This window comes from Amblyomma americanum, chromosome 5, assembly GCF_052857255.1.
Source record: "Amblyomma americanum isolate KBUSLIRL-KWMA chromosome 5, ASM5285725v1, whole genome shotgun sequence".
Lineage (NCBI taxonomy): Eukaryota > Metazoa > Arthropoda > Arachnida > Ixodida > Ixodidae > Amblyomma > Amblyomma americanum.
Window position 1 is genome coordinate 22,977,925 of NC_135501.1, and position 72,089 is coordinate 23,050,013.

Consider the following 72,089-nt stretch of genomic DNA (forward strand, 5'->3'; position numbering starts at 1 on the left):
GGACGCTGTCCTTCCTTTTGTGACGTACGCGTACAACACCGCCACGCAGTCAACCACCGGTTTTACCCCTTTCCTCCTGCTGTATGGGCGTGAGCCGTCATCCACGATGGATACCATCTTGCCATATACTCCTGACGCCTCCGAGTGGGCGGCGCCCCTCTCCGAAGTGTCAAAGCATGCGGAGGAACGCCGCCAGTTGGCGCGCTCTTTTACCTTGGCATCCCAAGGCCGCCGAAAGCATCGTCACGATCACGATAGCAGGAAACACGTTTTTCCGATAGGATCCCTAGTTTAGCTCTGGGTTCCAGGCACACCACCAGGATTGTCGTCGAAATTCCGTACAGAATATCACGGCCCATATCGCGTCGTCCAGCAAACGTCGCCTGTGAATTACATCGTGGAGCCGCTCAACCCTTCTTCGGACTTGCGCCATTGCGGCCGAGGAACCGTCCACGTCAGCCGCCTGAAGACCTACTACGACCCGCTCCTCTTGTCCTCGCCGTAGATCGCCAGGGTGGCTCCTCTTCGTTCCCGGGGCAGTTGTAGCGAACCATGACGGCCGCGCCTGATGCCGCCTAGGCAGATGACTGACGAAGCGCCGATGAAGAGGCGCTGGTAAAAGACGGTTTCGCCGCGCTGCACGAGATCGCTTGGTTTTTTTTTGGACTGATCGTCGGCGCTGCTCGCTGCCCTGCTCGTCGTTTTTTTGTCGCCCGCCGTGAACTCTTTCCCCTGAATTATTTGTGTACAAACCCCCTTTCAAAACAAATGAACCATCCCTAGCAGGCAGAAAAACAATGCTCACAGGCGCGTATGTACTGAAAATAAGATCTCTACCGAAACAGATTTGTTATCAAATTGTTACAAAGTTCACCCCCAGAACCCTGTTCAACAATAAATCGCAATCAATACGACGTATGCTTCTCCGTTTCGAGGATAGTTGCCAAAGCTTGGAAATACTGAACAGCCTTCCTGATGTCTCCTCATGACACGACCCACTACCCCCCTGGTACAGCCTTCCCAATGTGTGTGACCTCACGTTAACACACTTCCAAAAAAAAAAAACAGTACACGAGCACATATTTCAGGAATACCGAGCACTACAAGAAAAATATGCGAACTGGACAGAATTTTACATTGATGGCTCAAAAACAGCAGAATATGTCGGAAGCGCGGTTGTACAAGGAAACTTGCAAAAAATAGTAAGCCTCCCTAACTGCGCATCCATTTTTACTGCCGAATGATATGCAGAATAATAACATTCAAAACAGCATAATATACACAGATTCACTTAGCGTGCTGTGCTGTTGCTCAAAAACCCGCCGATTGTGGCCTTTGCATGATTTTCCCACTTTGTGAGGTGTTCAAAGAACTCCTTTAAAAATATAGTTTGCTGACTTCGGGTATAACGCTGCTTTTGGCACACGCGTAGTAATACTGATAAGCTTATTCATTCTTTTTACAAAATATTCAGTGCCTTCTATGAAGTCATAAGAGCGTCCTAACTTGGTGCGATAAATAAAAAGACCTCTAATTGTATCCACCAAATAGCTGGAATGCTGGAGCGACTCTCATTTTCTCAAAAGAATTGGGATTCAGGTGTATGCTGGTGATCTTGTGCATGGCTTTAAGCGAAACACTCTGGCTGTCCATTTCCCAAGCTTCTCGGATCGGTTTGAGCGTGCACCCGGCCCTCGGGTGCGTTCAACCATTTGCCTACAAATGCATTTCGCACATTTTTAACTACATAGTGTAAATCCGAGAGAAAGTACAGATGGCGCATTGAGCTGGCAAGATGTGGCGCTTGCCACGCTGTCTAGACATGACGCGATCACGCATACCTATGAACACACACACCAACACACACGCTAGTCAGCGTTCATGGATTTGGCAAAAAAACACCGGTATTATGGGCTCGCGACCAAGAAGCAGCGCGCACCACTTCCGCAGCCACGGCACGACCGCCCCTGCAGGCACGACGTTCCGAATGTGTGCAGCGCCCCCTGCGCATCCATCCGAGGCGCGGCCAACCGGTTCCGTAGAGAGCTCCGCGCAAACGGCAGACTAGCAAGTATTTCTAGGGACCCTACCACGGGTGTACTGTTTCTAGGCCTCTCCCGACTGGGAGAAGCCTTGCGGGCGGCTGACCTAGAGGCCGCCGGGTCCTTTTTCGAGGCTAGCAGGGCAGCCATCGCTGCGTCTGCCTGTGGCGCGGATGGCCCTGCTTTCAGCTCACTGTGTGCGGCCTGGGTAGATGCCGAAGCCTGGTGTGGTGCCCCGCCCCGTCGCACCACATCGGCGAAATTTGTTTTTGCCGTGAACCAGAAAGTTCTCTGGGTTCGTGTAATTCTTTTCCGTGCCTACTGGATTGAAATGTTCTCTTTGGTTTCGGTAGTAATAATTTCCTTTTCTTTCTTCCAGGATGGGCAAGACCTAAAATATGCGGGGTGGTCCCCTTCACAGCGCACTTTGGTGCTGCATTGCAGACATCAGATTCTTGTTCATTAGAGGCACATTTGGCACAGGTTTGACGGCCACGACAACTCTGCGATCCATGGCCAAACCTTTGGCACTTGAAACACCGTCGAGGATTTGGGATGTATGGTCTGACTGCTATTTTCATGTAACCTACTTCAATGGTATCAGGGAGTTGGCTGGAGGCAAAAGTCAGAACTAAGTGCTTTGTCGGAATTTCCTTGTCTTTTCTGATTTTTATGCGCTGTACTGCAGTGACATTCTGGTCCTTGAGACCGTCTAACATTTCCGCTTCTGTCAGAGTGAGGAAGTCTTGTTCTGAAATCACCCATTTGGCAGTGTTGAGGGATCTATGTGCACTAATAAAAACAGGCATTTCTCCAAAACTTGAGAGCTTAGAATACTGTGCTTAGTTTCTGATCTGGAGGAGTAGGTCGCCACTGGCCAGCTTCGTCACCTTATAGCCACTGTCTAATGACTCCGTGAGAGTCTTTGAAACTAGAAAAGGGAAGATGATTCTGGCTTGTTTTTTAGGTACCTCACTGTGTACGGCGTAGCATCTAGGGAAGATTTTTTTTGAAGAAACTGCGTAGTAACATCAGTCCACCCTCGTTTATGAGGGCAATCATTTGCTAAGAGAAGGTTAGCCATATAGTATGTGTGTTTTTCGGCTACGGTGCCAGCCACCCACCATGGAGCCCAACTTGGGGACGGGACAGGAACTTGCAAGTGTTAGAGATGACCCTTAAGATTCAATTAATGTTATCAAATACGCGCTGAAGAAATGAGACGATTAAGCACTCATGTGAAGGAAATGCAAAAGGATATATTTACAAAAACTTATTTACATGCCAAAATAGTTACTCGTGAATTCGCACCCGCTCGCGCACCCGCACCGTCCAGCATCGCACACACACACTCTCTGAGGCACACTCGTTCCTTGTCGTCCGTCTCTTCGCTGTGTCTCCTCCCAGCGCCGCAGGCTACCGCGCACTTACAATGCACCGGAAGCGCACACACACGCACACACTCACGCGCACATGTGCACGGGCCCACTTGAAAGCAGACGCCGCGCGGCTCTCCAGTTCGTACTTCGGGTGGCGGGGGCATTCGCAGAACGGTGGGCGGCGCCAAGGACGCTCCCCGTACAGAAAGCACACGTGTGGGCACAAAAGCACGCTCGCTGCACAGAACGACACTTGCGGAAAGAAGAAACATGTGTATAACAAATGGCCCTTTCTTACACTCGGGCATTCTGACAAAACTTAACGGCCTCGTTAATAGAAGTGAACAAAACTGTACAACACACAAACACTTCGCAAACAGTCATGAAACATATACAGACGTATGAATACAACTAGAATAGAACGGATGCAGGCCGTAGACAAGTGGGTAAAATTAGTAGCACGCATCCTTGGATGTGGCCTGAAAAATAGTTCAGCTCGGCACTGCGCGTTTGCGTTCCGAACGCCTGAGTGGCTGCGGGACACTCTCCACTTCTCTCGTAGTGTCTTCCTCTTCGGTGGATGACTCGTCGTCTTCTAAGCGGTCTTGCGGGTGCGTTGACGTCCACCCCTTAAGCTGTGACACGTGAGCTGTAGTCGCAAAACGAATATTCTTGCACTGATCGAGCTCTGTCACTCGATATGTATCAGAGGGTAGAGCCTGGGTTACTACCAACGGTCCTCTGTACTTACGCTGGGCCTTCGTCGGTTTTCCGGTCTGCTCAGGAGCCTTAGTCATGAACACGATGTCGCCGACATCGTAGAGACGTGCCGGGAAGTGCCTTCGATCATACGCTGCCTTGCTTTTCTCTTGCTCGGCGATGATGCGCTGTCGAACTCGTGTTCGCAATTCCTCGGGGTTTTCCCATTGGGCTTCGTCGCTGCCGACAATTCTTTTCAAGGCGGTGCTGTGGAACTCCGGCTGGTACCCGTACAGCATTTCGAAGGGTGTCTTGCCTGATGTCTTGTTTACGGCATTGTTGATATCACGTTCTGCCTTTGAACGTTTTTCGTCCCAATCGCGCTGCTTTGGGTCGCTCATTGAAGTTGCGATGACGGGCAGAACTGTCCGGTTTACTCTCTCCACAAGGCCGTTTGCTTGCGGGTGGCGCGTCGAGTTAAGCACATGACGTATGCATCGTGCAGTGCAGAATTACGCAAAGGCGCGCGACGTGAAGCAACTGCCTCTATCGCTAATAACTGTCCTTGGCGGACCGCTTTCGAGAACGAACTCCTCTAGGGCACGGAGCACATGCTTGGTTGATGTGTCGCGTGTAGCGATCAGTCTCACAAATCTGGTGAGGTTGTCGATGAACACAAGGAGGTACTGGTTGCGCTTCTTGCTTGGGACGAATGGCCCCATGTGGTCCATATGTATCACCTCGAACGGTCGTTTGCCCGGCGGAATTGGGTGTAAAAGACCTTCTCGTCTGCCAGCAGGTACTTTGTTGTAAATGCATTCGAAACACTGCGAAATGTGCTTCCGGACGTAGTTCCTCATTCGTGGAACTAAAAGCTCTCTTGGATTTTGGAAACTGTCTTTTTCAGTGCGAAGTGTCCCAACAAATCATGCGATTGCACCACAACTGCCTTTCGCATGCATTTTGGCAGTGCGAATTTGAACTTCACGTTTCCGTCCTCTTCTATCTCTCACGAGTCTTCCCTCCCTCACGTTGTAACCCCCCGCTCTTGCCTTCCCTTCCTTCGTACGATCGCTCTCCGGTTTCTCCAGAATGGTTAGAAGCTCTCGCAGCTCTTCATCGCCTCTCTGAAGAACCATTACTTGTTCGGCAAGGTCACACGCCACGCATACCTCGAACCTTTCTTCTAGCAGGGAGTTCATCGTGTCTTGAGGAGCTTCCACGGGACCACGGCTGAGAGAGTCGACGTGGAGCATTCGCGTTCCCGGGCGGTGCTTGATTGTGAACTCGAACTCCTGGATCAAATCATACCACCTTGCGATTTGCGGCTTTTGGGTTCGCTGCGCGTTGAGGTAAACCAAAGCCTGGCAGTCGGTAACAATTGTAAAGTGTATTCCCAGCAGCAGCGGTCTGAGGCGATCCACTGCCCGAACAATTGCCATTTACTCGAGCTTAGACGAGTGGTAATTCTTTTCCGCGTCCGTCGTCTTTTTACTAACACAATAGACGAGATGCCATTTGTCGCCCTTCTTTTGGCGCAGCATTGCTGCTAGTCCTTTCGCACATGCATCGGTATGTAACTCAGTCTCCGCTTTCGGGTCATACAGCTGGAGTACAGGTTCACACATGAGCCGTGATTTGAGCTCCTGGAAACTTTCCTCTTGTTCAGAGCCCCATACAAATTTTTCTTCTTTCTTGGTGAGCCTGGTGAGAGGTTCGGCAATCAGAGCATATTTCGCGATGAAACGCCGAAAGAAGCTCGTCAGCCCCAAGAACCGCCTGACGTCATGAGCGTTTTTCGGTACAGGGAAAAGCTCTATTGCCTGCACCTTAGCTTCTCCGGGCTGCACCGTTCCCTCCTTGAGGCGAAAACCCAGAAATTCAACGCTGTCCTTAGCGAAGGCGCACTTGCTAAGTCTCAGGGTTAGATTCGCCCTTTTGAAAGCTTCGAGAACCTGGCGCAGCCGCACGAGTAACCCGTTCCAGTTCCGTGCCGGAATGAGCACGTCATCCAAATAGCACATTGCAATCGTGCCCCTCAAAGGCCCCAAGACTCGATTCATCAGGCGCTGGAACACCGATGGAGCGTTTGTGAGCCCAAACGTCATCCTTTCGAACTGCCCTGTCTCATCAGGTGTTATGCAAGCTGTTTTGCTCTTTGCTTCGTCGCTGAGTGGCACCTGCAGATAGCCGTGAGCAAGGTCCAGCACAGTGTACAGCTTCGCCCCAGACAGTTTCTCAAGCTGTTCGTCCATGCTAGGGAGCGGGTACTTTTCCTTCAATGTCTGCGCGTTCAGGCGGCGGTAATCGACGACTAAACGCTTCTCGCCGTTCTTTTTTTGCACTAGGATCACTGGGCTCGCGTAAGGCGACGAGGTCTCGCTTACGATACCCTCTCTTTTCCACTCTCCAACAATCTCACGAATTGTCTCTCTCTCCGCGGCATTTGTTCGGTACGGCCTAACCGCAACAGGCGAACTTCCAGGTGTCTCCGTGATGTCCATCTTAAGCACAGGAGTGCATTCCAGCTCGCTAATGTTGTTGGCGAAGCAGTCGCGATATTCATTTAGAAGGCCAAGAAGTTCAGCCTTTTGCTGCTTCGTTACTGAGGGCCCCACTTCAAGCTGCTGATCCTCGATTGGTCTGCGCTCTGTCGCAACGCAGAAAACCTTGGGCTCAGTTGCATCGCTCTCGCTCACGCGGGCAGGTTGGTTTTGGCTGTCAGGTATCTCCACAACGTCAACCTCCATGACGCGCCCGAGTCGCCGTCCCCTTTTCACAAGCAAGTCTTTGTCTCCGCTCGTGAAAATCGGCACACTAATCTCCCCTTCTCTCATGTCGACAAGAATTTCGCTTCCAAGTGTACAGAACAAAACAGGGCCTGACAAATCGGAATCTGATGATAAGGTTATCCAATTAATGGAGTTAGAGTGAATGACGGTCTCTCTAGTCGCTTTCACACGCAGTCTGGGCTCATTCAACGGCTCCAGGTGAGAGAACGGACATACACTTTTGTGCCAGAAGCGCAAACAACCACCCAGCCTGGCGTAGGCCACGTAAGGTAGTTCTGTGTACGTTCTCCCGACAAGCAAGTCAACTGTCAATGTATCGTCTGGCACTACAAGAAAAGGAACGTTCTCGCCTTTGACACCGTCGATCTCAAGGTCTGTGTAGCACTTGCCGATCGCCCTGGCTGAAGGAGTGCCTTGGCTGCCGAAACCGTAGAGGGCCGTGGCATCCTTCGTCAGCCTCGCACCGCAACGTGCAGCCGCAGAGGCACGCAGGAGGCATCCAGAGCTGCCGTTGTCGATCATGCCGACGAGGGTCGTCGTCCCGTTCAGCATGACCTGCTTCAGTAGCGCTCCAGGGGCGATTTTCCGTTCGGTGTCGGTCACTGTGTTGGTCTCGTTGCTTTGGCTCATCGAACAATGACGCTGCGTGTGGCCGCTCTTCCCACAGCGTAAGCATTTCATCTCATGCCTTTCTTCTGGACAATCGCGGGAGATGTGTCCGAATCGCCCACAGTTGTAGCATTTGAACTGGCCTCTTTCGTTGGTCAGGGGTGGTCTCCTGTCCTTGCCAAATCGATCGTACGTAGTCTTCCGCGCAGGTGGTGTTTCTGCAACCCTTTCGGTGGCCGCCGTGAATTGCCTCTTCTCACGCGTGCCGCCAAACCTTTGCTCCCGCTCTCGGTCGATACGCTCAAATTCCATAATATCGTGGAGAAGATCGTCGTCGTCCTCGTGGGTGCGTCCAAGTAGCATAGTACAGAGCTGGCTTGATCGGAGACCGGTCAGCACCTGCTCCCAGGTGTCACAAAAATCGAGGTTGGCCTCTCGACAAAGACGCACCTTTGAATGGAAGTAGGCTGTTGTGCTTTCGTTGCGCTGCTGTACTCGCTCCTGCATCTTCCTCCATCGTTCTGCCGCTCGTGTCTGGCCGCAGAAGGTGCGGCGGAAGTGGTAGTCAAAATTTTCCCACGACGTACTCACTTCTTTGCGAGAACGCAGCCAGTCCTTGGCAGGTCCCACAAGGTGGCACTTAGCAGTCTCCAACTTGAATGGTTCAGGCCATCGGTGCAGTGTAGCGGTGGTCTGCAGGTTTCCCAGCCACTCTTTCGCCGACGCCGCATCGCCGCTGCCATCGAAGTCAGAAATGTTCTTGCTGAGGTCAGGCATCACCTGATAGGTTGTTGTTGCTGCTGCCACTCCTGGCGCTCCAGATGACGCTGGCAGAGCGAGCCTTTCCAGCAGACTGGCCAACAGACGGTCTTTTTCCCGCATCGCGCTCAGGAAGTCGCTCACTGAAATGCTGTCGCTCACTTTTCCTCCATCTTGACCGTCGGTGGTGCCCGCTGTCGCTCCTGAAGGTGTCTCGCTCATGGTCGTGATTAACTACAGTTCGCTCTCTGGAATTCGCAGTCTCCAGTCCGGTTCGCGCAGTTACAATCCCACTTCTGATTAATGTTAGAGATGACCCTTAAGATTCAATTAATGTTATCAAATACGCGCTGAAGAAATGAGACGATTAAGCACTCATGTGAAGGAAATGCAAAAGGATATATTTACAAAAACTTATTTACTTGCCAAAGTAGTTACTCGCGAATTCGCACCCGCTCGCGCACCCGCACCGTCCAGCATCGCACACACACACTCTCTGAGACACACTCGTTCCTTGTCGTCCGTCTCTCCGCTGTGTCTCCTCCCAGCGCCGCAGGCTACCGCGCACTTACAATGCACCGGAAGCGCACACACACGCACACACTCACGCGCACATGTGCACGGGCCCACTTGAAAGCAGACGCCGCGCGGCTCTCCAGTTCGTACTTCGGGTGGCGGGGGCATTCGCAGAACGGTGGGCGGCGCCAAGGACGCTCCCCGTACAGAAAGCACACGTGTGGGCACAAAAGCACGCTCGCTGCACAGAACGACACTTGCGGAAAGAAGAAACATGTGTATAATAAATGGCCCTTTCTTACACAAGCAAGACTTGCCCATGCTAGCTGCACACCCCAACTATAACCAATGTGACAAAACTGAGGGTAGTTGGTCACACAAGGTTAACCCTCGCCGCCAGGAAGAATGGAAAAGTAGTTAAGAGAGGAGAAGACAGGGGAGTTGTGAGAAAGATAGGAAAGTGAAAGATAGAGGGGAGGACAGGAAAAGGCGACTCCCGATTTCCCCCGGTCGGGTCAGGCCGGAGGTGCCGTCTAAAAGAAGCTGGGGCCAAAGTGGTGTGTTGCCTCCGCCGAGGGACCTTAAAGGTCCAAACGCTCGGCATCGGCTCAACCACGTCCACCCCCTTTTCCCCGGACACGGCGATGCCACGCACGGCGAAGCGCAGGTGCTCGGGTCTGTGGTGATGCACTGTTCACCATCGTCCCCCTGCGGGGATGTCCCTGCAGATGCTCGGGAACCCGTGCGTCGCCACTCACGAACGCCTGCGGGCTGCAGACGCCCCCCCTGCGGGGCCATGTCAAATGAATAATAAGATTATTCTTTTGTTACACAGATATGCAAGATAGAAAAAATTTTATCCATTGCCAAACTGACACAGGTCTCTTGAAATGAGGAACAGCATCCCAAGACGCACAGCACAGCGGGAGCAGCATTTATGGCAAGACAGCTAGCTATCAATTAGTGCTAAGTGCTTGCGTGTAATGTGCAACAAAGAAAAGTGAAATGCTGTTATTTCTGGCGGTCAACTTCACCATCCTGCTTATGTTCAAAGCAGGTTAAAGGCACTGCCCACTGATCTCCAATTTAGTATTACGCCAGCTGCGGCCACCCTATCCCACAAATTTGCTTGTCTCGTCTGCAATGTTTATCTTTTCTTGGAATCTATTTCATAAGTATTAATGGACCACTCATCATCGGTCGTCCACACTATAAGTATTGCTCACTTCTTCATGATTTAAACTAGAACATCATAGTCGCGTTTGTTCCTGACCCACACTACTCTCTGTCTCTTAAAGTTACACCTATCATTTTCCTTCTCACAGCTCGCTGCACTGTCCTCAAGTTAACTTCAAACCTGTTAAACATGGCTGCTGCCTGTACCATTCCATCACAATCAATATGGCATTTGCATTACGGCAGGATGTTGCACATCCACTGCTACAGTTGGGAGTCGCACTGCTGTACACCATCAAGTTTAGGCCACATGCAACACAAGGACAGTCGGCACAGCCGCCACGGTCGCCCAGCTGGCAAGTCGCTGTAAGCGACACACCAAGACCATAGGCTCGGATCCCAGAGGTAGCATGTGGTTATCTTTTCTTCTACTTCCTAGTCATTCAGCTTTCAGGTAAAAAATTTACTACACTATGAATTTCCCATTAACATCATTAATAATAATTTAAAAACATTCCCTAATGCTTTCCTTGGTTTCAGTGAATGTTCGCTTTCTTGCTATGTAAGTTGCAATGAGCTCCTCATTTCCATACCGTTCTCTGTTCATTCTGTCAGGTTATTCTTGCAGTTTTAAAAATGGGCCATACACTTGCTGCGCACTGAAGAAAATGCGCAGGGTGGTAGGTTAAGGACTCCGCAACAATGTCACTGACAATTACAGATATTGTACATAATTCCAGAGTGCTCCTGATGACTTTCCATACTTTCCTCAGCTGATCAGCACGCATTCTGCACTTCAGCTGAAGGCAGTGAGGGCACAGATGTAACTGCCCTCGTTGGCCTGTCTTCAGCGGCATTATCGAGGATAGCAATGCTTGCCACGTTGCTCACTTGAGCCGCTGTTGACAAAAACGTTAATGATTTTAGACTTCCTGCCCAGTAAGTTCACCATTTTTCTTCTTTCATCGTGCTTTCTCATTAGATCATTTATCTAAGCTCCACTAAGAACATGAGGTACATATGTAGCCAAAGTTCACATATCCACCGTGGTGCAGACGTTACGATCATTAAAAACATGTAGTTTAAAACTCCATTTCTGCAATCAATGAACAATGTAATAAACATTCAAAATTTTTAGCGCTTGCCTTCCCAAAAAGACGTCCGTTTTTATAATGCACTGCCGTATATTTACAACAGTGGAGCTTATGAGGAAAAAAGTAATTACTTATAGGCTGTAAGACGTGGTATCTAGTTTAAGTGTGCACACTGCCATACAGGACTAACCTGGAGCTGAAGGGCTTTTCAAAAGTTGCTCCTGCAGCTTCATGTTCAACTGCCGGAACTTTGAATCTTCCGTTTTATGTCTTCAAGTTCCTGTATGAGCACTCCGTTATCTGGGTATGCCAGAATCTCTTTATTCGCACTTTTTTTGGCAGCCAGTTTCATCTCCAGCTTTTTTGTTGACTGGAATTGAAGCATGGACATAACCAATATAAATCCAGCAAATGTATATCATGCACAAGTAATTACCTCTTAAGGTAGGAAACAGCGCAACTAACACGAAGGACCAGAAAAAGAAGAATACAAGGACACGCGCTGTTTCGTACCTTAAGATGCAATACCAACTCGCCCACTTTGTTGTGTTGCTACAAGTCATTACCCTTCGTATATAATCAGCGTGCTTGCATCTGTTTGACCACTGCCTTCTCAATTTGTTCACCTACTTGCCATAAGTACATTAGAAGTTTTCTTATCCATAACATGGTACTCTTGGCCGCAAAAGTTTTCGGGATCTACGATGCGTGGTGGAGCGAAGCAAAACTGCATTACTGCGTGATTTGCCATCACAGAGCATGGTGTTGAGGATCACATGAACCTCGATACGAGACCCGGACGGCAGATGGCACAGGAATACAGTTTTGCAGACGTTGCAAACTTTTCAGTCTGACAGTTCATGCTCAAGATGCAGGTTAGGTATAGCAATGCCACAAGGAGTGCGCATGACTGTAGACAGGACTGCAATCGATATGCCTTGGATGTGACTGTAAAGCTGGCATAATCAACCAAGTCCTTCACGACTGTAAGCTAAAGCTCTTCTTACTTGGTTGCTCTTTACAGCAGCAACTTTCCTATCGTCTTTCTCGCAACTCTCCTGTCTCCTCCTCTTCCCGTCTTTTTCTTACATATCATTCAATACTTTGCCACACGCATGTCGAAGTTTAGATGCGCGAACGAAACAAATACCAGAAAAATGGACATCGCTCAAATAAGGTTTTCCTACAACTGCATGATCTTTTTATTATGACGTGATTATACATGCGCCTTCATCTCTACATGCTGCTTGCTCAAAGACTTGCCCATGTTTCAATAATTCAACACTAGCCAACATTCAACACTAGCCAACGCATGCAGCTTGCAGGCGTTGGTGAGTGGCGACACCACGGGTTCCCGAGCATCCGCAGGGACATCCCCGCAGGGGGATGATGGTGAACAGTGCTTCACCACGGACCCGAGCACCTGCGCCTCGCCGTGCGTGGCATCGCCGTGTCAGGGGAAAAGGGGATCCTGGTGGTTGAGCCGATGCCGAGCGTTTGGACCTTTAAGGCCCCTCGGCGGAGGCAACACACCACTTTGGCGCTGCAGCTTCCTGTGGATGGCACCTCCGGCCTGACCCGACCGGGGGAAATCGGCAGTCACCTTTTCCTGTCCTCCTCTCCATCTTTTACTTTCCTATCGTCTTTCTCACAACTCTCCTGTCTCCTCCTCTTCCCGTCTTTTTCTTACATATTTCATAGGCGGCAAAGGTTAAAACAACCCTGAGTTGCCCATATTTGGTTATACCAATGGTGTACAGCTGTCGTGGGCAGGACTTACAAGTTCCTATCGCGTCCCCTGGTTGGGCTCCATGGTGGATGGCTGGCACCAAGGCCGAAGAACACACTTTTTTGTCAGGGTGGAACCAGCGGAACACAGACGCAGGACAAGAAAAGGAGGTACACACACCACACCGCTGGACTTGCAACTGATTTATTTCGAAGAAAACCACCACATTTAAAGGATTCCCTGCGCAAGCGCACACTCTGGATGAAGGGAACAACTGTATTAAGATAAAAGAAAGTTATATTCTTTATCCGTGATAAAGAGTGTGCGCTTGCGCAGGGAATCCTTTAAATGTGGTGGTTTTCTTCGAAATAAATCAGTTGCAAGTCCAGCGGTGTGGTGTGTGTACCTCCTTTTCTTGTCCTGCGTCTGTGTTCCGCTGGTTCCACCCTGACAACATTATGAACCAACTAGCCCAGCAATTTACGCTCCTGAACACACTTTTTTATGACTACCTCTCTCCTTTCAAATGATCGCCCTCTGAGAAGAGGGCGGACCGGTGTCACCTCTCAGTTTTTCAGAAAAAAGAAAGCTACCTTCCCAAAGTACCACATCGTTCATAGCGAACAAAAGAAAAGCCAGCCAGACTTATATCCTCGTTTCTAGTATCCAAAGTTCTCACAGATTCCCTGGGCCCTAAGTATAAAGTGACAAAACTAGCTAGTGGTGACCTTTTGCTCGAACTGATTGATATTCAGATTTCAAAGCTGGCAAGCAACGAAACTTTTGGTGATATTCCTGTCTCCGTGACTCCACATAGATCCCTAAACATAGTGCGCGGTCTCATTTCTGACAATGACTTCTTGCAACTAACCGAAGAACAAATGCCCGAAGGATTGTCAGACCAGAATGGGACTAATGTACACAGAATCAAAATCCGTAAAGAAGACAAGGAAATTCCGACAAAGCACCTGGTTCTGACCTTCGCCTCCTGCTCTTTGCCCGAGTCAATCGAGGTAGGATATGCAAAAATCCCTGTCCGTCCATATATACCTAACCCTCGACGCTGCTTCAAGTGCCAGAGGTTTGACCACGGCTCCCAAAGCTGCCGCGGCCGCGATACCTGCGCCAAATGGGCCTCCGCTGATCATCAATCAAACGACTGCGATGCTGCGCCGCGCTGCGCCGCGCTGCGAAGGCGACCACGCCGCTTATTCAAGGTCGTGCCTTGCATGGAAAAAAGAAAAGGAAATAATTACCATAAAGACCAAAGAGAATATAACCTTTAAAGAGGCAAGACAGCGTTACGCAACGACTCAGCGCACATTCTCTTTCACTGCACATACATACAAACTTCGCCGATGTGGTGCGTGGGCGCGGCACACCACAGCGGCCTTCGGCACCTGCCCAGCTCACGCCTAGTGAGGCTGAGGCAGGGCCATCCGCGCCCCTAGCAGATGCAGCGAAAGCTGCTATGCCACCCCCGAAAAAGGGCCCGCCGGCCACCAAGTCGGCAGCCCGCAAGGCTTCCCCTGTTCAGGAGAAGCCCACAACCTCCCTGCCCGCGGCCTCTCCGCGGAACTCCAACGCATCCAGTGAGGCGATGGACACAAGTCAGAGCTGACCTCCGCCGCTGTGGATGCGGAACTCTCTTGATCGCAAAAAAGAAAAAAACCTTAACAACAGGCCCTCAGCAAGGAGGGACCTAAGGTCTCAACACAATTACCCCCCCCCCCCCCCAAAAAAAAAAATCATGGCGTTCCTTATCCACTGGAACTGCAGTGGAATTCTAAATAACTATAGCGACGCAACAGATATCCTGAATATACTCTATCTCCTGTGGCATTGTGTTTTCAGGAGACCAACTTGGAACCTTGTCATAAAAATATTTTTAAGAAGTATAGTCTTTCGCCGTGACCGTGAGCAAGCAAATAGGCTCTCTAGAGGCGTTGCTGCTGTAGTTCAGAGCGGCGTTGCAACCCATGAAATCAAGCTCCAGACGAATTATGAAGCCATTGCAGTCACCGTGCTAAGCTTTAAAACAATTACCGTATGCTCTATATATCTTCCACCACATCTCACTGTAACACAACAAGATCTAGAGGAAATTTTTAGGCAGCTACCAGAGCCATATCTGGTAGTCGGGGATATTAATGCGCACTGTTCGTTTTGGGGGAGTGAACAGACAGACACTAGAGGTCGGCTTTTAGAAGATTTTATTCTGTGCAACAACGTCTGCTTGCTCAATACAGGCAAACCCACATATTGCTCTTCATCCTCAGGAAGGTGAGTTTCATAGACTTGTCTTTTAGCTCTCCATCCGTTTTTACCGATTTTAAGAGGGATATTCTTGATAACCCGTACGGAAATGATCACTTTCCAGTGGTAATTAACTGTGCATCACCACCACCAAATATCCCAACAAAACCACGCCGTTGGAAGCTGCACATAGCGGACTGGCCACTATTTGAAGAAAAGGCCTGTCTGGAGAAAATTTTTTCTGATAATCTTACCGTTGACGAACTAAATGAAAATTTTACAACGTGTATAATATTGCGGCTGCACATCTAGCCATTCCTCAATCGTCAGGAGTTGTACGGCAAAATAATAAGCTCTAGAACACACAAGAGTGCAGAGAAGCAAAAAAGAAACAAAACAAAGCCTGGGGAACTTTCCGAAGATATCCCACGCACGACAACCTCATAAATTTTAAAAAGGCGACAGCAAAAGCACGGTACATACGTCGCAATGCTGAGAAAACTTCATGGAAAAAGTATGTGTCGTGCATAAATAGTTCAATTACATCGAAACAAATGTGGGAGCAAGTCCGCAAACTTAATGGCAGCTTTACTTCTTTCACAATTCCTTTCCTAACAGCTCCGGACACACAAACAACCATTAGCGTACAGGCCGACAAACTAGGGGAACACTTCGCCACGGTTTCTAGCTCCTCACACTACACCCAATCATTTATGAAGTACAAGAACACAACAGAAAAACAAGGACTACCAACAAGCGGCAGTGCAAATGAACTTTACAATAAATAATTACACATCAAGAAATCCGTACAGTTCTCTCGGCCGGCATACAGACAGCACCAGGCCCAGACGAAATACATTATGAAATGCTTGCTCACCTCTCCGAATATGCTGTAGAAGCTTTTTTAAAATTCTTCAATAAAATATGGCAGTCCGGAAAAATGCCAGAGGCGTGGAAAAACGCTGTGGTTGTGCCTTTCCTGAAATATGGAAAACCACCAACTTCGGCTGGTAGTACAGGCCAATAGTACTTACGAGTTGTCTTGCTAAGTGTTTTGGTGTGCTAAATATTAGGTTAATGCTCATCCTTGAATCGCGAAAACTTCTTGATATCCACTGATGTGGTTTTAAAAAAACATGCTGTACAAATGACCGTCTCGTCCGTCTCGAAAACACGGTGCGTGAAGCATTCCTACACAAAGAGCACTGTCTAGCAGTTTTTTTTACTTAGATAAAGCTTATGATACTACCTGGAGGTATGGGATTCTTCGTGACCTTCGTGAGGCATCCATGGCAGGATGCTGAACTGTCTAAGGACTTTCTGACCGTTCCTTTCGTGTACGTCTAGGCTGCACGCTTTCGAAAAAATTCATCCAAGAAAATGGCGTACCGCAGGGATGTATTCTAAGTACCCTTTTTTATTGTAAAAATTAACTCAATATCACGAATAATTCCAAAGAACATCATGTATTCCGTATATGTTGATGACCTTCAAATTTTATGCACATCTTCCAGCTTACCAACATGCGAAAGACAGATACAACTTACGATGAACAAACTAGCGACTTGGGCAGGCAAAAATGGATTTAAGTTCTCTCCACAAAAACAGTTGCTGTCCTTTTCTCACTAAAAAGAGGCATGCAGATTAATCCCACCCTGCTCTTGAATGAAAGTGTTCTACAAATAAAACAAGAGCATAAATTCTTAGGCATAACTTTTGATCAAAATCTCACTTTCTTACTCCTTATAAACACCCTCAAAAAAAAGCTTCTCGATCTTTAAATATATTGAAGGTACTCTCACGGAAACACTGGGGGTCCAACAGGTTATGCCTTTTACAGATCTACCGCTCCGTAGTACGGTCTACTTTGGCCTATGAATGCATTGTGTATGGGTCTGCAAGACCATCATACCTAAAAAAACTGGATCCCGTACATAACCTGGGTCTTCGTATATCAACTGGTGCATACAGAACATCCCCCATAAATAGTATATTGCAGAAACGAATGAACCATCTCTTGCAAACAGAACAGCAATACTTACCTGGGCATATGTACTAAAAATAAGATCCTTACCAAAACACCTTTGTTACCCCATAGTTACCAAGTGCACATCTAGAAGACTGTTCAATAATAAACCACAGTCGATCAAACCTTTGTTACTACGCTTTGAAGATGCATGTCATGAACTCGGAATACTAGATGCTCTACCAAAAATTGCCACGAGGCACAATCCATTGCCACCATGGTACTGTTCTCCCGCTGCTTGCGACTTCTCTCGAACACAGTTTCGTAAAAAACAAACACCACATCCACATCTACTACAAGAATACTTGGCTTTGAAAGAGAAATATTCAAGCTACATGGAGGTTTACACAGATGGCTCTAAAACAGCGTTGCACATTGGAAGTGCCGTAGTACAGGGGAAATGGGAAAAAATAGTAAAATTGCCAAGTTATGTATTAATCTTCACTGCCGAATGTTGCGCAGTGTGTATGGCTGTGGACAAAATAGTACATGAGAGCATCGAAAACAGTATAATTGCACAGATTCCCTCAGCCTACTCACCGCTGCAGTCAAGAAATGCAGTTGAACCTTTAGTAGGCCAAATCATACACAGCACAGAAAAAGTCACAACACAAATACATATGATAAGGTTCTGCTGGGTCCCAAGCCACGTCGGCATAGAGGGTAACGAGAGAGCAGACTCAGCAGCAGTAAAAGCTCAAAATGGTGAAATAAAAAATGTGAACATAGCTTTCAAAGACTGCATGAATTTCGTACATAACAAATTAAAGAACAAATGGCAGAAAGAGTGGGATAATGAACTGAACAACAAACTACACTTCATAAAGCCCACCTTGGGGGAATGAAAGTCATGCAGACACCAGGGACGTTTCACCGAAGTAATCTTATGTCGCCTTCGCATAAGACACACGCACTTGACACACAACTACTTACTTGCAAAAAAAGCCAAACCCGTTTGTTAATGATGCGGCGACGAGCTCACACTAAACCATATCTTATTTGCATGTTCAAACCTAGAAAAGCTAAGAAAGAAGTATTTTAGTCAATTTAATAATCAATGCATTCCATTTCACCCAGCACTACTCTTGAGTGATAATGCAATTGTTGACATTTCTCATGTTTTTAACTTTTTACGAGATTTTGGTTGTCTTAATGAACTTTGAATGGCTCACTTTTATCTGATACACCTCAGCCACGTTCTCATTCCTGAGAAGAACGCTGAGGTGTGTATTTCATTGGTTGGGGCCTCGACATCCTTCCTCTGCAGAGGATGGCCGCTGAGGTTACCTGACCTTTTTTAGAGCCTTTACCATTGGCCGTTTCGAAAAATTATGCCTTTTACCTACACTACATGGTGTGAAATAACATTTTAGGTCCTTTACAGCACCGCTTTATTTCTGTCGTATAAAATCCGGCACAAGAATTTTCTATACCTTGCGTTTGGCGCATGATGGCCTTAGCCGCCTATGTGCCATAAAACCGAACACAACACAAATAGACAGAAATAGTAAACATATTCAGAACGACCAGGGGCATAGCAAAGAGCCCAGCAGTGGCATATATGAATGCATATACCTGGGTTGCACAGAGGTCATAGCTGCCTCCATGTTTGAGATTAGATGGATGCCAGAAACGCACATTTTTCTAATCCATTTTTTATTACCAGCCGCAACCTGCAATGCAGCTCTGCCTTGAGCTTCATCGTGGCGCCCAAGACATCGCATGAAACCTATGTATAGGAGGTATTCATTGAGGCCGCGCTATCAGATCATTGTTTCCTTTGCAAGGAGAATAACAACGCAACCAACGCCTGCCATGCTGGCATTTCATTCGATGAAAAGAAGAAAATGCTACGTTCGGGAAGACGCTGCTTCCGCTGTACGAAGGCAAATCACCGTTCTAACGAGTGCAGAAGCAGCATTAAAGGCGGTAACTGTGCAGGGCAGCATGCGACGACAATGTGCGATACAGAATTTACCCATCGGAAAGTCAAAGCAAATGCAACCGATGCGACAACAGTCCCAGTGAATTTGCACTACAGTGACAGAAACTCGCAAACGAGTACTGCTCCAAACGGCAACGGCGTTGTGTGCCGGTGAAACGAATGCGGTATACTTAGTGCTCGCTTTGACGGCGGCAGCCCACGTTCATTCATTACAAAGCGAGCATCAGGAAAACTCGGGTGTCGAGTTCTTAGAACAGAAACGTGAAAGGTTGGCGTGTTTGGTGGACACCAATCAGAGCGAGGCTTTAGCAGTGCTGGTGTCGCTAACCGCGCAAAACAAGAAGGTCAAACAGATCGAAGTTCTTGAGACAAACTTATATGTGAAGAAAGAATCCAGATTCCTGAACACAGGATCAAGGAACTACTTGAACCTCTGGCTGCAGCCGACAGGACCTGCGATAACAAAAGAGGTGACATCGACCTCCTCGTCGGGTCAGAGCATTACTGGGAACTTGTAACTGGAAGAAACAAGCCGCTAGACAGAAAACTCCAAGAAGTCGAGACTGCCTTTGGGTGGTGCATTCAAGGACCAGTAGAAGTAAAGATAGTTGACTGCAAGTGCATGCAAACCATTTCCCTTCGCACATCACTGGCCGAGAGTGAGACCATAAATTGCCTGGAACGTTTTTGGACCCTGGAGTCTATCGGAGTCACGGATGACAATAACTTTGTTGGGCAACGGCTGCTTGATTCTTTCGAAGACAATATGCGGCGTAGTGGATCACGATACGAGGTAGCCCTTCTCTGGAGGCAAAACATCAATCCAAATGACAAGGAGACTGCTGAAAAATGACGGTCCCAGCTGAAAAACCGCCTTCGAAGAACTCCTGAATTGCTGGAAGCCTACGACGCTGGCATTAGACAGTATCGCATGCACCACATAGCTGAGCCAGTGGTAGAAAAGGAAGAAGAGGGAAAGCTGATCTACTACATGCCGCATCAGCCGGTGTTCCGAGAAACGAGCAATACGACGAGACTGCGAGTGGTTTTCGATGCTTCGTCGCATGGACAGAAGTTGAAGTCATTGAACCAAAACTTCGCGAGTGGTCCGAATTTGCCAGCTGACCTTATCACACTGCTACTGAATTTCAGAAGCAACAAAATAGACTTCATGGCAAATATTGAAAAGGCATTCTTACAAATAGAGATGAGAGGATGACAGAGATGTATTGTGCTTTCTGTGGTACCATACGAAATCGGGTGTGAGTGGAACAACAGGCGAAGTGCAGACTTTTCGAATGAAGCGAGTTCCACAGCGAGTCCTTTCTTGTTGACCGCAACTCTACACCATCACTTGAGGAATATGGAAGAAGAGTATTCGGACACAGCATCATTGGTGGCGCATTCCTTGTATGTGTACGACCTCTTAACGGGAGCAGAAAATGAAGAGGGAGCCCTGAATATCTATGAAGAAGCTAGGACAATCTTCAGTGCGGCCTCTATGACACTGCACAAGTCGGCGCCGAACAACCAGACATTAAACGAACGGTTTGCGACGGATGATTGTCAAGCAAAACACTTAGGATACCCGTTGCTCGGCAAGCCAATCTGATCAACACGGAGAGGAACTAATTGAAAAATGGGACCAGGTACTCGTCTAGGGCTGGTGGGTCTACACTGATGTATTGCGAAACTTGACTTTCGTACAGGCAGGTGTGAGCATTTGACAATAGTGTATCCACTCGGTACATGCAACCAATATTTTGCCGCCTGACCTTTTGATTTATAGCAAAATCGAGAAATGCAAATTCTGTGGTCACCTTCCCAAACCCCCACTCTACTGCTTGACGTACACTGCTCATTTGTTTTGTTGAACCAGGCTTCGTGGGGCTGAAGACTGAATTCCCCAAATGGCTTGAGCAGTAAGGGTCTCAGCGGATAAGCTGGGTCCCCATATATGACAAAGCAGTGGCCTTGGGTTATCTTCTCGAGCTTCTCGTACAGGCTTGTTTTCTTGAGCATGCCTGAAATGAAATGGCAGCTTAAGCATTAAGAAATGGATACCAGATACAGGATTTGCACTTCAACAAAGCTGGAATTTCAAATGATTACCACAGAAATAATAATAACGTAAGCATCTGCACAGAATGGGAGGAGGGTGACTTGGTGGATGATACCCATTTTCGTGGCAGCAAAAACCTGCACACACTCATTATTACAAAGCCAAAATAGAGCTCAGAATTTTAACACTGAAGCAATAAAGGCCTGTTACCCATAAATCCGGTGTCGGTGTTGTGAGTGAAAAATCACGGGCATGGCTCTGGCAGGTGGGCCACCTAGATCCGTGACCTTGCGGCGTCATTGCAACGTCCTGCGAGCAGCAGCTGCAGGCCTTTAGGCCTCTCAGCCAGGCCCGGCTACAGGATAACTTAAGTTAAGAGCTGATCGCATCACCGTGTTTTTAATAACTTTTTGTCGTTTTAGGCACGTAACTTGGGCCGTTGGGCATAAAATAGATAAAATAGCCTCAGGTGGTGTGAGCTTATAAAAGTCTTGAGTTAAGATGAGGCAGGGTGAGTCATGAGTTAAAATGTGTGAGTGAGTTGAAATGAGCGAGGGCAGATAAGTAGCGAGTAGAAACGAGTGAGCCCAGGCGAGCCATTAGCCGAAATGAGTGAGCGAGCCTAGATGAGTGGTGAGTCTGAGCCCGAATGAGTTGTGAGCCTAAATGACTTTGAGTTCCCGAGTTGAGTGACCCTGAGCCTCTGTGAGTGTGAGTGAGCCCGTAGGTCGACCAAAGCTTTGTGAGTGAGTGAGCACTCGCAATTTTGCTGAGGTATGACGGTGGTACAATGGGTAGAAGCTTTCCCCGGTCTAGTGATTGGCTTCTTTTGGGTGAAATGCATGAAAAATGGGGCTTTGACCCCACCTTGAGTAGAAGAGAACACCTAGTGCCATGGCGCTGTTTGGCCACAGATGCCCTTGGTTAATAAAACCTCATGATCGTCGGTATAGAATGACCTTCTGCATATATGGCAATTAATTCATTATGCTAACGCATCACACAGTTAAGGAGGAGCTTATGTGCCCCTGCATTTTTTTCTGAAATCTCTAGCTACCCTCTGCCTGTTCATGAAAATTAATCAATGCAAGCAGTTCTTTGATTTTGCCATCATTTTACATTTTCCTGTGTATGAGAGCAGGTAACAAGTGATCGCTCGAGCTTTACTGATAACAGCACAAATGAACGACAAGTTGAGTTACATAAAAAATAGGTTTAGTGTCAGGCCATGTGACGTGGCAGAATCGGGATTCAGAAATACATAATCATTTCATACATATATTTTCAACAGTGCTGTATTGTATGAAACTGCACAGCCACTTTTCAGAGGACCACATGCATACTGACTGTGCAAAACAGTAGTCCATTCTGTGACAATTTAATTGCAGCTATGTCCATCATCACTGCAGAGAATGACCACTGACTTTCTACACTTAATGACAACACACATGTATGTTTGCAAGCACAGGTGGCATCACTGCAGCACAAAAGAGTTCAAATACACCCATCCACTTTGCTTGTCCTGTTAACGCTCTTATGCCGGGTCATTTTTTGATGAAAGTGGTCTCCGTGTGAGTAGAATGCGGTACCACATCAGTAAAGGACAACCTCCATCTCTACCGGGTGTCCCTTTTCATGGCAAATTTGAGGCTTCATGTCCGTAATTCTTACCTGGGTTGGTCTCTACCATAATGTGCTCAAGCAATTTAACAAACTCATATGAAGTAAATGCAGCTACCTGCATCATGTCTTCGGCCTCAGAAAGGCCCGTCTAGCTGGAAAATTATGCCATTGGGGCACCTCACGGCCTGATGTTTGAGTACATGGCAGCGTTTGTGCCCTGAAAAATCTTGTTGCTGCTCTGATGACGAGCGACATATTCGCCGAGCAGTTCCATCTACAAATCCCCAACAGATTGTTAGTGGGGCCCCTTTTGCGTGCACAGCCTGAAAAAAGAACAACAGACTCTTAAAGTTTCTCAATGCCATTCGATGCAAAAGGCATACACAAAACCTATAAAGCAACATAAACCATACTTTTTTCCTTCTAATATTTGTTCCTATGTCAGGATTGTTTTACAGCTGTTCAAACACAATATCAGCCATGAGGTAACGAAACATCATTCTGTAGCTAATAATGAGGCTCATTACTGGCCTATTTTATGCCAGCTTTCAAATAAAGCCGCTTGTTGCAAGATATACATGAGCCTTCGGCACTAAATACGCGGTAACGAGTTGCTCAAAACTTTGTAGGCATGCATAAATGAATTTGGTATACTGATAGTTCAACAAAGGAAGCACAGGTAACTTCTGAAGCCCAGGCTTGAACTTTGTTTATTACTCACAGGCCACCTGCACTATACTTTATCTGCGCTATAATAAGGCTTCTCATGCAGTATTTCGCGCCGGAACATGTTCACATCAAAAGAACTTTTCTTACCTGACATAACCTTTCAAGGGTGTTCAGATTGAGCCACGAATGCGTCGTCAGGTTCTCCAGCAGGTGATCAAAATGGTGCTCAATATGTGCAAACGCCGTGTTGACAACATTTGAGATCACAGATGAGTGGCAGTTAAAAAGTGCCTCTAGATCGAATAGGTGGTTTGGGTACGCCAGCCGCCGCAGTGTCATGCACGGCGCTTCACGGCCGGCCACAGTGACACGCTGGGCTCTTACAAAATCGCTGGGTATCTTGAGGCAATCAGCCAGATAACCAAAATCGGCCTTCTTAAAGCGGAAGTGCCGCTAAAAATCTGAGTCCTCCATGCGGTCAATGTTCAAGAGGCCACGCGCTGCCAGATCTCGGCGCGGCTCTGGCTCAAGGAGGGATACGTATAAATACATGTCTTCGATTTCCCTCCATGAGAGAGTCCCAAGCAAGAGGGGGTCAGTCAAAACACTGTAGCGCCATAACTTGCAGTCGTACGCTTAAATCGGCACACTCCAACCACCTAGTACTGCAACGAAAATACGAAAAAAACAAACGTCGGATAGGCCTACGGGATTGACTATGTGCTGGCTGCTAGCTACGGCTTCAGCTGGCTAGCTTCACGAGCGCATTTGCAAAGCCGTTCAGCCTATAACGTAGTATGTACTTAATAAGTAGAAATAAATATTATTGCTATCTACGCAGGATCTCACTACATATAAATTCTTCCAATACGCGCGTATTTATGCTTGCGATTATCATCACAACATAAGCTATCATCATCACTCTTTTTACGCTACGGTAACTTGATACCGGAGCGACACCACGCTAAAACGCCTTCCGTGTTTTACAACGCTAACCGGAAAGTCTGGCATCCGGTAACACGGTAAACGGTAACGTAAACACGGTAACGATATGCTATAACTCTGAGTGGACATGGGAGCAGCCTTCCCGGCACCATGCCTAACGCAACTCTGCTTTACGTTCCGCAGGTTATAATGGCCCTGGCAACGTCCTGCATGCTGGCCTCGCCGTGCTTCGTGACTTACCCCGGTTTTTCACGGTCACTGGAAATGGAAAAACCATCACCTGCGTGCGCATCGTTGGGAGGACTACCTGTCACCGGCACTTCTATCGCCTCGCCACACGTGTCGATCGGATCTGGGACGGAAGCCTGCGCGGCAGACTACTTACGCAGGCCACATCTCGACTGCAGTTTCAGTGGACATGGGAGCAGCCTTCCCGGCACCATGGCTAACGCAACTCTGCTCTTATGCCAAAAGATCGGACAACCGATTTCTCTTTCTGCTCCCATGTCCACATGTGCTGCTCGCAACCTTCAGTGAATGTGTTGATGTATCGCTTGTACTACTTTGCTCTGGAGACATTGAGACCAACCCCGGCCCGCCCAAGCCGCGCCCAGTCATTTCAAAATCAGAATCAAATGACGATCCTGAAACGTCTATATTGGCGATGCTTACAAGCATCAACGACCGGACCTTAGAATTAGCTAAAGGTCAAACCCAGATCTGCGCAGACGTTAAGATCAATAAGGACAATCAAGCATCACTGCAAAGCAAGATATTAGATGTATTCAATCGCCTTGAAGTTCTTGAATCAAAAACTAACATTCTTAATACTATCCAGCCTGAGTTAGTTTCAATTCAGGACACTACTAGTCGTCTGACATCGCACCAGGCGGTACTGCAGTCTCGTCTAGATAGCCTGGAAGACCAGTCGAGAAGGAATAATCTGATCCTGCATGGCATTCCTGATGAAAGCGAATCATAGAATGAGACTGAAAAGAAAACGCTTGCTGCGGTGTCGGAAGTACTTAACGACGATTCCACACAGCTAAGCATTGAACGTGCTCATCGTCTCGGCACTTTTTCACCCTCAAAAAATCGCCCTATTATCATCAAATTTTCCTCTTTCAAAGACAGAATGAAAGTGTTAGACCTCCGTACTAAACTAAGTGGCAAACAACTTTCCGTGTCTGAAGATTTTTCCCCCGCCACTCGTTTTGCCCGCAAAAAACTAACAGAATTCGCGAAAAAACTACCGCGATCTCCTAAGTACCGCCTGCGATATAACAAGTTGGTTGTTAATCGCAAGTGCTACATCTTTAACGCTGATACCGATACCATTGAGGAGCTGGAAGTCCAATCTTTTGTCGAAAGCGAGCAGAGCCGTCCCGCTCCCCTTGAGGTAAGCAATATTTCGGAAAGCGAAGATAACCCATAGCATGGAACGAGGGGAAGTGGTCTGGCTTTATCACCTCCTCGCACATCCGTTCTACTGGCAAACGCTAGAAGCATTCTTAATAAACGCGAATCGTTTCACTCCGCTGTCGACACGTGCGAGGCTGATATCATCGCAATAACAGAAACCTGGCTTCATCCTAACGTACACGATAATGAGATATTTGACGATTCATCCCGCTTTTCAGTTTACAGACGCGATCGCACTCAGCGACCAGGCGGTGGTGTTTTGCTTGCTATGTCGAAAACAATACAGTCCTATCACATTCCTGTACAAACTAATCTAGAATCCATTTGGGCCTGCGTAGAACTAAACCATCACAAATACGTTTTTGGTGTATGCTATCGACCTCCCAATTATCCTTCCACGTTCACATCAGAATTGCATGATGTGCTTGACCTTGTTGTTACGCGGCACCCTGCAGCGCCCATTACTTTGTTAGGCGATTTTAACTTTCCTGAGCTGACATGGTCTTCGGAAATAACTCCTAAATCATCCCCATCGTCGCAAGGCAATGAGTTCTTGAACCTTTGTTCACTCTTTTCCCTCTCTCAGCTAGTATCCCAACCAACCCGTCTATCAGACACCACTGCTAACATATTAGACTTAGTGTTGACATCCTATTCTGATCTCGTTTCAGACTTGACTTGCATGCCCGGCATAAGTGACCACTTCCTAGTCTCGTTTAATTTCTGCATTCCTTCCAATAACGCTGACAAGAAAGTCAAGCGTATCCGTGATTATAGCAGAGCTGACTTTCAGGCTGTCAACGAAGAACTATTTTCATTTCTCGATGCATTTTTAACAGATTTTGATAGCCGGGAGGCGCAGGTGAACTGGAACATTTTCGTTGCTAAGGTTAACGAACTAACGGAAAGATATATCCCCCTACGCACCATTACAACTCATAGAAATGCACTGTGGTACAACGCTCACATAAGAAGGCTTTGTAACAGGAAAAAACGCTTTTACCGAAACGCAAAAAAATGTAACTCCGTTTCTAAATGGGAAGCTTATCATGCGGCAAATACCATGTATGTATCGGCAATGAAAAACGCCAAAGATCATTTTCTACAGCACACACTGCCCAACATGCTCACAAATGATCCCAAAAAATTTTGGCGTGCCATTAATCCCAATAGAAATCATTCAATTAAATTGTTAGATGAAAACGGTTCAACTATCGCTGATACTGATTGTCCTAAAATTCTAATTGAAACATTTTGTCGCAATTTGTTCTTTCTTCCAACCTCACGTTTCCTAGAGTGGAGGACTGCCAATTCTCAATCATGGATGCAATATCCATCGAGCCCCTAGGAATAGAAAAATTAATAGAAAATCTTAAGACCTATACAAGCCCTGGAACAGATTTAATTAACGCGAAGTTCTTGAAGAGTACTAAACTTTATTCCTCAATCATCCTTTCCAAAATTTTCCAGCAGTCACTTGATACGTCAGTGCTTCCAGCGGACTGGACGATCGGGAAGGTGGTTCTGTTGCACAAGTCAGGTAGTACTAATTCCCCTCTTAATTGCCGCCCAATATCACTAACCAGCATACCATGCAAAATTTTTGAGCACATGCTATACACTAACTTAGTTACCTTTCTCGAATCTAACTCCTTGTCCACTGACGCTCAACACGGCTTTCGCAAATCATTCTCGTGCGAGACGCAGTTACTTACCTTCACGCACAAACTTCACGCTATTCTGGATCGTCGTTCATGCGCGGACTGTATCTTTCTAGACTTCTCCAAGGCTTTCGAGAAGGTTAGTCACAAACTACTTCTTTTTAAACTTAGCAAGCTAAATCTTCTCCCAAATGTTTTAGCATGGTTAGAATATTTCCTTTTTAATAGAATACAGTTTGTAATGGCTAATAACATTTGTTCTCCATTCACTTCCGTGCATTCTGGGGTCCCACAGGGGTCTGTCCTTGGGCCCCTTTTGTTCCTGATATATATTAATGACCTTCCTATTTCCGTTACCTCCCACATTCATTTATTTGCAGATGACTGTGTAATATCTCGTGAAATTAACGACCCTAACGACTCTCTTCTTTTGCAAAAAAGACATTAATGGAATTCTTGAGTGGTGTAATACGTGGTCAATGGAACTAAACAAAACCAAATGTAAAGTACTACGTGTGTCACGCATTTCTATACACCCCACCTCTTATCATCTAAATAACATCGAACTAGAACAAGTGTCTTCATACCGCTATTTAGGCGTTCCCATAGCAAGTGATGTAACTTGGTCTTTTCACATCAATTCAATGATTAACAACGCCAACCGTGCCCTCGGCTACCTTCGCCATAACTTTCTCTCTGCCCCCACTTCCTTGAAACTTCTCCTCTATAAATCTGTCGTTCGTAGTAAGCTGCGTCCATTTGGGATCCCTTCACGGGATCCCTTCAGAACTATAACCGTACCGCTAGCGTAACCTCTATGAAGAATACATTACAGTTATCATCGCTTGCTAGCCGTCAAAAGCACGCTCGCCTTTGCCTAATGCATAAAATAATGTATCATAACCCCAGACTGCACCGCGATCTTATACTTCCTCCATCATATGTTTCATCACGAGTTGATCATGCGCATAAAATCGGCATTCCTTTCTTTAAAACAAAATGCGCAGCTGAGTCTTTCCTTCCACGAACAGCAAAGGACTGGAACCACCTTCCCGGAAGTACAGCCTCCATCATCGACCATCAGCGTTTTTGTTCCGCCTTAGCTATCATTGTATAATTAGAAATCAAACGCCTTGTACTAAACTCCTGTATACAACCACTCTCCTCTTCAATGCCCTCGGGCCTTGAGGGTAGAATAAATGAAATGAAATAAATGAAATGAAATGCTTCACCATCGATACTGTAAGGGAACGTTAAGGGGTGTTTTTGCGTGTCATGCACATAAAAGATGTTTTCGATGCATTTAGTTCCATTTGCCACTCATCACACCAGAAACTAAGTTTCTCCAAATGATTGCTAAGTGTTTGCTGGTGAAAAGAGGAATATATTTTTGAATACACAATAGTATCATGTGCATAGTGTTTCATCGGAACTTCTGGGGAAAAGCCGGTGCTCATATCACTGATATATATTGAAAACAGTCAAGGCCCTATTACTGCGGCTCCCAAAAGCTGTTTGACTTGCCTAGTCAGGTGTCCATTGACAAATATAGAATCATCGGTTTGGAAACCAATGTCCTGACTGGAAAAATGGGCCTTCCTGGCTTTAGCTAATACAGCATTTCGTTTGTCACGTCGCACAAAGCGTACAATGTTCTTTACATCAGACTTGTTGGTTGGTACTCTGTGGCAAATGTCAACATCTTCCTGAGTTACGGGCTCCCCTACTTTTTCACAGATCTTCTGCACAGTGTCAAAAACGTCTCCGCTATCAGGCACACCCTTGATTTCAAGGTTATTGGCCCGTGAGTACTGTTCCAATTCTGTGATTCGCATGTGCAGTTTCTGATTTTCTGCAGCGAGTTCTTGGTTGCAGTTGCGTGTTTTGGAAAGTTCCTCACGTAGCGCCTTTATTTCTGCGGGGAGTGTGTTGACACTGTCACAAGATTCACTACAATATTCTACACTCTGTTTGAAGGAGCGAAGTTCAGCACGAATTTCCCGCTTGAAATCCTCAAGCGTCTTACTAAGCTCCTTCACGTTTGACATGACAAATAACTGATTGAAAACACTTGGACGGCTCTTTGGCAGCAGTACGCGCAACAACAGTAAGGTAAAAAAATGAAAAAAACGGCCCTCACCTGCACGAGGAAGAACTTGGATGAGTGTTGTGAAAACCGCACGCACTGCTGCCAAACTGAGGAGAGCGCGCGAAAGCGGCCCGTATATGTAGGCGCGGTCTGTGGCCTGGTAGGACACGGCGCATGCGCGGCAGCGTCGACGTTCACCAGATGATCCCAGAGGATAACGGTGCAACGATGCTCGTCGTAATCGACGCTTTAGCTTGTCAGACGCCTTTCCCAGTGCAGCTTGTAGCCTCGCAGAAGCCAACGGATCGTGCCGAAGAAAGTATGCGCTCCGCACCTGCACGTGGAAGAACTTGGATGAGTGTTGTAAAACCGCACGCACTGCTGTCAAAGTGCTGAAATACTTCGTTTCATGTCTCCTTCACTGCTCACAATTTCACCACGGAACAAATAAGACTTGGGTAAAAGGGTGAGATGTGCGGTTTGCAAAAGCACTGAGATCGTCCTGTTGCTATTCTTGGTGACTTTGAACGCGAATTTCGTCATTGCACAAGCGACTACCAACTGTTCTGGACAAAGTTGCTAGTAGTCGTTTATGGTTAAAAATGATATAATTGCAACTTAATAGAAGATGCCACTGCGGCCACGTCAACCGCGTGTGCTCTTTCTGAACACAAAAACGGCAGAGCACCTGAATTGTCATGACGTCAGGGGTTTTAAAGCAAAAATTCCACACCTGCTATGGTTTTCGAAAAAGGCTAATTATGAGCTCTGCTTTTTATGTTCTTTTATATATATATATATATATATATATATATATATATATATATATATATATATATATATATATATATATATATATATATATATATATATATATATATATATATATATATATATATATATTATGTATTATATATTTTATATATGTATTTATATAGCGCCCTTTCCGAGCGTTTTTCTCATTGAAATGTGCGACTTTTGGAAGCGGAGTGCAGGAGGTGCGACTAGGCGTGGCGAGGCATATCTAACTGGGAGAATAAAGACAGTTGGGGAACGCTTGACACTTGCGAAACCGGTTCAGAAGCAAAACTTGACGAGTTTGCCGGCCAGGCCATGAACTTTTGACTTCACGTTATTTACACCACAGAGATGTATATTCTGGAGTAGGGGCTTGTAAATCCGTGAGCTCCTTTCTGCAAATAAGGTGCAATCATGTTTACTCGCGTACAGTGGACACAGCTGCACTGATAACGCGAACATTCTGGCAGAGATATGCCTGGTCGCGAGGAGAATTGGGGAAAAAAACCGACGCTTGACAAAAGATTCGTTAGAGAACCGATGTTTCGATGACGATCCGACACATTCTGGTTTCACAAGCTTGGAGCCAAAGCCGAACGTTGGCTTCGACCGGTTCTCATGACGTCACAGTTGCAGTGCAGCAGGGGCTAAGCACGGAAAGGAAGGAGACGGTCCTTTCTCATCTTTATGTGGGCTGTTGCACTGGCATACATAGCTGCCCTCGAGTATAGCGTGAAATCGCAGGTGATTGTCAAGTGCCTCAGTGAAAGGAGGTTAATCGCTACGTCATGACAATATGTCTACGCCATTAGTCCTGTTTACATGAAACCAATAGCGGCGGGTCGATTCGGGGGTCGGGTGTAGCATGGTCAATCCAACTCAACTATTGCGTGTTTACATGAACTCGATTTTAGCGATTCGAGACCGGTTCAGCTGTAGCGACACCAAGCGTCGAGCAAGCAGTAGCAGCCTCCAAGATTGAGGCACGCCATCGCTGTATCGGAGGTGCGACTGCACACGTGAAAAGCAAGTTCGCATTTATCTCCTTCCCTTTCAATAATCCTAATTTTCGACCCAACAGCGCTTACAATCACATCGGTTCAGGGTCGAGTTGAGTCACCTACCCCTTGCGGCGGAATTGACTGGACCCGACCCGTCGACTCCCGGCTCGGCGTGCGTACCAGTACCGGTTTTAAAACCAGCAGGCGTGTGGGTTCATGTAAGCGCCGGCCGCCATCTGCTCGAGGCCCTCCTATGAGGAATATTTGCAGCTTCATTCTTGACTTGTATCGACAGCTGGGTGACTGCGCCCTTGCGCTGGGCAAGGAACAATGCTGTTGTCTCACACTGTCCTGAATAGGGAGCCCTCATCCTGTGTTTTGGCACTAACAATGCCTTATTGTGTGGCTGCCGGGAGGGCAAAGGGGGGGGGGGAGAACTTTTGGGTGTGGCCTTGCATTCCACTTCCTTTCGACACCAAGAGCTCGAGCAAAAAAGAAACGCAGAAATCCTTTCCGAATACAGCCCAAGCAAGAAAAAAGGAAAGAAAGAGCTCAGGTCAGTCCAAGTTCTGAGTAAAAACCTACGCGCACGAACACAGACAACCAAGGGGCTGGTGGTAGAGTGTAGTAGCGACAAAATATTGCCGCGAATATTTCTGACGCCAGATCGAGCCACGTCGCGCTAGTTAGATTTGTCGCGAATTTCAAATCCCCGCAGAAAATACTTACACAACTTAGAGCCTGTAAAACGCAAATACTACGCTCGATATGAATGAAAATTGCGGCTTGACAATCAAGAAAGTAAAATGGAGGAAATGTTGCGAACGAAATTCTGATATTTGGCTTAGTTTTTTCACGAGATGGCATGAAAGACTGACATCGAAAAGTGCAATTTTTCAGGATATTTTCCTGTGATTTGTAAAAAAAAAGAGATTTAAGAAACATCTGTCTGCAAAATTCCCTCCATTCATTAAAGAAGAAAACGCTGCCACAGACCTAATGAAAATCGAGCCATTTTTAGACACGCTACAGCTTCTGGAAGTTCCCATGTATTTCCTATGGACACTGTCACTGGTGAGCCCTCTTAATGACGGTGTTAAAGAAATATCTGAACTTCGGTGTCTAAACATTAATGCCGAAGCATGCTAAACAACACTTCCGAAGTAGAAGGCATTCTAACCACAGACAAACCTCATAATATAGTAATAACTGAAACCTGGTTACATAGTGGAGTCACCGACTGGGGAATAACACCCAATGGGTACAAAATTTAAAGACATGATAGAGACTTTCGTGGCGGTGGCGTTGCTATTCTTCTCAAAGAAATGCTAAATGCTACTAGGCTGCCTCATATTGCAGGAATTGAATGCGTTGTTGTAAAACTTTTTCTTAGTGAATTAAATTTAATTGTAAGAGGATTCTATCGTTCACGAAACTGCGACAACGTCTTCTTTGAAAACATTAATGAGTTATTGTGCGCCTGGAGTGAAAAGAGCGTTCCTACGCTCCTTACGGGAGACTTTAGTGTTCCATCTGGCAATTGGAATGATTTTCCTGAGTCGCTTTCAAGTGCTTCTGAGCCTTTCGTTGATACGGTAGTTCTCCACAACCTTACTCAGCTTGTCAACCCGTGTTCACTATTGTGAATACGGACACACTGTCAATTCTGGACGCTTATCTTGCAAATGCCACTGTTATTTGAAAAAACCCACAAGTTCAGGTGTTCGAAGGCTTTACTATGTAGTTAGCAGTACCTTTATGCGCTTACACAGCCTGATATTTCAGACGCTTCTTTCAGGAGGCCTCACCTGTATATTTTTTTACAATCGACCCCTTGCAGGTTACTTTTTGGTGTCATTTGAATGGCTATAGCCCTTTATAAACTTTGCAGTTTCTGTCACGCTGAACGGCTGTACAAGTTCCTTCCAAGTTCATCTAAATTAGGGAGTCTTTCAGTTACTATGCAATGATGCATAACAGGTGTTTACAGATGTGCATATTTGTTTATATGTTCTGTACACAGACTGAAGTAATTGCTCTGACTTCAATTTTATGTTTCTTTATTACATTTACTTGGAAGGTACGGTCAAGTACCCTATCAGTGCCGAAGCAGCGCCTGAGAGGACTAAACCTGGCGTGCTGGAAGGCATGGCTGAAGCAGTCAGGATAGAAGACCACGTTAAAGCGGTGAAATGGCCATCCCCGCTGATCAACCTGCTTGGGGTCAACATTTTATGGAGTTTCAGCCCGGACTACATGGACTGTGTGCTGCTTGGTGTGGCACGCCCGATTATGAAGTTGTGGCTATCAAATGTTGGCACTCCATACGAGATAGGATCGCCACAGCTACTTAAATAGATTGATAAGCGGCTGTTTCACATGAAACCTGCCCAGATCTATCCTTCTGTGGAAGATATGGAAGGCTACTAAGTGGCAGCATTGGCTACTGTACTTCTGCTTGGTCTGTTGGATGGCATCTTGCCAGCTAAATATTTTGAAAATTTCAGCTCTCTTATGAAGAGAGTATACCTCCTCCTGCAGGATGAAGTCTCAAAATGACATCACCAAGAGCACAGAGCATCTAGTACAGATTGTTGTTGGGGTACGGTTCCTGTGCTTGGTGAAGGAAATGACATCAATGTGCACTGAGTCCTGCATCTAGTAAAAAGTGTTAGTTTGCAAGGGCCACTGTGGGCACATTCTTGTTTTGGATTCAAGTCGGAAATAAGAAAACTGAAGGTTCTGACCACTTCAGCTAAAGGGGTGCCCCACAAAGTAACAAGGAGGGTCGTAATGGTCCACAAAGTCCATGCATGCAAAGATTCTGCAAGCCCTGTAGTCAGACATTTTCTGCAGTGCACTAAAACATCTAACAGAAAGCCTGTAGTCCTCGGGAAGCCAAAGACAGGTTGGGTCTATCTTGAAATTATTTGACAATCAAGTCCCCTACGAAATCGCTGGCCGTTTCCAGGAACATGACAGAGTTCGTATTTCTGGGCATGTGTTCCACAGCGAACCATACCAAAGGCCTGGAAAAACTGTCTGTAAAGCTCTGCGAATGCCCAAGAATGTGTCTGCAAGGATGCATCACATTGTGTCAGTTGAGTGCAGTGGCAAGACGAGAGTATTCATTGTGACTAAAAAATATGCTGCCTCTTCATGTTTTAGTACCACACACATTACTAGAGTTGAAAGGTGCGGTGCACAGAAGTTGTAGAAATAGATAAAAATACAAGTCCATGTCTTTTAATTGAATGCAAGGGAAGCATTTTTTTTGCAACCTTATTATACGTTTCCTGTCTTCTATGCTTCTCTTTAATGATATAATTGGGGGTTGACAATAAAACGAAGAGGTGGTTGCATATCGAGTTTAATGTTCATTAACATACACTTACATAGCACAGTACACGAGCACCTTGTGTTTCGCCTACATTGAAACATTGCTGCGACGGCTGGGTTCGAACCCATGTCCCTGGCTTGGTAGTCGAACACGCTAGCCACTGAACGACCACGGCGGGGTGAAAGCGAATATCGATGAGAAGGATGGCAAGCCAAATGTGACACATTACATTTGCTGGTGTTTACTGCTTGTTTACAAGGGATGTGCGGAGGGTTAAAAGGAGACTAAGCATATAAGGAATGCAGAAATTTTTAGTGCTTACAAAAATGCTACCTTGCTCAGTACCTTACCGAATAAATGGAAGTGCCTGCTTGAGAAATAAAACTGAAGTAAATGATATGCAGCCTTGTTTTCACCTCTGCTGCACTAACCACATAAAGGCACAAACACATGACCTGACTATCAGATTTCAGTATGACTCGTTACGGAGAGTATGCAGTTAGTCGCGTGCAGGGTATTGGGAAAGGGTGACTGAATTGCTGAGTTTTGGAGACTTCATCAAGTAAAGCAAGAACAGCTACATATGTCGCATACTTCGGATGCAGATTCACTGTAGAGGACAAAAGAATCCTAATTTTTTTGTTGAGAGTATGTTCACTTAATTATGTGCCCAATGACTGTGCGATGTACTGAGCCGCAGCAGAATTTATATCCTTCTCGACGTGCTTGCAAAGAGTAAAAAAACTTTTCATTTCGTTCTTAGCCACACCCAGTTAGGCCCAGTTGGCCCTCACTTGGGAATTTCTGCTTCTCACTTGGCCCACAAATGGAACCACATACTTCACAGTTGGTCCCCAGTTCCTACTGTTTGGCTCTCGACTTGGAATTGACGTTTCCCAGTTTGTAGTAAATTTGATTATTTGCCTCCCAGTTGGACTCCAACTGCGCTTCCAAGTGGAACCAGTTGGCTCCCAACGGGGAGTTGGACTCCAACTGGGCTTCCAAGTTGAACCAGTTGGTTTCCAACTGGGACCAGTTGGACTCCAACCGGGCTTCCAAGTCGAACCAATTGGCTTCCAACTGGAGCTTGTGGGTGTGCAACTGGTGCCAGTTTGTTTCCAACTGGGACCAGTTACTCCCAATTGAAACCAGTTACTCCTAGTTGAATTTCATGTTGAACATTTTCAAAACTATATGACTTAATTAAATCATATAGTTTTACTGCCCCTCATGTATCTCTGCTGAAAATCACCACTATGTTTTGGTGCGATCAGCCTGCGATGAGTGTTTGGGGAGCAGATTAAAAATAATGACTGGTGGTCTCCTCAGGTGTTGAAGTATTACCAAGGACCCCATACTATCGATACAAAAACTACAACCCATGTTAGATCTGCGCTGCAGGACCCTTTAATACTGCATTCAAACTACCAAGTACTACAAATGGGGTCTACCATGCTTAACTTCTACCAACAGGGTAAACCATTGCTCTGGCAGGATTCAAGAAATGCTTCAATTCACTTCTGTTGTCCATGCAGTTTTCGTTCTAATTGTATCTAAAGTGCAGAAATCTTGGTCAGTATTTTATTTGGTCGTCAGTGTTTTATTTGGTCGTACAGTATTAGAGCCTCTCTGCATTTAAAATTCCAGGGCGTGCAATCAATGTATTTCAAAAACAAAGAAAATTGTCCAAATTGTGGCAGTGCATGTAAAGGCAACATTTTTGTCCCTTTTGTTAGATATTTGGGTACCTGGCTAAAGAGAGACAAAAGAAATCTCAAGCTTGGCCTAATTTCAAAGTATATTCAAGGAGGAAACTTCAAAGTTGCGCAGCCCCAATTACATTTTTTCGGTCGGGAATCTAAAGAGAATTTTTTGCAACAAGTTTCCAAAGAAAATCTTTGGTGACATGCGTAGCGACGACCACGAAGATATTGGCGGCTTTTTGGTGCCTAAGTCGGTACTAAAATGCTCGACTTGGGCCCTCGTAAAGACTGCGAGCACTTAACACGACAGGTGCTCAGGCAAGTGTTTACCCAGCGGAGTTGGTTGGGAAGTGGCATGAAATGGAATGGGCATAAGGATGTGGAAGGAAAGCCCCAACTGGATCATTTTCAGGTGAACGCGGTGATAAGCATTCGTGCAGGTTTGCACATTGTAGAGCTTATGGTCAGAATGCGACAGATATCTTGCATGAAACTTTGGCACTATGTCCAGTGTAGTCATGCAGCTGGTTACACTGATTTAAAGCTTTTGCTTATCCCTAAGCTGAGAACTGATGTCGAATAGTCACAATTTATCAGGTAGCATAAGCTGGCGGAAGACATGAGCACAGCTATTAATCACTAACCTTTTAGAAGCATTTTGACAGGGGTGTTCTGGTATTCCGAAAACATGTAGCATGACTGGAAAGAAAAATTGGATGGACACTTAAGTTCCGCCTTTAGGGCATGACGTGATACTTAGTGGGTTATTTCTCATACATAAATCTGTCTGTCTCTACATTACATTCATAGATTCCTGGGAGCCCTCATACCACTCCTAGCGCGGTGGTGCAGTGTCACATATATGAAGGAGCCTAAATTAAATTTTAAAGGAAAGAGTTGTGAAGAAGACGACGTGGATTAACCGAAGAATAAAGAAGGGAAAGAAGAAGCATTCGGTGAGGTGGAGAGAGATAATTGGTGGAGAAGAGAAGAAGACGACGACAAGGCTTACGTGGACTAACACCGAGGCTATAAAAGGGCGAGTGAGAGGGAGGCACTGACGGGAACAGCAGAGAAGCGGAGGCTCCGGCGGGTCAGGGACACATCGGCTGGAAGAGAGCGACGCCGGCTACTGCTCCGGTGAGCTCGCGTTCTACGGCAACGCATCGTGGACCTCCTGCCGTGCCTGAGCCCGTTCCGGGGAGTCGACGGAGGGCGCTACCACCTGCTACGGCCAGGGGTATCTCCAGCGCTGTTGCCACCCATCCGGGTGGTGCCCCCAAAGCCAACAACACCGGCATCACCTCCACGGGCGCTTGGACCTGGAGCTTGTACGACGCAGCCAGCGATGCCAGCCCAGGCGCGTCGAACGCCGCCAGCGACGCCAGCCCAAGCACGTCGAACGCCGCCTCAACGCCGGATACTGGATCCATGCAACGCCGCAGCCACACCGAACCAAACGTGAGCACGAACGCCGAACGCTAGTAGTAGACGCTGATACCAGTGTGCCCGAGTCGTGTGTATTTATAGTATTTGTGTTTTGTGTTAGTTTTGTTAGTTTTGTGTTCTAGTGTGTGTGCCACGTAGGCTGTATTAAATGTGCGTATGTGTGGGTACACCCGTCGCCTAGTCCGTTCTTTTTGTCCGAGTGTTCTCCGGGGAGATCCGTGACATGCAGCGGTTAAGCGATGGGCCACTGCCCTGGAATTGAAGCTGTTGCCACCGGTAGGCTTGTGCAACCCATGTTTCGCTTCCGGACAGACCAATAATTAATTGAGCTGCCACCTGCCATGGTGGGAAGTTTGCTCACAATCCTGTGGACAGGTTGTGATGAAGCAGCAAAGTCACGTGACCTAGTTGGCCCACCTACCTCCTAGGTTGGTTCTCTGGGCATTTTTAGCGGATTTTACGCTTATGGTCAATGACGGCGACAATGCCGTCTTTCCTGCGGCCCGAGCTCCTTAACGCTATTGCGTTAAATGATGCTCGCTTGTATGGAAGCATCTTTGTTCCTCTGCCTTACCGCAGTAATATTATTAATAATAATTGGTTTTTGGGTAAAGGAAATGGCGCAGTGTCTGTCTCATATATCGTTGGACACCTGAACCGCGCCGTAAGGGAAGGCATAAACAAGGGAGTGAATGAAGAAAGGAAGAAAGAGGTGCCGTAGTGGAGGGCTCCGGAATAATTTCGACCACCTGGGGATCTTTAATGTGCACTGACATTGCACAGCGCACGGGCACCTTAGCGTTTTGCCTCCATCAAAACGCAGCCGCAGCGGTCGGTTTCGAGCCCGGGAACTTCGGATCAGTAGCCAAGCGCCCTAACCACTGAGCCACCGCGGCGGACCTTACCGCAGTATAATTGATGTTTACGCTCTGCATTAATGTATTCTGCCCCTAAACAGATGGAGTGTGTGAAAGGCTACTTGCATGGTTAGTATTTAAACGTGCCAAGAAAAGGAATAACGCAGCCATACGGCTAAAAAGGAAAGCTACTCAGCTTTCTCAGAAACTTCGTAGTAAAAGGAAAATTCGTCCTGGTCCGGGGTTCGAACCCGGGACCACCGCTTCATCAGAGCAGTCGCTCTACCAACTGAGCTAACAGGGACGGCAATCTTATGATAGGGCGAGAGCGAATAGATGAATAACTCGAAGTGGGAACTATTCTTCTTGGTAGCCGTATGGCTGCGCTTGGGTGGATGGCGATGAGCAATTACTTCCTTATTACAAATTTACTCAGCCTTGGAGGTTTCCGCAAACATTTGACCAACGCTTTTCCCACATCGAGTTACTGATCGAATCAGTCTTGCCCTAACATAAGCTTGCCGTCCCGGTTAGCTCAGTTGGTAGAGCGACTGCTCCGATGAAGCGGTGGTCCCGGGTTTGTACCCCAGACCAGGACGAATTTTTCTTTAACTAATAAGTTTCTGAGAAAGATCTTAGCTTTCGTTTGTAGCCGTTTGGCTAGGCTTGGGTGGATGGCGATGAGTAATTACTCCCTTATTTCTTATTTATTCCACCTTGAAGGTTTCCCCTAAACAATTGACCAAAATTAAGGAATGTGACTGCAGACTAGACATCCTTTATTCAAATTAACTTGGTGCTAACAAACTGCAGTGATCGTTAACTGGTTCGCCTATTTTACATCAAGTGTAAGACTGGCCTTCGGATTTGGATTCTTCAGAGGCTGGCGTTTAAAGAAGACGACGAGAAACGCCGAACGCTCGGTCCCTCGTGCGTGCTCTGGACTGAACGCTGCCTCTGGTCTGTGCCTGTAGTGTACCACTGGTTGTTCACGACGCTGTGCTTTGGAAGACGTTTTTCATTACAAGTGGTGGAGGTGCCAACGATCCCCTCGTCCTGGAGCTTCGCACCCGCGCATTGCCTACCGCCTCTGCCATGCCTGAGACCGTCACCCAAACCGCTTCACTGATTCCGTGGGCTGTCTTCTGTTCCGGCGCCGCGCGCCAGCGTGTCCCGGCCATCTTCAGCGGGACAGATGACACAGATGTGGAGGATTGGTTGGCCTCCTATGAATGCGTAAGCTCATACAATATGTGGGACGATACCGTCAAGCTTACCAACGTTATCTTTTATTTGAGCGACGTAGCCAATCTCTGGTTTCGAAACCACGAGGCTTACATATAAAGCTGGGCAGCTCTAAAACCCCGCCTGACAGACGTCTTTGGCCGTCCCGCAGTGCGTAAGCTTCGCGCCGAGCAACGCTTGCGAAGTCGGGCTAAGCAAACCGGGGAAACCTTCACCAGTTATATAGAAGATGTGGTCGAAATCCGCAAGCGTGTGAACTCTGCTATGAGCGAGGCCGACAAGATCAGACATATTATGATAGGCATTGAGGATGGTGCCTTCCAGATGCTCGTCGCCAAAGATCCCCAGACTGTCTCCGGTGTCATCGACTACTGCCAAAGCTTCGATGAGCTTCGCAAACAGCACCTTTCTACCCGGCGTGCAGGCTTTCAGGAGGCCACACTTTCCAGCTTGGCTCTCCCAGGGGACGGTACTCAGGACCAACCGTCGCTCCTCCAGCGCATCCAGCAGTTTGTACGTGAGGAAGTCGCACGCCAGCTATCTTTTCCTACCTGCCCGCCTACGCCTGCGCCGTCGCTCCCTCCCAACCTACAGCGTGTTATCGAGAAGCAGGTCGCTGAAGTCCTGCCACCTCCTCCTCAGCCACCTCTGATCGCGGCTCCTCTGACGTACGCCGATGCCGTGGTGCGGTCACGACCCTCACCCGCTGCTCCTGTCTACAGGCCACCTACCGGGCAGTTAGAACCCGAGCGACCTGCAACCCCACCTTACCGTCCGGTTGCCCGCCCCCGATCACAGCCGCAGCCACTCAACGCCTGGCGCACACAGACAACCGCCCTATTTGCTACGCCGGTGGCGTCGTTGGCCACGTGGCTTGTTTGTGTCGCAATCGTAACCACCGTCCCTACGATTATAGGCGTGAGCCGACGTACGACCTTCCGCCGTCGTCCTCGCCTGCTTCACACGAGCCGCCTCCTAATTCTTCTTCTACTTACCATCCCCGCTCCCACCGCTCGCCATCTCCTGCCCGCCGTTCCCGTCCTATGCACCGCCGCCAACCAGCCGCCCACGCTGAAAACTAACGGCCGCAGCTGCGGAGGCATTAACTGCGTCATCAGCGACTCACTCAAAACCTGTTTCTGTGCCTGCCAATATTATTACCGTGTTCGTTGAGGGAGTCGCCGTCGAAGCACATGTTGAAACTGGCGCAGCCGTTTCCGTTCTCTGTCACACCCTCTGTCGCAGACTCAAAAAAGTGACGACGCGCCTTCCTGCCGTTTCTCTTCGCACTGCGAGCGCTCAGGACATTCGACCGTTAGCTGCCTGCACCGCCCGCCTGCCTATCAAGAACGTTCGCTACACAATCGAGTTCATCGTCCTCGCCAGCTCCTCTCACGACGTTATCCTTGGTTGGGACTTCCTCTCCTCACATCACGCCGTTATTGACTGCGCCCGTGCTCAGCTTGACTTGTCGCCCTACAGTGACGCTCCCTTGGACGTACCCTGATCTGCTGCCGCTACAGTGGTCGGCTCAGAGGACACAGACGTTCCGCTTTTCTCTTCAGTGCTGATGCCTCTTTCTTGTGCTGCTCTCTCTGATGCAACTGTGACTTATACCCCCTCTTTACGATGCGCTGACCAGAAGTCCGTTTTGCTGCCTCATGCCGTGTTGACAATTATTCGTGGCTCCAGCGCAATTTATGTGGCCAACCCGTTCTCCTGCCCTACCACTTTACTCCGTGGCCAATGGCTTGGTAGTGTTGCCTTTCTCGATCCCGCCTCAGCATACCCCCTCGTCGACAGCACGGCCGGCCTTCACGCCAGCGCCACTACGCCTGTTCCCATCACGAATCAGTCGTCTGTCGATATTTTGCACCGTTCCGTCGACGCCACCCTGACGCGTACCCACCGAGACCAGCTTGTCGCCGTTCTGGAGCGTTTTCAAGCTTCGTTTGACTACCAGCAACCATCCTTGGGCCGCTGCATTGACAATGGGACCCATGCCCCTTTGCGCCATCGTCCGTACCTTGTGTCAGCCGCTGAGCGCCGCATCATTGACGTGTAGGTGACCGACATGCTCAAGCGTCACGTGATACAGCCGTCGCATAGCTTGTTGGCTTCGGCTTTGGAATCTTCAGAGGCTGGCGTTTAAAGAAGACGACGAGAAACGCCGAACGCTCGGTCCCTCGTGCGTGCTCTCGACTGAACGCTGCCTTTGGTCTGTGCCTGGACTACCGCTGGTTGTTCGCGACGCTGTGCTTTGGAAGGCGTTTCTTATTACACACGCCTTAATCTAATGTGAGCAGCATTCTTGGGGGCATCTTGCGCAAGTGTACAATGTGGAAGCATTCTATTTGTAACTGTACTTGTGACAGTCATACGGTAGCAAATGAACAGAATAATGATGCCAAAAGCAACCGATTTCATGGCGTGTACAATGCATGTGTATAATGTTGGACTGAAGGCAACAGGCTTTGTTCAACATGCATTGTATAACAAATTCTATAGAATGCAGAAAGCAAATTGCTTTGGCGCACTTTATGCTTTTGTCGCATGACTGCAAAGTAAAAAAGAGGGAAGTTAACTGGGTGTTGTAGCATCCAATTTCATGGTTACTAGTGAATGTATTGTCCCTGATTCATGAGCGATCCACGAGAGATTGAAGCAGTCTAAAATTTCCTTGGTTGGTTGGCATAGGTAGCATTTCCACACACAGCGCTATTTTGCAAATTCTCGAATCATCGTGTTCTGTACAAGCCGTGATGCATACATTTTGCACAAAAAAATTACAGATGGGAATAAGTGTGACTGGCTTTTTCCCACTGTTGAAGTTACTGCTTCCTAGAAGAAAAACCAAAAACGCTATGTCTCCAGTGATGCTATATATAATTATTTTCCTTGGCAACTAAGTCACACCTTCAAATTTGCAGGATGGATAAGTAACTTGATGATTAAAACGAGTGCTAACTTTCATTGGTATACATAAAGGAAAAGCATAAGAAATTATGTCCTAAATCTGGAATTTATTGAAATTTAATTAGTGCCATTCATAATTTTTCTTAAAATTTGTATAAGAAGTCTCTGTAAGCGGACCAAAAATAGCAGGAAAAAACTTTATGAGAGCTCTAACCTGTAGCTTCTCAAGCATTGGCAATATAGGATAAATTAAGGTTCGAAAGCAGCAAATACGCAGTGTGCTACTATGTATGTTCTCTAGATACCAAATCAGACCTCGGTTAAGAGAGTACACCTTATGATGTTCATTATACCAACACCTATCTGATGTAAATTCAGTATATCTTATAATAGGATGTGGAAGTGCAAAACGTCATATAAAATGCAGTGCATCTTTAAAACTCCACAATATGTGCTTTTTTGGAGTAACTGCGGTAAGCACGCATTGTGGTGTTTAAGAATACATGGGCTTTTAAACAGCCTTTTACACTTTCACATTCTGCTTGAATATCTACTTGTAATTTGTTCATCAATGGCAACCTCACAGGTTCAACGTCAAGTCATAAAATTGCTTTGAGCACTTCTTTACACACACTCCTATGTGCTGCACCACCACACCCTAATTTAGTTACAGGTAGGTGTTGGTCTAATTAATGTGATTAGGTATACTCTCTCTTGACAGAAAAGGGCTGTCTTGGCATTTAGAGAAAACGTAGAGTAGTGGACGACGTAGTCACAGCTTTTCAATGTTAATTTAGGCTCATTTGCCGATCCTCGATAAGCTACAGGTTAAAGCTTTGATAACATTTTTGAAAACCGAATAATGAAACATTTTGTTTGCCTTCTTTCTTAGTCTGCCTCTGAAGACTTGTTTCAGAAATTTTAAAAAAACTTTTGGAAGGGATGCTTACTTTCATTTTTGAAAAAAGCCATACTTGAAAAATACCAGATTTGGGACATTGTTTCTTATGCTTCCTTTTCATATATAACAGTGAAAGGCGGTACTCATTTTGAGCACCTATATGCTTATTCATCTGCAAATTTGAAGACGTGACAGTTGCTGAAGGAACGTTATTAAATATAGCATCACTGCAGACGTGTTTTTGGAATGTCTTCTAGGGAGCAGTAACACATCACTTCGGCGGAAGTAAGCTTTGTCGTATTTATGTCTAATTTTGGCGTAGAAAATATATTCATCATGGCCTGTGTGTACGTCATGATTTACATACCATTGAGAAGTTTCAAAGTCTTACTGCGCATGTAAATGCTGCCTCTGCCATGACGACGTTCATTATCTTTTCTCCTGATACAGGTGCATTCTCACAAATTGTGGCCTATCTGGCTTGCCTACAGGGCATGACCCTGCAACGTGCCCTTATCACCTTGACCGAGGGTGTACAAAATGCCTGACGTAGAGGCTGTTCTAATATAGGGGTCGAACCGCCACAAAGCATTCAGTATTTGTATATTGAATATGGTGTGCAATTATATATAAAATAACAAAGGAAATGAAAAACATGAAATATATAGGAACTTTTGATCTCTAGAGGAATCATTCATGAACATTCAGCACTGTGGGCACAGCTGTTCATAGAAAGGAGGAAGTATTTGACAGGTATTCACCCAAGCGGAAATGTGAATTACAGCAAGAGCTGAAGTGTGAAATGCTGATGCTAGCCGGAGTGTTCAGTAGCTATGGGCATGCAGGCTGAGGGATTATGTTGCATCTATTCTACAATGCTCAAAATGGTGCCAGGGTAAGGTGTAGTGAATACCTATTGATGATAATTTTGGGGTAGCCTGGAGGAGGCAAGTTGACAGTGCTGATGACGTGAATATGCTGAATGAGCTATACTGAATCAAGGCGGCACTATACAAGGAAACAGGAAGTTTTTGAACACAATAATATAGCACAGCTGGACCATTGCAACAGAATGTGATGGTGTGGGATTGAGACAAGCCTGCGGGTGAGATCTGTCTACTTGTATACTTAGGATTCAGGTGAAATGAGTGTGCCCATTAAACTCAGGGGCCCATTAAAGCACAAATGGGCCCCTCAGTTATGCTGGAGATGCGCATTAGTCATCAAATCCTAATATTCTCATGCAAGTTTATATAAGTTGTGTCTTGTGTTCTCATAGTACACGTGCAATAAGTATGGATTGATCAAGGAGGCGCTCATTCGGAATCACAGTCATCTATGCTCAACACGCAGAAGGCAGAAGCCTGAAGCGGAGGGCCATCACCAGTCAGCTAGACAGTAAACCTATGACGGCAAATAAAGTTGTGTGATTTATATCTTACAATAGCTGCTATACTTTTAACAATGCACTAATGTTGTGATAAAAAGGCAAGCCATCACATTCTCTTAAAGTTGCACGAATGTTGGGTCATGTGAAGGACTTAGCAACCTTTGCAATTCTTTCTAAAGAATTTTGCAGGAAGCTATAGCAAGCCTGCTCAACAGACCAGTAACAAAACCAATATGAAATTCTATAGCAAAGCATACAAAATGCAAAATAAAGGCAAATAGAGTTCTACAGCCTACCTGTAAATGAGAAGTATTAGTTAGTCCTTAGAAACCCAGAGAATTGCCTGTAGACAACCACACAAACTGAAAAATAACCTATAGCCTGCAATTGAGTGCAAACAATAGGCCACGTCTTCTGTATAAAAGCCTTTAGCAAACCATACAGACTGCTAAAGAAGTAGAGACAATAGGCTATATAGATCTTATGCAAAAATCCTGCGTTTTACTAGAAGAGAACCGAAACGAGCAAGCGATGCAATGTTGGTGGATTGCGGTCATGAGATTGCCTGGTGCCGATCTTGTGAACGGCTTGCTCAGTTTGGCGATCTTCTTATTTTAAATTTTAAGAGAAAAATAATGAGCGACGAGTGGTCCGCGGACCTTTCTGCGTTGCCCACATTTCCGAATGGCTTCGCGGATACCTACAAAGCGTTGAAAATGCAGTCCGCGAGGCACCGGCAGCGAAGCTAGAAATTCAGAACGGTGTCGTACGTCAGCCTGCTCACGTTGAAGATCAGGAAGCGTACTGGGCAAGTACATCTTTTCTTTTTAAAGTGTCAGACTCATACTCTTTTTCAGTTGTGCTCTGTTTATTTGTTTTCTTCTTGCGTCGAAGATTGAGGTTGAGGAAAGGTTGTCACGCCCGCATTGCACGGATGATGCCGTTTTGCGATTGCACACTCGAGTACGAGTACGCCTCGGTGAAGCTTGCAGACTGCTGGTTTTTCTCAAATGCTTAAGGCCGTGCGATGGTTCCCTGGCAGACTAGTTTCCATGACCTTCAGGTTATGTTGTGCCATTTCACTACACGTAGAGCACATTTATGAAGTGCGGTGCAGTGCTAAGGGAACAAAGCAGGCCGGCGCTCTGCAGAAAGCCTGCTAAAGCTAACGTGTAGGCCCGCAAAAACAAGCAGACTGCGTCCAACATTTGCTCTTCCGCACAGCTCTATTTCGCTCTGTCTGTTTGCTTTGCTCAAACTTACCATAGGACAACAGATAAAATTTCCAATTAGTCTATTGTTCCATAAGTGCCACTTCTGGCGATTTAGGTTTCAGTACGAATTTTCTTTTAAAAATGTACCCCATGCCAGCTGCCCCGGAAGGACTGAGTACATATATTTGACATTCTTAATGCAATGGTCTGCTGTAAGAGATAGTTTTGCAGTGTTTGTAGAGCTGAATTTAAAAGTACTCATTAATAAAATGATGAAATTGCTCATTCTGGCAGTTTACAATTTTTGCACTAAAAATTCAGTTACTTATGTGAACTTGCATCTCAATTTTGGTGCATGATATGAAAAGAGTATGACACACCATGCTCTTTTCATATATGGTGGTAATAAAATCTCCCCACGAAAATACACGAAACTGCTTTCGTACGAGTGTATGTTTTATATGACTGTTGACCAAATTTTTTATTAGAAATTCCTGAGTAAACACCAGCATATTACAGCAGCTGCACACATGCTGAGCCCCTTAACATTTGGAAATACAGCCATATATTTGGAAAGAAAAATCTTAAGTCATGCAAACCTAAAGTGTACTAATAGCTCAATGACAGTTTACAAACCTCTCAACAGCCTGAGCAATAGCATCAGAAGCATAGCATCAGCTTACATACAGAGTAATAGAAACAAGCACGTCCTGTTTTGAGAGCATGTCATGCTGCAAGAGGTGTTAGTACTTTTACAAATGCTGGTGACAAGCACCTTATTGGAGGTTAGCTGCTTCATTCTTTACGTCTTAACACTGTTGCCACAAAGTTAGAAGCAGTAAACTCCAGCCACGCTCTCAGCCAACACAAAATAAATACACTTGAAAACAAATATCTGCCATAGCAGCAGAAGCTACCAGTTCAAACCGCCAGCTTCTACACTTCTGCGATTAGCTAACCAGCGTGTGAAGACAGCACACCTGTAGGTGATGTCGCCTTGTTCCAATAGCTTCTAGAAGAGAGTGCCTCAGGAAGTTCTTCCCGAGTGCAATATAACAAAGAATCTCACATTCGCAGACAGAAAACATCACCCTTTAAACAAAAAGGGCATATCTCTAGTGGGCTTATACACAATCAAACCTCTCATTAAACATTAGGCACTAATATTCAATATGCAAACACATGAAAGATGCCTGAACCGAACTTTTGTCGGTTCTATGAACGATTTTCAAAAGAAATACTGCAGTCTTCAAATGTTATATGCATACGTTAGTCTGCATTTAACTATCTAGTTTCACACTGTTTTATCACGCATTACACTGAAATCAGCTTGTGATTATTGCCAACATTAACAGCAGAGAGAAACTGAATATATCCTTTTTTTGGTTTGGTTTGACCTTTACATAAACAACCTGTGCAAATAGCTGTTCTATCCCTTTGAACTCAAGCACAAGACAAGAAATGAGCAATCGAATTCCCTCTCTCCAAAGAATGATACTCAAACATATGCACAAAATGACTTCTTCGGCTGTTATGTAACAATACGTGCCATTCAGCCTATTGCACATTTTGCATTGGAGATAGAATTTCTAGACGAACACCTTTCGCTCCAGCAAATAATTTTACATGGACCCCATTTCCATCTTCGAAAATAAATGAGCAATGTGACAAAAGGGGGCCTAGTTTTGAAACGCTTTTAGGCACATTTAGGAGCTGATGGACATTGTAAATCATTGTATCACAGCCGTAGAGAGTCTGTGTGAGTGCTACAAACTCTGACAAAACATCTTACAATCTCAAAACGTCAATTTTAGTTATGCTGTCTTTCAGAAGAAAGGAACAGAAGTGCTTCAGGTATCGCTCTAGAAAACTACCATCAAGACATGGCAAGGAATAGTGCAAGATCCACCATTTCCATTCGCTGGCTTTCCATACTCCTAAGTATGAGAAACTGCGATGCAAACGAGTAAACCAATTTGGTTGCCTAATTCATAAAAGCCTGTTGTTCAAACATGCTACAGTTGATTTTGACCATATATGATATTCAGAACCCGACGACTGTAACCACAGGGCAAAAAATTGTTTGGCAACGCCTTCAAGAGCGACATTCCTGTAGTCTGGACATGTTCCCAAAAAAGGCCATAGCCCTCAAGTTGCGACAACACAGTTGCACTCTTCACTCCATTCACAGTGCCATGAGAGTGCCGAGCTGTTCTTGCATCTTCCTTCATACCGCTTGAAGCTCTTTCCAGAGCAAGTACACTGTGATCAGTGTAACTGTACCGCAGTGCACCTAAGCAGAGGCAAAATGAACAGTCGACCATGAACGTTATGGAGAACCTCAACTGCAATATGATTCAACAATCATTTGCAGTATTCCGACAAATGCCCTCTACCTTTAGCTGCTCTCAACATTCAGCTAGAAGTTTAGAAGCATATAGTTAACTGTGTCATCATTAATTGTCGTCCTCCTTTCCATGAGCTTTATAGCGCGTTGAATAACTGATCTATTGTTAACTAAGTAGAGTTCTCTCTTTTAGCATCAAGTTCAAACCAAGTGTAATTATTTTGCAAAGTGCACAGTTGTCGAGGGTTTGACGGCATACCGTCTGGTCAGGAATCATGGTGATGCAGGTTGCTGGTCACTGGCCAAAGTCAAAAGACGAAAAGGCATTTAGGGAGCACTACTCCCTTGTTCACTATGAAGCAATCGGCGCACGGATCCGTTCTTTTGTAGCACCCAGTAGCGTTTTTAATGATTTAGCATAGATAGGATGTAGAATTCCGTCGTTCCTGTTTAATGTGTTAGACGATGTCTGTATGATAAGGGACTCAAGATTCTTCCGTGCTGATGTGTTCTTTTCTGTTGTCAATATTTTTACTTGATCCCAGTTAATCTCGTGGCCGGATTCTTGCACATGCTCGGCGATGGCGTTAGATGCTGCAGTTTTGAAAGAACTGTTTATTGGGCTGACTTGCACCCAAAATGGACTGAATCTCTCGGCGGCGGCGAAGCGACAAGCGTGCTCGGCGGTCGTCGAACAGAATGCCGGCCGCTGTCGGCCGTGCTCAATTTAAAGCTGATAGCGAACTTTCGAGATAAAGAGCGCAAAGTTACTAGAACATTCCGGAACAACGTAGAATCAGCTCTGCATGGCTGCGATCAATCGAGGTAAATCTAGTCGCGTCTTGCGTCGCAAACAAAGCGATAAAGTGGTGTGGTCGCAGATTTGAAAAACGAACAAGCACTGCAAATATTCGCGGCATTACTCCCCTCTCAAGGAAGCGTCGACCCGATGCATTAAAACAAATAATGCTACTAGTAAGGAAAAAAACGGATCTTGCTAAAATAGAGCATTGAAATGCAGCGGCCTTTAGCGCGCATAATACGGCTTCAGACGGACTACATGGACAACTTCTGGTCATACTGGGCGTCGCTGGGATGCAATCATTGCGTCAGGAATGACTTCATAATGACTCCATATCTCACTTGTATCTTTAATATGTCTTTGGCGAGCGCTATCTTTCCGAGGAGGATGCAGATTGCAATAGTTTCGGTCCTGTTTAAGAAAGGTGACGTAAACGATATCAAAAATTACAGGCCTATTTCCATTTTACCGGTGCTATCCAAGGGATTAGAGAAGCTAATACATATACAAATGTCTAATTTTTCTGATAAGCATAATCTTATTTCCTCTGCCCAGTTTGGATTTAGAAAACGCCGATCGACGGAATTAGCACTACTTGAGCAAAAAGAATTTATTCTGTCGCAGTTTGACAACAAGAATTTTGTGCTCGGCCTTTACATAGATTTCACTAAAGCATTTGATTGCATCCATCATTCCATATTACTTGAAAAGCTTGAGACTTACGGCGTTCGAGGACACAGTCAAAATCTCATAAAATCGTACCTAGATCATCGCCATCAATATGTACAAATAGAGAACTGCCGTTCAGATTTGAAACAAATCAACAGAGGTGTTCCTCAAGGCTGTATTCTTGGCCCGTTCCTTTTTATAGTCTATATAAATGACTTAGTTCATATCTACAGAGATGCAAAATACATTTTATACGCTGATGACGCTAGTATATTTTTTTCATCACCTGAACCTAGTAGCCTACAGAATAAAACCAACTGTGCTCTAAGATCCCTTCATAAATGGTCCGCAGCAAACAGTCTACAAATTAATACAAAAAAGACAAAAGCCGTAATTTTCAGACCGAAATCGAAGCAAATAAACAGCAGTCTAATCACCCTTCATTACGAGAACAAAAAATTGAAATAGATAGTAGTGTTAAAATACTTGGAGTTATCTTCACGCAGAATATGCTTTGGGATGCGCACATTGAATCTGTGTCAGGGAAGCTATCTTGTGTTGTTGGTATGACGGTGCGACACAGAGCTATATTACCTTTCAATATAAAGCTTCTTATTTACAATACTCTCTTTTTTTCTTCTTTGTATTATTGTAAATTGGTATGGGGTACCACGACACGTACAAATCTTGAAAGAATACATATACTTCAAAAAAAAATTGTTCGAGCACTTTTTAATGTACCGTATCATTCCCATACTTCACAGCTATTTTCGGAAGCAAACATAATACGCGCGTTTAAACTTTATAACTATAAGTTAAGTCTGGCTTTCAAACGGGAGGTGAAAGAAAATCTCAAGTTTTTTCATGAATTATCAGATCTCGATAAAAACACACATTCATACACCACCCGTTACACAGAACCGTGGAAAGTGGTCACTTCGCGGGTAAATTATTCTAGGCAAAAAGTGTCATACACACTGCCAACCCTTTTAAATTCATTTCACAAATCAGGTATAGATTTGCATACGATTTCTGTACGAACCCTACGCCAACATTTCATTAACAATCCTTGCTTACAATAACAACTAAAAGTGTTATATTGCCTTTTGTTATGTTTACCTGTTGTGACTATCAAGTGTGCGTGCATTAATTTTGAATATTGTGCTTTCTGCGAGTTTTTTTGTTGTTGTTGTCCTATCGCTGCCTGCTTTGTAGGGAGGCTGCGGGCTTCAGTCAAGTCGCTTGTTGTCAAGCGGCTTTTATCCGCAGTCTCCCCAATCACTGATGGAAATAAACAAGTCATTATTATTATTATTAATCCAGTTCACCCGGCCGACGAAGAACCCTGTACGGGCCGAAATAGCGGCGCAGAAGCTTTTCACTCAATCCACGGCGGCGAATGGGCGTCCACACCCAGACTTGGTCTCCTGGCTTGTATTCCGCATTGCGTCTTCGTAGGTTGTAGAGTCTGGCGTCGGACCGCTGCTGATCTTTGATCCGTAATCGGACAAGCCTTCGAGCTTCTTCTGCGCGTTGAAGGTAGGCGGCAACGTCGACGTTCTCTTCTTCTGTAACGTTGGGCAGCATGGCGTCTAGTGTGGTCGTGGCCTCCCTGCCATGGAAGAGCCTAAAAGGCGTCATCTGGGTGCGTCTAGTGTGGTCGTGGCCTCCCTGCCATGGAAGAGCCTAAAAGGCGTCATCTGGGTGCTCTCCTGCACTGCCGTGTTGTAGGCGAAGACGACGTAAGGCAGGATGACATCCCAGGTTTTGTGTTCGGCATCGACATACATGGCGAGCATATCGGCGATGGTTTTGTTCAGGCGCTCGGTCAGTCCGTTGGTCTGCGCGTGGTATGCAGTTGTCCCACGGTGGCTGGTTTGGCTGTAGCGCAGGATGGCTTGCGTTAGTTCCACCGTGAATGCTGTCCTTCTGTCCGTGATGAGCACATCTGGGGCGCCGTGTCGAAGAAGAATGCACTCCACGAAAAATTTTGCGACTTCTGCTGCTGTTCCGTTCGGTACGGTTTTCGCCTCGGCGTAGCGGGTCAGGTAGTCGGTCGCTATGATGATCCACTTATTTCCAGATGTTGACGTTGGAAAAGGGCCAAGCAAGTCCATGCCAATCTGCTGAAAGGGCCTTGAGGGAGGTTCAATGGGGCTCAGAAATCCTGCTGGTCGTGTGGGAGGAGTCTTTCGTCGCTGACAATCTCGGCAGGTTTTCAAATAGTGTGCGACATCGGCAGACAGTCGGGGCCAGTAATACTTGTTTTGAATGCGGCGGAGGGTGCGAGTAAACCCGAGATGTCCAGCTGTCGGCTCGTCGTGTGAAGCCTGTAGAACTTCTTCGTGGAGACAAGTAGGTACAACAATGAGGTAGGCTGTTTTGTTCGCTGTAAAGTTCTTCATAAGGACCTCATTCTGCACACAGAAGGAAGACAGTCCTCGCTTGAATGAAGCGGGGGGGGGGGGTGAAGAAACCTTGCCTTCCAGGTACTCGATGAGGCGTTTTAGGTCGGGGTCCGAGCGTTGCTGCTGAGCAAAAGAGCTGGGGCTGATGGGTCCCTGGAAGGCGTCCTCATCGTCGTCCGGCGGCGGTGCATCTACAGGGGCTCGTGAGAGGCAATCGGCGTCAGAGTGCTTGCGTCCGGACTTGTAAACAACGGTGACGTCCAACTCCTGGAGACGCAGACTCCATCGAGCGAGTTGGCCAGAGGGGTCCTTCAAATTGGCAAGCCAGCAGAGCGCGTGGTGGTCGCTGACCACCTCGAACGGTCGTCCGTAAAGGTAGGGGCGGAGTTTCGACGTAGCCCAGATGATGGCAAGGCACTCCTTCTCAGTTGTCGAATAGTTAGCCCCGGCCTTGGAGAGGGAACGGCTAGCGTATGCGACGACTTTCTCCAGCCTGTCACTTTTTTGAACGAGGACGGCGCCTAGTGCCATGCTGCTTGCGTCAGTATGAACTTCAGTATCGGCGTTTTCATCAAAATGCGCAAGGATCGGTGGGGACTGTAAACGACGCTGAAGTTCCTTGAAGGCTTCTGCCTGCGGCGCTTCCCATTTAAACGGCACGTCTGCCTTCGTGAGTTGGGTCAGGGGCTCGGCGATGCGCGAAAAGTTTTTCACAAATCGTCGGTAATATGCGCATAGTCCGAGAAATCTGCGCACTGCTTTCTTATCGGCTGGCGGTTGAAACTGTTCAATACCAGCTGTTTTCTGCGGGTCTGGGCGTACCCCTTCCTTGCTAGCGATGTGGTCTAGAAACAGCAGCTCTTCGTAGGCAAAGTGGGGTTTCTCTGCTTTCAAGGTTAGGCCAGACGACTTGATTGCGTCTAGTACTGTTCGAAGTCTTTTGAGGTGCTCTTCAAAGTTTGAGGCGAAGACAACGACGTCATCTAAATATACCAGACAAATTTGCCACTTCAGGCCTACCAGCACTGTATTCAAAACTCGCTGAAACGTCGCTGGTGCGGAACAGAGACCAAATATCATCACCTCGAACTCAAACAGCCCATCCGGAGGGATGAATGCTGTCTTCTCGCGATCACTTTCGTCGACTTAAATTTGCCAGTAGCCACTCTTGAGGTCCATCGATGAGAAATATTTGGCGTTGCAGAGGCGGTCCAGTGTGTCGTCGATGCGGGGGAGGGGGTTGACGTCCTTCTTTGTTATGTTGTTCAAGCGGCGGTAATCCACACAGAATCGAGTGCTCTGTCTTTCTTTCTCACTAGAACAACCGGCGCCGCCCATGGGCTGTTTTAAAGCTGGATGACGTCGTCGCGAAGCATTTCTTCGACTTGGTCCCGGATGGCTTGTCGTTCTCGCGGTGACACATGGTAGGGGCTTTGACGGAGAGGTCGGACGTGTTGATCCGTTACAATGCGATGGTTGGCAATTGGCGTCTGTCGCACCTTCGGCGATGTCGAAAAACACTCACTGTAGCTTTGAAGCAGATTGCGGATCTGGTCTTGTCTGTTCCGGTGCAGGGCTGGGTTGATGTCGAAAATGGGCGAGTTCTCTTGGTCAGGCGAATCTTCTGCGGAGGGGTCGGAGAGGGCGAAGCAGTCTTGTACGTCAGATATTTCGTCGAAGAAAGCAATCGTCGTTCCTCTGTTAATGTGCCGGTATTCTTCACTGAAGTTAGTCAGCAGTACTTCGGCCTGGCCATTACGCAAATGTGCGATGCCTCTTGCGATGCTGATTCTTCGGTCTAGGAGCAACTGCATGTTGTCCTCGATGATGGCTTTAGCGTTAATGGCTTTCGTGGCGCCTACGGTCAGGATAAGGCTTGATCGGGGTGGGACGCTCACTTCTTCCTCCAGGACACTCAGGGCAACGTGATTTTCCCGGGTTTTCATCGAAGCGATGGCTTCGTCCGTCGAAAGCGTGATCAGTTTGGATCGCAGGTCGATGATCGCCTGATGCTCATTAAGGAAATCCATACCCAAGGTCACTTCGCGGGAGCACTGCGGTATAACAACAAAAGTCGCAGGATAGGTATGTCCTAAGACAGTCACTCGCGCTGTGCATCGTCCTGATGGCGTAATGAGTTGGCCCCCTGCGGTGCGACTTTGTGGGCCGTCCCAAGCCGTTGTGACCTTTCTCAGCTGCGCAGCGAATGTTCCATTCATCACCGAGTAATCGGCTCCTGTGTCGACTAGAGCGGTAACTTTCCGGCCGCCGATAGTCACTTCTAAGTCAGAGGTCCTGGCTCTTGCATTGCACGTCGCTCTCGGCGTCGGGTCACGGCTTCGTTGCGTATGCGAGTCGCGGGTGGGGCGTGTGGTCGAAGCTCTTCTGGGTGGCGGCGTCGTTTTCAAGGCAGCCTGCGTCGTGGTCGGGGTTCTCATTGTGTGCGGCGTCGGTGCAGCGAGTGCCGGTTCGTCATGCGGCGTCGCGGGTGCAACGTCTTCATGGGGCGTGGTCGGTGGAGGATCTTCGGCGTTTCGCTCTTGAGCAACCTCACCTCCAGAGGTTGCTGCCTTTAGTTTTCCCTACGGGGGCTGGGAGACCTTCCTCGTACCGCGGCTGCATAGCTGCGGCGTGGCGACGCAAAGCGCGAGGTTGACGGCGATGGTGAGCGCGAAAAGCGGTTCGGCGTGTACTCTTCTCGACGCAGGTAGTTGTCGATTTCCTGCAGACGTTGCCCGAAGCGTGGTCGTGAGGCGTTAATGGCAAATCCTCGAAGACCGATACGTCGGTACGGGCAGTGATGAAGAATATGGCCGGCCTCACCGCAATGGAAGCACAACGGCCTGTTGTCGGAAGTCCTCCAGGCGTCTCATTTCCTGGGGCTTGAGCGTCGGTCATAGGCTGGGCGGGCGGGGGCTGGGAGGCGGCGTTGGGGAACATGTGGCTCATCTCGGGGAGGACGTGGGGGTTGTCGTTGGGGCTGGGCAGTCCTTACTGCAGCGGCGTAGGTCATGGCCTGGGGTTCTGTGGCCGTCGGGGTGCCAAGTGCCTGTTGCACTTCTTCCCGTACCACGTCCATCAGAGTCGCTGCTTGTGGCTGCGGGGAGAATTGCAGTAATCGGCTTAGCTCCTCTAGGACGATTTCGCGGATAACTTCCCGCAAGCTGTCGCTGGTGGTGGCTGGCGAGTCCGAACGGATTGCACAGGGAGAGGAAGGGCGGTTGTACTGCCGAGCTCGGACGTCGAGGGACTTCTCAATCGTGCAGGCTTCTTGCATGAATTTCTCGACCGTTTTTGGCGGCTGGCGGACGAGGCTGTCAAAGAGCTCTCTTTTACGCCGTACATTAAAAACTGAACTTTCTTTTCCTCGGTCATCCCGGGGTCGGCGCGGCGAAATAGGCGCTTCATCTCCTCGACGTGAGCGGACAGGCTCATTCGGAAGCTGGATCCTGGACTCGAGGAGTCGTTCGGCTCTTTCTTTCCTCACGACACTGGTGAATACCTTCAATAGTTCTCTCTTGAATAGCTCCCATGTCGTAAGGGACGACTCGTAGTTTTCGTACCACGTGCGTGCGGAGCCTTCCAATGAGGAGAACATGTCCAATTTTTGCAGCATCATCCCACTTGTTGAATGACGCCAGGCACTGAAATTGATCCAACCATTCTTCACGGTCTTCGCCTAGGAATCCATTGAAATTTGGCGGCACCCGCGGCTGCTGCATTATGATCGGTGTCGACATCTTCGGCGAGGTTGCGGTGCTCGTAGCCGCGTCTTTTCGCTGTCTGGTACGGTCCGGCAGTTTCCCGAACTCAGGCTCCTCTCCCTGGAGACGTCAGCTGGCTCGCTGAGCTGCTGGCTCGTTCTCGGGTGCGAAGCGCTCAGGGCTGCCTTCGCGAATTGAAGGGGGCGTCCGGAACATGGAAGGCTACCCCGCACCTCCACCAGATGTCATGTAGTGGTGACGGCAGTCGAAGCAGCGATGAAGACGGACGAAAGGGTCTTCTAAAAGAACTGTTTATTGGGATGACTTGCACCCAAAATGGACTGAATCACTCGGCGGCGGCGAAGCGACAATCGTGTTCGGCGGTCGTCGAACAGAATGCCGACCGCTGTCGGCCGTGCTCAATTTAAAGCTGATAGCGAACTTTCGAGATAAAGAGCGCAAAGTTACTAGAACATTCCGGGACAACATAGAATCAGCTCTGCCTGGCTGCGATCAATCGAGATAAATCTAGTCGCGTCTTGCGTAGCAAACAAAGCGATAAAGTGATGTGGCGGCAGGTTTGAAAAACGAACACACTGCAAATATTCGCGGCAATATGCTAGCCGTCTCGGTTAGCTCAGCTGGTAGGGCGACTGCTCCGGTGTAGCGGTGGTCCCGGGTTCGAACCCTTGTCTAGGACGAATGTTTCTTTCAATACCAAGTTTCTTTAGAACGTATGTAGCTTTTCTTTGTAGCTTAATGGCTGCGCTTGTGTGGAGGCGAATGAGTAATTACTCCCTTATCACTGTAAATGCTTCTGAGTGAATAGTTTGGAAGTCGTAGCAAAAGACAATTTATAAGTGCTTACTAGCCTTCCAATATGTCTCCTCTATATTGCTTCCTTCGCCATGCTTGTGGACAACACGACAAAATTTCTCCAATCTACTTACAAAGCATGCAGCATAATGATGATAATTTTATGTGATTAAAGAAATGATAAACATTAAAAACCTGTCTCAAACTGTTCAAGCTGTCTATTATATATTCCCTGTACAGACATTGAAGGCCAGTGAACAATTGAACCAAATTTTGTTGCAAGCAGCCCAGTAATTCTAAAGTATTGTTTCAAGGCGTTGGGTTGGCATGGTATTACCTTATGGGACAAATCCTTTTTGTTTTCAGAAAGGAAGTCCTAGCATTACACTAACAGTGAGGCATGCCACTCACTGGTTACTGAAGGTCATTCCCGCTGTCTTTTTCCGGCCCCTGTCGATCATGACCCAACCGAGTCTCTATTTCATTTGGCTTATTACCAGGCTAGCAGGAAGGGGAGAAAAGCAAATTTTTGACCTGCCTTCATTAAAAAAACATTTTGGTGCATTAAATCGTACGTACTGCACTGATACCTTCTAATGAGAATTTGAGTAATGTGAAACTGTTGTGCAGTGTGAAACCAGTGTAAAAAAGGGTTTCTTGCATTGATCACATGCCAGGTAAATAGGTTACACTGCATTTCTCATTTTGCTTTTCAGGCCTTCAGTACCCTGACCCTAGTTCAAATTTTAGAAGTGGTGTTCAGTGTATGATTTCATGAGCGGCCAAAGGCAAACAGTTTAAGAGTGCATGTTATCCGCAGCATTTATGTGTGTGCACATGATACGGCAGATTCTAACATTTGTTTAATTTTCCTTTAAAATCAGTTTAGGTGCAGCCTGCCCTGAACCTCAACAAGAAACGGATTCAAGCCAGGTTTCTTCCCAACATACCCTTCTTGAAGAAAATGATGGACAGGTATCTGCGGCTTAGCTTTTACTTTTTCCCTCTAATTAGCTAACGTGCTCACATGCAAAGTACAACCATGCCAATCTGAGCACCCCTTATGGATTTCTTTTTATTATTCTAGGTATACATAAGTCAGCGGGTGCACTTGTCGGCTTGTGACTTCAACATAACTATGAAGGCACGGAATGATTCTGTATTTATCCAAGAGGCCTTAATAATTGGTTTTTTGGGGGAAAGGAAATGGCGCAGTATCTGTCTCATATATCGTTGGACACCTGAACCGCGCCGTAAGGGAAGGGATAAAGGAGAGAGTGAAAGAAAGGAAGAAAGAGGTGCCGTAGTGGAGGGTTCCGGAATAATTTCGACCACGTGGGGATCTTTAACGTGCACTGACATCGCACAGCACACGGGCGCTTTAGCGTTTTTCCTCCATAAAAACGCAGCCGCCGCGGTCGTGTTCGAGCCCGGGAACTCCAAGAGGCAGCAAGTAGCATTTTTTCGACTACTAGTCTTGTAAACAGAAGTGTCACGGGAAAGGCATCAAACAGGACAAAGCGCTTACCAAAGCAAGGTTTGGACAAGCAAAAACTTGAATCTTTGAAAGGTACGTGAGACATAGGAGAGGTATTTGCCTTGCAGTGGGCGTAGTCACGCTGATGACGATGGTGAATGAAAATTACAGCTGGAGCTGCAGATTTGGTGGAGGATCCGGCACAACAGCATATACTACTGCTTATATTCAACGACTATGAGAAAAATGATTTCTTTTCCGATTTTGGGCCTCAGGTGGTTGCAGGTTTGGCCAAGGTTATTTCTTGATAAAAATACCGCCCCACATGAGACTGCTTGGGTCGGCTTGTCACTGGCTGGAGTGTAAGGCTTGTAGGGCATTGTTTTTAATGCCACAAGGTGAAGGTTTGCCATTAGGAAAAAGAAACAAAGCATCTTATTTGCACATTGCAAAAAATCAATTCTGGCCTTCTTTTCAGCCATCTTCCTTCACTCTAACAAGTCTGGAGCACTGCAGCCAGCAGTTAAGCTGAGGTGAATGAAATAATGTTTGGACGGCATCTTGCATCAAAACTGGCCGACGTTGTTCCGCCTAGGTAGTTTTTTTCCTACCATTTCGCTTTCGTGAAAGGCTCACAATTTTGTGCCTATTTTGTATTTTATTGTATATATGTAACTTGCGCCAGTTTGCCTAGCATCACGTCGTCCTTTGTTCACAATGTTCAGATGCTATCTAGACCTTTAAAATGGTTGATAAGTCTATTTGAGACACCTTTTTTTAGGTATTACCTTAACTTTTCCTTCGTGCCTTCTGCCACTGTCTGCTTAACCAGCGGGGTGTTCATTGTTCAGGTGTAAGTCTTACTTGATTGATTACATCGTTTTTACTTTTACATTGATTGGTAGCAGTACATTTGTTAAGTTCTGTCCTAGTCATTGCTTTACCTTTTCTTGTTTGACGCCTTGTACAACCATTAGCCATGTACACTGCCACTGTGTGCTTCGTCTGTATATGGTGTGCTCATTGATTAAGTGTAGTTCAAACTGGAATGTCTACCTTTTCTTATTTTGAAGTAGTTGGCAGCACTCTTTGTTCTGCCTATTGCCTTGCCTTTTGTTTTTTATATTTTTTCATACTTATCTTGTGCCACGTTTTTTAACCCTGCAGCAAGCAGTGTATGTCTGCATGGGCTACTTTGTAGCTCTTATTTTTTTGTTGTTGTTATTTTAAATGCATTTGGCTGCGGTCATTTAAATTCAGGTCACTGCCTTTGTTACCTTTCAGTTTTTCTGTATCTTATGCTGCATATCCTGTTCTTGCTTATCCTCCTCTGTCTCAGCTGCTTAAGCACTATGATCTTTCTCAGTCTGGTATGTGCCTTGACTTTTAGCTTTTATTTCATAAATGTTATACTAGCAATTGTTTTCAAACCAAATTTTCCTCATTCTGTGTTATTCTATAGCTATTTACAGCCATCAAACCAAGCAGTGCTACATGTAGTGTTTGGTGTTAACTACAGTTCTGTGCCAGCCAAAATTTGCTCTGGTATTGGTAAATATGTGATCAGCAGTTTTAAGGTCTAATATTCATTATACAACAATTATTGCAGTGTATACAATGACTCTGATTTAATTCACTGGAGCTTTTCCAGAAATGTGTAACCTGTGCTATGACATTTTTGTACCTGTTATGAGCCAGTCAGAAAAGCTGTGCTGTTAGATTTTTTACCTTTTATGAGCCAACCGCACAAGCTGTGCTGTGACATTTTTGTACCTCTTATGAGCCTACCGCCAAGCTGTGCTGCTTTTGTGGTGTCAGCTGTGGCTCTGTGTGAGATAAGTATTGCTGTGATATTGTGAAAATTTACGGGGTTTTCATCCTGCCTTTGGAAGTATGTACAGTGTGCATTAAATGTTTAAAATACATAATAATGTACGGTGTATGCACTGAAACTCGACCGCTTCGCGGTGCTGTGGTGCCTCGTGTCATTTTGTTTGTTTTTGATTCCGCCGCCATTTCCGAGGTTGCGCAGCAGCAGTCGACGTAGCGTCGGCAGCGTCGATGGCGTTCTAGCCGCTGACCGTTTAGCTGCTTAGTACGTTGTTATTGTTGATCCTCACACATGCTGCACGCGTTATGATCTCTTCGACGTTGCCTTCATCGGCTGTGCTGTGCCATTATAACTAGTGGCCAGCTGTGATTGAATTTATGAACGGGCCTCTGAGTCGGGCCGCTTGGATTGTCGTAGCGTCGGTGGCGTTCTAGCCGTTGTGTTTGTGTTCGACAATTTCGAGGCGATCGTCCTGTTTGCCAAGACATGCGATTGAGCGAGTACGCGAAGAGTTTGTCGGCCGCTGACCGCGACAGGTACTTCGCCAAGATTACTAAATGTGGTGGCGAAGATCCGTTGGAACTGCCTGACGACCAAATTACAGGTGACGTACAAAAGTATCCGGCTGTGGACCGCGCGGACATTTAGGGCTATTTGGTAAATGCAACGAATGTCGGGACGCAAGATCAGTTAAAGAGCTACAAGGTACTGCAAGCTCACAACTTCCTCACGAGCAGCTTTCTGCAGCATCCGAAAGTCAAAGTCCTCTCCTGTGGCAACGTCATCATCGTTGGTAAGGTAGGCAGCTGATTTGCATTGTAGTGTCTATAATATGACCTGTAGTTTCTCAAATTCAGTTCTTGAGCATTTTTATCACCTTGAAGGTCCGGAACTCGCAGACCTTCAGGGAGAAGTCGTGGCGTCCTTGGTTGCTGCTCAGGCCGAATGGCGAGGTTCTCTACGCCCACTGCACATGCATGGCCGGGCTGGGAGACGCGTGTTCCCACATTGGATCAGTGCGTTTTTATTTGGAAGCTGCAGTGACTCGCAGAAACAACCTCTCGTGCACAGACGGCGCGAATGCTTGGCTGCCACCGCACCTGACTTAGCTCGAATGTCGCCCAGTCGCGGAAATCAACTTAGCGTCATCGAACCTGAAAAAAACACCGTCTGGACACTGGAGAGCAGCCACGCACACATATTAATAATGAATAAACAAAAGCGAAAGCATAGAAACCGAGTAAAGACCAAGTCATTAAGTTTTTTCTCTTCTTTTAGCAAGTCGGGAGGACGACCTGCCATCCTTTCCTTTAGCCTACCCTTTGCCAACTCGTACATTCCACTGGCATCCCAATACCCGCATCTACTTCTCCGGAACGTGCGCAGAAGTCATTGCCCAAGTTCCTGGGATGACGTGGAGGAGGAGTGTGGCAGAGTGCAACAGCCTTGCAATTGAACCTGAAGTAAGTTATGACGTGTCCTTTTTCAGCGTGTTTTAAAGTGGTGTTTGCTTGATCGAGTGCACACGTCCGTCTAGTACAAAGCTACTGATAAAAGAAACTTACTTGAGCGCGGGTATAATGTTTTGAAATATGCTCGTATGCCTTGCAGCATGTAATACATATGCACAATGCCTCACCTGCTCACAAGCATTTTTGTGTTAGCCGAGTACTCAAGGAACAGAAGTCTGACATGGCACAGTGGTGCAGCAGGTGATGAAGGATGACCACGATCAGCACGAGGCTATATAACCAAATGTCAACTGCGGCAGCAGCAGGTCAGTGAGGCTGGAGACGAGAAAATTTAATTTTGCTGTTCTGGTGTGTATCAAAGATCTCTACTTGGTTTACATTAATTTATAACCTTCCGCTGTAGTGTCTCTTATAGAACAGCGTAACTCTGAAGTTTAACACAATGCCAGGTGAATGGTGCACACACTATTTTGTTAATGCCAGATATTGTTACCTATGAATGCCTTTTCTTGCAGGTGTCTGCTTTAATTGAAAGCCAGACAAAAGCCCAAGCTGTATCTCAAAGGTGGCACGACTTCCGTGCTGGCCGTGTGACAGCCTCAATGCGAGGGGCTCCTTGTGCAACGTATCTAGAAAACCCCTCTCAATGCCTGTTGAAACGGCTTTGCTACCCGGATTAATGCATGTTCCGGAGCCAAGCCACATACTGGAGAAAAAAGCATGAAGCATCTGGTACAGCCGCCTATGTGGAGGCCAGGCGTAAACTCAACCATGCTTTTCAGTGTGAAGTCTCAGGGTTGCACATCAGCACAGAGTTGCCATTTTTGGCCGCAACTCCGGATGGCCTTGTCCACTGCAAGTGTTGTTGGAATGGTTTATTAGAAGTTCAGTGCCCATACTCTGCAAAAGATTTCTTGACATTCGAAATCCTTGAGCGTGAACGATCATTCCTCGTCAGCGATGACAATGCCAGTAGGTTTTTAAAAACCCACCATCATTACTACAAGGTAATGATGCAGATGTTTGTAAAAGGAAGTATTGTGATTTTGTAGTGCGCACTAATAAGGACATTTTCTTAGAAAGATTCTTCCTAGATGACGACTTCTGCAGGGAAATGATTAATAAGTGCACACCCTACTTCGGAAGAATAGTTCTCCCAGAACATTGTTTTCGCCATTGGAGCAGTCGTGCTCTAGGTGCAGCAGTAGAGCAGCATGCAGACAGTGACGGGGAAAAGTACTGCTATTGTCAAAAACCTGAGCATGATGTAATGGTATAATGTAATGGGAAACACTGCATTCTGAAGTGGCTTCGCTTCAGCTGCGTGAATCTGAAAAAGGCACCGAAGGCACGCAGATGGTCTTGCAGTCAATGCAGGAGCGAGATGTCACAGTGAAAGTGAAATGATGATGCTGTAGTGCTCATTTAACTTTTTAAAAGCATGTTTTCTGTTGAAAAAATTATTTATATATTTTGTGAAAAACATATTGTATCCAAATTCAGTATTCGGGCCTGAAGAAAAACAATTGTCTTAAGCATAGTTGCAGCGTAAAAAAACACACAAGAGAAGAATAGACACCGAGAGACACGCGCAGACGCTGCACTCACAACTGATTTTATTCCAAGCTATCAAAGTGGAATATATAGGCTGCGTCGCGCATGCGCGTTAAGAGAAAGAAAGAAGGTGTGCCATCAGAACATCCTGATCATACATCTTATCTTGTAGCAGAAAAAGTGCACGTTTTGGACTATACAGCAGAATTGACGTATCACTAATACAATCACTGCCCCTTTTCTTTATATGGAAGGCTTCCAAAAGCTCACGTGCGGTCTGGTCTTTACCTCTGCCTAGGACCATAGTCCTTTCAAAATGAGGCGAACACTTGCAAGAACTGCTGTGCTGAAATAAGCGCACGTCCGCACTGTTCTCTAAAATTTAGTTGGTGCTCCCTGAGCCTATCGTTCAGCCATCTGCCTGTTTGTCCCACATAGGCTTTCTCGCAAGACTACGATATCTCGTAAACCACTCCTCTTTGGCAGCGCACGCGTGGCCTGGCATGCTTTTTTCCGCTACATTTTTTTGCTGATTCCTTGCCGGAGATACAAAGCAATAGCTTAGATAGTTTTTCCGGAGCGGAAAAAAACGAGTGGTACCTCAAACTTGCCTGCAACCTTCAGGTTCGGCAAAATTTTATGCAGGTAGGGGAAAACTTCCGGTCGCACGCTCCTTTCATCTTCCCTCTTCTTCAGGGTCTTCGCGTGCTTCTTCACTTTTTAAGGAGGGTCTCGGCAACCGTCGTCATGACCGACTGAGTGTACCCAGACGCTACTAATCTTTCCAAATGACTATTAAAGCTGCTTTCCATTTCGTGTTCGCAGGATTTCTGCAGTGCTGATTCCAGGCAGAGGTTTACAATGCTGCGTTTTACGACCTTTGAATGAACGAAATCATACGGCAGGAGCTGTTTTTGCACACGTGGAGCATATGCCCAACACACACGATCCTCACCAAACTTGACACGTATATGCCTAAACACTGAAGGGCATTTTGCTTCGGTAACTCGCAAGTGAACGTCAGTCCCTTCCCATTATTAAAAACGTCTAAAATGTTATTAACAGTAGCGCAGTAACGTAAAGGGCTCTGCTTGTCCAAAATGATAAAAAATCGTCAACGTATCGGTACACTATCGTTACTTCGTCCAGGCTAAAAACAGAAAAAATCTGGTCAATGCTGGCTCAAAATATATCTCTCAAATTGGGTGCAACGCATGACCCAATGAAAATTCCTTTGGTCTGCAAGTAGTGCTTGTCATTAGAAGCGATTAAAGTACTTTGGAGATAAAATTCTAAAAAATGTCAAAAAATTGTCATCAAACATGCCAGCTGAATTCTGAAAAGGGACGACACCACTCATGTCAATGCATTCCTTCAGTGCTGTGAACAGCTCTTGGTGAGGTATTGAATAATACAGATCTTCTACATCCACAGAAAACGCGTAGCTGATGCTCGGTTTAGATTTTAGAAACTTGATTATTTCCTTAGAATTTTTAATAAGGAAAGGGTCAGTGATTGTCAATTCTTTTAACGATGTTTGAAGGTACTGGCTCAACGGGTGCGTTAAGGCTAGATAAGATAAGTTAAGGAAAGATAAGGCTCACTGCGTGTGTTTTTTGTGCTGCTACTATGCCTAAAACAAGTAACCAACTCGCCCAAGAGCTCATCTTACTGAAAAACAATTGGTTTAGGGGTTTAACGTCCCAAAGCGACTCGAGCTATGAGGGGATGCCGTAGTGAAGGGCTCAGGAAATTTAGACCACCTGGAATTATTTAACGTGCACTGACATCGCTCAGCACACGGGCCTCTAGAATTTTACCTCCATCGAAATTCGACCGTCGCGGCCGGGATCGAGCCCGCGTCTTCTGGGTCAGCAGCCGAGTGCCATAACCACTGAGCCACCGCGGCGGCTTAGAAAAGCAATTGTTTTTTTCTAATGCTTAGTACGAATAACTCTAAACCATGTGCAAAAATTTCTACAACGCCCTAATTGTTAGGACCAGTAATAATTAGCTGCCAGGAGTTCCTTGTAGCACTCAAAATCAAAAGCAAGTACTTGTTGCTAGAGCTTGCGGAAAAGTGTGCCTTCATAAAAACAGCGGAAGACATGCTACTCGGCTGGGTTTACTGTGAAGTATAATTTAATGTGGTCACTAAATAAGCATAAAAACCACACTATGTATGATAGGAAGGATGCTAAATTTACCTGGCACAAATAAATCACTGTTAGCTGCAGTACACGTTCAGCAAAAGCGGAAGTTTGCTATGTACACAATTGTTTTGGTATATAGGGTTTATCGTCTCAAACCGGCTCAGGCTGTGAGGTATGCTGTATTGGATAACTGCGGGTGATTTCGACCACCTGGGGTTCTTTAATGTTACACGGGTGCGTTGCGTTTCACCTCCACTGAAACACAGCCGTCATGGCATGATCGAACCCAGAAACTTTGGTTCAGTAGTCAAGTGTCCCAACCACCGAGCCATTGTGGGCGGGTGCTGTATACACATGTGTACAGAGCGTATGAAACTGTTAGACACCAAGTGATTAATAGTCCATGCCTTTTGCACATTCCCAGGGTGTAATTAGTCATTTTATGTTGTAAAGGTTGCGCCTGTGTTGTCTGGTCTCATGTATGTGGGTTTCATGCTGAACATCCCTGGGCATTTAAAACCGACCTAGTTGCTTTCAGGGAAAGTTCGTTTTTATGAAGCAGCTGCATTGTGCTTTGGTCGTGGTAATGACCTAAGATGAGCAACACTGCTCTTAGGGCAGCCATGTACAAAGCCATGGTTTTAAAATAGATTTAAGCCAAGCTGGTTAACATGGTGACGGTTGGTCAGTTCTGTGGCAAAGAGAATGGTGGTAGTGGATTAGCTTCCTGCATAAAAACTTGGTGCTTAGCATCCTTGCATTTGTCTGTCTTTTGTCTTCCATCCCCATTCACTAGTTTGCATGAAACATGGAACTGATGTGATGACAGGATAAGCATGTATGTGGGTTTCATGCTACACATCTCTATTCATTTACAACCGACGTAATTGCTTTCATCGAAAGTTCGTTTTTCTGAAGCAGCTGCAATGTGCTTTGGTCATGGTAATGACCTAAGATAAGCAACACTGCTCTTATGGCAGCCATGTGCAATGTCATCGTTTGAAAATAGATTTAGGCCAAGTTGGTTAACATGTTGACGGATGGTAAGTTTTATGGCAAAGAGAATGGTGGTAGTGGATTAGCTTCCGCATTGGTAGTGGATTAGCTTCCGCATAGAAACTTGATGTTTAGGATCCTTTCATTTGTCTGTGTTGTCTTCCATCTCATTCTCTAGTTTGTATGAAACATGGAGCTGATGTGATGACAGGATAAGCATGGCTGTATACAGAAATAATAGTTTTTAAGTTTCTTAGAAGTATCCTATGAACACGAAGAAAAACGGTTTTCGGGCCCTCAGTTTCTTTTTTTAAAGAAAGACATGGTTCATGTCAGGACAAATAGGTGGCTCAGCAGATCACCTTGACAGTGGTGTGGACTGTTATTTAAAATAACGCCAGCAGAAGATGTAGATAACCACTCCTCTCAATAGTGAGAGTGTAACTAGAGCAGGCTGAGAGTCAGTGGAGAGAGAGTAGGATGTGTGAGAGTGGAGTGCGCAGTCATGGGGCATTAACCGCTAGGAATCTTTCAGTGGTGCCTCTATAGGCAGCGCAGCACGAAGCCTATAGTTCTGCAACAGCTGGTAATAAAACAACAGCATGTGGTGTGCCCATGTTGACAGTAAACAGATGGTATCAAAACAGCTTTTGCTGTGCCGACGTGGACACTACTTTATTTACATTTCCAAAAATGCCACAACGCTTCAAGATTTCAGTCAAATGGCACAACAGAGTGGCATGCATTTGTAAAAGTAGCAGACACAAAAACATTCTTGTGAAGTGTGCGCACTCGCTTGCCGTCAGTCATATTTGCATGAAGGAATTCGATGGGGAGCGTGCTTTTGAGAATGAAGTATTTTGTTGCGCACTAAGCCTAACACTCGCTCAACATGAATTCTCACATTAGCTAATGTTCGTGTAACCTCGATAGAATATGCAGATAGCTGGTGAATTCTGGAGTTTCGAGCTTCGCTCCACGCGTGCCCACAGCATCTGAGATGAGGAAGTTTCGGTCTGCCAAAACCGAATCGCCTGGCAGCAAATTCTCAACAATACCGCACGATTCTGTCAAGTTATTGTCACTGGTGCGATCACTCCACCCTTCCGAGATATATGTGGTAACGTCTTGTGGGGTGATGCCAATCAAGTACTTGACTAAAGGAGATGACTAAAACTAATGGAAACTTTACCGTTTTCCATGCTACGCAGACTGAAGGGAGCGTACATCAACGACAATGTACCCTGTTTTTGTCTGTGGCTTCTCCAGTCTGCGCATCGACTCGAGTCTGCCACAACGACACTGTAGATACTAGTGTTCAAGCCCAGGCGGCTCCAGAGTCAACGTTCTCTGGTCCGGATGAGCGCAGCTGCATTTTCTTGGGATATGAGTCCATGTATCACAAAGAAGACGCATTCCGGGAACTCTGTGGTGTCAGCGCAAATGTATTTGCGCTCCTTTTATCTTTCATTTCTCCTATACCTGTCCGACAAATCGCCGTGCCCGTACCTCAAAAGCTGGCAAATTTTTTGATGAGATTGAAACTGGGAGTACTTCATTTGCCAGCATTTCAGTACTCCTTGGTCTCCACCGTACAGCTGTAAGCAGAATATTCTACTATGTTCTGAGCAATATGTTGGCTGCACTGCAGAATTTCATTTCAAACCCGTAACGAGCGACTGTTGATGCATTCATGCCTGCTTGCTTCACATACCTTTCCGCGTTGTACTCTGGGCAGTACAATATATAATGTTCAATATCCCCGCACACACCACATAAGGAACATAGCGGAAACGATGACATGCCCATCTTATGCATGCAGGCAGGAGTGCGAGCAGAGTCCGTGCGAATTCTCTGTAGTAGAGTCGCCTGGGATCTTCTCAGTCCCTTGGTCACACATGGCTTGTGGGGCGCACTCCACAGGGAACTGAAATGATCAAGCCCCGTCTTTTCGAAGAGAGGTTTTCCATCTTGAGGTTCTTTTTTTATGTATTCCTTGACAGAGCTTTATGGGCGAGACTGTCTGCTACCTCATTCCCTCTTACTACTATGTGAGAGAGCTCCCATTGGAAATATAGAGTAAAGCCCCTGCTGTGCAGATTGTGCACCAAGCGTAGAGAGCTTGTAGACAAGGCATCAGTAGGGAATCCGTGCTCTAACCTCTGAAGGGCAGATTTTGAATCAGTTAGAATGACAACAGGTTAAGCCGGACAAGACCCTAACTTCCGTAAAGCCGCCTCAATATCAACACTTTCAGCCGTTGTGGAGGATACGACAGCAGTACAGCGTACGGACCACTTACAGTCCAAAGAAGGAATGTAAAAAGCCGCTGCGCTAGCTTGTGCACCTTGTCCACAGAACCATCCGTGAAAATTTGAAAAATGGTGAGCATACTCTGTTTTCAAATGTTAAAGGACGTGCGAACGCGTTACTGCCAAAGCAGAGCTGCGCTTTGCGCTCACAAGGGGAATTGTGACCTTACAGTCGGGGGTCGGAAAAGGCCAGGGGGATTTCGACCGCTTCCTTTGCCTTCGAACATGAAAACCTAAAGAACTAACAGTATTAATTGCCAAGTAGGTCTTCGACTCACATCTCTTAGCCGCTGGTGCAGGGAACGACCAGCTACCGCCGCTCCTAGGCGGCCAAGATGCATAGTAGTGTCTGAGAAGCGACAAGGCTAATAGGTTTCGATAGAGACGCATGAAGTAATGTCTTGTTCACAGCCGCCTGAGGAACTCATGGTGGAACAGGATGGTCCCATCTTGGTCCTTTGTAGGGCCGTCCTTTGCCAATATGGTTCCAATGTTGGGCCAATAACTTGTACAGCTTGAACGTTTCGATGTTGTCCACTGAAAGCGCCTAAGAATATTCTTAGGCCCTTTCTGTGGACAACTTCGAGACGTTCAAGCTGTGATTGCGAGGGGGGAAATGAAAATTAATTGATACATTATGCGACTGACCACCAGCGCTTCATGAATTTCGGCAATTGAAGACGGATGGAGTCCCCATCGCTCACTTGCAACTCTACGGATCACATTGAGACGCAAAGATAGAGAAGGAACAATCGCGTCGACAGCTTTTCGCCACTGTAGACGCGCGTCAATAATGACGCCCAGGAAACGCGCGTGATTGAATTGGCGGATGCAAGAGTGACCATGGTCTATCTTCAACCGTGCTTGACGTCTACCTACACCTGGAAACAGAACAAAGCCGGATTTTTCCACTGATAGAGATAATCTGACACCTTGAAGTTAACCTTGTACCGAAAGTAGAGCTTGTCGAGCTATCAGGGCTAGTCGCTTGTGTTGGTAGCCAGTAATACAAATGCATATGTAAGGATATATTGGCATACGCACTTGCCTGCAGTTTTTTTGCAACGAATCTGGAAGGCCAGCCATTACAACGTTAAAGAGCGTTGGCGAAAGAACGCTTCCTTGAGGCACACCTCGCGATAGAACCGTTTTGGTGCTTAAGGTACACCCTAACCGTACACGAACCGCACGATCACTGAAATCATATGAATCTTAACATATGGCCCTGTACGCCCATGGCTTGCAAATTGTTCATAAATGAGCTCTGAAGCACGTTGTCATAAGCTTTTGAAACTTCAAGAAAAAGGGCTAAGGTGGAAAGGCCGGAAGCTCTCTAGTGTTCACTGTGACTCACCAAGTCTAAGACGCTATCTTGGGCACTAAGACCTCGGCGGAATCCTGTCATAGATGCTGGCAGTGCCTTGCTGTCCTCGAGCCGCCACGATAAGCGTTCATTTACCAGCTTCTCTATCAACTTAGCTACACAGGAGGTCAATGACACAGGGCGATACGAGGCAAGGCCCGTCATGTCTTTGCCAGACAGTACTGGACCTACTATTGCCACCTTCCATGACGGAGGAACATCGCCAGTCTCCCAAACTTGATTGATGAAGTTTAGGAGCTATTTCCTGAGTTCCAGGGGTAGATTGTGCAGCATTTGGTTGGTGACGCCGTCGGGACCTGGTGCACATCGGCGCCGCAGGCCACTGAGCGCAGTCTGAAGCTCATGAAGCGGGAACGGGACGTTCATGACAGACTTGGAGGGAGCAGGTGGTGTATATATATATCCATTCCAGAATCAGCACATAGTCTGAATGTGAGAATGGCTATTTAAATTAAGTTCAAACTTCTCTTTTGCGTATCGACAAAGAGAGCTTTTCCCTATTGAAGTCACCCAAAGTCGCACACAACTCAGACATTGTTCCACATGTGGGTATACACGTGGCAACCACATCGATAGTTTTCTTGATAGACGTATGATATGTGGCGCCACAAAAACCCCATGGACGACGATGCTTTTCCTGTTGTCCAACGCAGAATGCTTCTTCATTGTTCACCATGATCGAGGGAAGATGTATGGTAGCAGCGATCCCTCTTTCGCGTACACACAGACCTCTCCGTTTTAATTAGGTTAAGGACGACTGACATCAACAACCAGCCTATAGCCGGGGATAGCGGCGGCTGGAGTCACCCATACGAAGCGATTTTGATACACTGAGTCGTATCACCCCAGCGTTTATACTCACAGCCGCACATATGCAGTTTATCTGCACGGCCCCAAACGCGGCCGCGGCGGAGGGCAAACTCTGACGTCATGCTCCGCGCACCCGCTGCCGCGCATGCGCATTCACGAGCGGCGCCAGCGGGCGTAGTCGGGCCGGCGTGGCTCCTCCCGCGGCGGCGGCAGCGAAATCTGACGTCATGCGCCGCGCACCTGCTGCTCCTCTCTGGTTTCGCGCATGCACACCATCGGCCACCAAGGCTCACGGCGAAATGCTCGACTGAGTAGCATAGTGTAGCTCTCGCTACAAAAGCCTATTTGGACAGCGTTATGTTGGTCAGATTCAGCGGGCCGATCCAAATTTCAGGCAGCCGTTGGTGTTGGGGTACCCTCTTGGCCGGGTTGCGATGAGGCTCGGGAAAAATTTAACTTGCGCATACCGCCCCGGGGAGTGGCATCGACGAACCTTGAAGTAAAGAGTGACGCTCCACCGCCGGTGGAGCCCTGTGTTTCCGTTTCTCTATCTTGCTACGAAGATCGTGAAATTTGTGGTGTCCTGCGCAACACATAAAAAACAAGGGGAAGTTTCGAACTGTTGTCCAGATTTTGCTGCCGCTCCTTGCAAAATAAACCCAAGGAGTTAAGCAATATTTTGCATTCAATTGCACACACTTCAGCAGGACTTCGCATGTAGCGGTGCTAGCTGAGTGCTCTCTATGAGAATTAGTGTTTCTTTTTTCCATTTGGCAGACTGCACAACTTGGAACTGCATAAATATATGAAATTTTTAATTTTTGATAGTTTTATATATTATCCACACATGACTCAGGCGGGCATAAGGAATTTAGTTTTATGCAGATGCTAATGCTTCATTAAAAAATTGAAGGAGAAACTTAAGTTCCACCTTAAGGGTATGAAGCGATAGCGTAGTTGGTTTGCTTTTCCATTCTGAGCAGTTTTACACCTTTAAACGTATTTTTCATTATGTTCATCTGGTTAAATATATTGACTCCTTTGAAC

General features: G+C 46.5%; 1 protein-coding gene, 1 non-coding gene and 2 pseudogenes across 2 annotated transcripts; 1 reads left to right on the top strand and 3 right to left on the bottom strand.

The window, feature by feature from the left end:
- Positions 1-5,203: 5,203 nt before the first annotated feature.
- Positions 5,204-8,502, bottom strand: LOC144133737 (uncharacterized). Its single transcript, XM_077666863.1, has one exon. It carries the CDS (start codon positions 8,500-8,502, stop codon positions 5,563-5,565), a length of 2,940 nt encoding a protein of 979 aa, XP_077522989.1. The 3' UTR covers positions 5,204-5,562.
- A 12,148-nt stretch (positions 8,503-20,650) lies between these two features.
- On the bottom strand, positions 20,651-29,239 carry LOC144133738 (uncharacterized; annotated as a pseudogene).
- Positions 29,240-33,344: 4,105 nt separating this feature from the next.
- On the top strand, positions 33,345-34,509 carry LOC144133739 (uncharacterized; annotated as a pseudogene).
- A 4,361-nt stretch (positions 34,510-38,870) lies between these two features.
- On the bottom strand, positions 38,871-38,946 carry TRNAI-GAU (transfer RNA isoleucine (anticodon GAU)). The gene has a single exon. It is a non-coding gene; the product is annotated as a tRNA-Ile (tRNA).
- Positions 38,947-72,089: the final 33,143 nt, after the last annotated feature.

Excerpts from the sequence above, each read along its gene's own strand:
- LOC144133737 (XM_077666863.1), bottom strand. The coding sequence starts at position 8,502 with ATGAGCGAGACACCTTCAGGAGCGACAGCGGGCACCACCGACGGTCAA.